This window comes from Oncorhynchus gorbuscha, linkage group LG16 (assembly GCF_021184085.1).
Source record: "Oncorhynchus gorbuscha isolate QuinsamMale2020 ecotype Even-year linkage group LG16, OgorEven_v1.0, whole genome shotgun sequence".
Taxonomy (NCBI): domain Eukaryota; kingdom Metazoa; phylum Chordata; class Actinopteri; order Salmoniformes; family Salmonidae; genus Oncorhynchus; species Oncorhynchus gorbuscha.
The window spans coordinates 9,458,187-9,527,989 of NC_060188.1; the positions used below are offsets into that span (position 1 = coordinate 9,458,187).

Genomic DNA, 69,803 nt, shown 5'->3' on the forward strand with positions numbered 1-69,803 from the left:
TGACTCTGTTGTACTGATGCTCTACTGCCCTCTGTTGACTCTGTTGTACTGATGCTCTACTGCCCTCTGTTGACTCTGTTGTACTGATGCTCTACTGCCCTCTGTGAAACTATGTCTAAAGACTGTTCACACCATGTGGAAGCCATGGGGAAAGGAATCTGGTTGATATCCCTTTAACCTGTTGCGACGAGCAATCCCGTATCCGGGAGCGTAATTATAGCCTCAAGCTCATTACCATAACGCAACGTTAACTATTCATGAAAATCGCAAATGAAATGAAATAAATATATTGGCTCACAAGCTTAGCCTTTTGTTAACAACACTGTCATCTCAGATTTTCAAAAAATGCTTTTCAACCATAGCTACACAAGCATTTGTGTAAGAGTATTGATAGCTAGCATAGCATTAAGCCTAGCATTCAGCAGGCAACATTTTCACAAAAACAAGAAAAGCATTCAAATAAAATCATTTACCTTTGAAGAACTTCGGATGTTTTCAATGAGGAGACTCTCAGTTAGATAGCAAATGTTCAGTTTTTCCAAAAATATTATTTGTGTAGGAGAAATCGCTCCGTTTTGTTCATCACGTTTGGCTAAGAAAAAACCCTGAAAATTCAGTCATTACAACGCAAACTTTTTTCCAAATTAACTCCATAATATCGACAGAAACATGGCAAACGTTGTTTAGAATCATTCCTCAAGGTGTTTTTCACATATCTATTCGATGATAAGTCACTCGTGGCAGTTTGGTTTCTCCTCTGTTCAAAATGGAAAAATGCACGCACCTGGAGATTACGCAATAGTTTCGACGGAGGACACCGAGCGGACACCTGGTAAATGTAGTCTCTTATGGTCAATTTTCCAATGATATGCCTACAAATACGTCACAATGCTGCAAACACCTTGGGGAAACGACAGAAATTGTAGGCTCATTCCTTGCACATTCACAGCCATATAAGGAGACATTGGAACACAGCGCCTCAAAAATCTGGCTCACTTCCTGTATGAAATTTCATCTTGGTTTCGCCTGTAGCATTAGTTCTGTGGCACTCACAGACAATATCTTTGTAGTTTTGGAAACGTCAGAGTGTTTTCTTTCCAAAGCTGGCAATTATATGCATAGTCGAGCATCTTTTCATGACAAAATATATTGTTTAAAACGGGAACGTTTTTCATCCAAAAATGAAATACTGCCCCCAGAGGCTCAAGAGGTTAAATGGAGGGAAGGCATGCAATGGAACAGGGAGGTTTCAGAAAAACAGCACTTCCTGGTTGGATTTTCCTCAGGTTTTTGCCTGCAATATCAGTTCTGTTATACTCACAGACAATATTCTGACAGTTTTGGAAACTTTAGAGTGTTTTCTATCCTAATCTGCAGATTATATGCATTTTCTAGCTTCTGGGCCTGAGAAATAGGCAGTTTAATTTGGGTACGTTTTTCCTCCAAACAACAAAATACTGCCCCCTAGTCTCAAGAGGTTACAGGATGGGTAGCGTCAAGAAGTCTGGACCAGTTTTCAAAATTATTTTGATTTTTGTGTCAATTACACATGTATAAGAACTGTATCAACATACTTTAGTAATATTTTTTTTAATGTTTTACTTGTCCAGAGGGCATATTTTTTGTCCATTTGCAATATGATTTCATAGGAAGTCAAAAGTCGAAGTCGATAGTCACTTTTCTTTTGTTGCAAAATGTCATAATAAATGCCCAAATGCAATATGAAAGATTTGAAAGTGCCAAATCCAGATTTTGACAGATTTGACATGTCAAATGACACGGATAAACTCAGTCCCCATGCCATAATCAGGGCCTAGAGTTTTTCCTGATCTGGTCAAGGTGTTTGGTAAAACTGCAGGGAATCTTGGAGGATGGTTTCTGAGTATTTATAGAAATAATTCCCCATTGTGGTTAATTTACTATACATGTCAGATTAGGGATCAATCTATCAAGGACAGTCACCTTTTTTTAACAGGAATAAACACAACTACAGTATGTAGGCCTGTATGTGATTCCTCTTTATGTTCTATCTCTCTCCTCAGGGAAATATGTACCTTGTGTTGATGTACAAGTAGTTCTGTTGTTTTGGCTCTTAGGGGAATATTATGCTTCAGTAGATGTTACTCTGTTGTTCTGATGCTCCACTGCCCTCTGTTGACTCTGTTGTTCTGATGCTCTACTGCCCTCTGTTGACTCTGTTGTTCTGATGCTCTACTGCCCTCTGTTGACTCTGTTGTTCTGATGCTCTACTGCCCTCTGTTGACTCTTCTGTACTGATGCTCTACTGCCCTCTGTTGACTCTGTTGTTCTGATGCTCTACTGCCCTCTGTTGACTCTGTTGTTCTGATGCTCTACTGCCCTCTGTTGTCTCTGTTGTTCTGATGCTCTACTGCCCCCTGTTGACTCTGTTGTTCTGATGATCTACTGCCCTCTGTTGACTCTTCTGTACTGATGCTCTACTGCCCTCTGTTGACTCTGTTGTTCTGATGCTCTACTGCCCTCTGTTGACTCTGTTGTTCTGATGCTCTACTGCCCTCTGTTGACTCTGTTGTTCTGATGCTCTACTGCCCTCTGTTGACTCTGTTGTTCTGATGCTCTACTGCCCTCTGTTGACTCTTCTGTACTGATGCTCTACTGCCCTCTGTTGACTCTGTTGTTATGATGCTCTACTGCCCTCTGTTGACTCTGTTGTACTGATGCTCTACTGCCCTCTGTTGACTCTTCTGTACTGATGCTCTTCTGCCCTCTGTTGACTGTGTTGTACTGATGCTCTACTGCCCTCTGTTGACTCTGTTGTACTGATGCTCTACTGCCCTCTGTTGACTCTGTTGTACTGATGCTCTACTGCCCTCTGTTGACTCTGTTGTACTGACGCTCTACTGCCCTCTGTTGACTCTGCTGCCAGTTAGAATCTCTGAGGGCTTTTTGTACAGACCCTCCACTCACACCACTGTGTCTCTTGTGCACAGTAATACACAGCAGAGTCCTCTGCTCTCAGAACAGACAGCTTCAGATACACCATGCTGTTAGAATTATCTATGGTGACTTCTATCTGTCCTTCAACTCTTTTTGCATACGTAGTTCCACTAGCATTAATGCCTATCCATTCAAGTGCTCTTCCTGCAGGTTGACGTATCCAGGCCATGTTGTAGCTACTAAAGGTAAAGCCAGATCCCTTACAGGAGAGACAGAGTTTCTGCAGGCTTTTTCAGGACTGGACTGGAGGGAATGTCCTCCAGACTCTGACCATATATCCCTAATAGAGAAAAGAGAATGAAGACAATAGATCACTAATATGTTAACTCAATGGATGTTATAATTCTCTATATGTAAAATACCTTGTTCCAATGAATTGCTAGATTATTGAGTACATACTGCAGAGGCCCAGCAAGGCCAGGAGGAGGTGTAGTTTGCCTGTCATCTTTTCAGGATGGAAGACAATTCACACATGGTAGGAAACATCACAGAAGGACTTGAGAGACAGAACTAACATGACAATCATGGTTGGGTGATAACCCTTTTTTTGCATGTGACAGGCTTTCAAGGCAATTCAGGATGGAAGACAATTCACACATGGTAGGAAACATCACAGAAGGACTTGGGAGACAGAAATAACATGACAACCATGGTTGGGTGATTGCCTGTCACATGCATTTAAAAGGGGTTTCAAGGAAATCAATTCTAAGACAAAGCCAGACATCAACGATCACTGTCAACCAGCAAACATGTTCTGTAATGTTTATACAGTAAAGTAAGTTGCTGCTCCAGCCACAACTGTTTTTTCACGTCTCTCATTCAAACCTTTCTTCATGTATTAAGAAGAGTAATTAAATAATTGATATTAAATCATATTACATTTTGATATTTCTCACAACAATAAGAAATTGTGGTATGTTGTCTCATACGTCCTAGGCATAGTTTTGAATCTGGCCTACTGCCCTTTGGCACAACCTCTATCTTTCATAACTGTCATCCTCTCTCTCTATCTGTTCAATAAAGTCAGAAAATACCTTACAAATGTATTTTTAAACACCACACAAAAGAAGTTCATTTTAAAAATTTAACCATTCACATCCTGAAGGACTGTACCCTGAAATGTGTTCCCGTTGTTTCAATGTCCAATAATCAGCAACTGTCACCAAACCAATACATGGTTTAACGTCACTCAATTACTTTTTCAAATCATAATTTGACATTTTCTCCAACATCTGCAGTACATCACTGTTGTGTGTTGTTTTTAAACGTGTTACTGCACTTTTACAGTGATACATTGGTCCTTTTTAGGGTTAATCAAGATGCTATTTCAGGGAAATGCCTTTACCAGAGTGCAGGTGCATACTGGGGCAGAAGTCATGCTTGGGTAGCTTTGAACTACTGTGCCCAATGCTCATTTTAATAGATACGCCTGATAAAAACACATTCTTAAACTCTCTCCCCTATAAACAAGTTCAGTAAGCAAGATACACTAAAGTATTTAGGGGGAGGTGCCCGGAACAGCTATAAGAAACCACAAAGAGCAATTTGTTATTTTAGTTAAGAACTCATTGTTTTATGCAATTCTTGAAAAGTTTGTTATATATATTACCAACACAAACAATGATAATGTGTGATGAGTGGCAGTGAATGACTGACAATATTAAATAATTGAAGTACTACTGCTGTGAACAAGGTCTATAATATAAATTAAATTCTGATTAAATTGTCTCAGTATTTGATCCTTCTCACCATTTAGTCAAATCAAATTAAAATCATCTTCACGTGGTTGAAACATTGTGTGGTTACCAGCCACCAGCTGGCTTATGCAAAAAGGCAGTTTCTCCTCAGCTGAAACAAGGTAGTGAGAATTAGATCATGAAAGTGTATAGGAACAGTCCCTGCAGTCCCTGAGCTACTTAACTACTTTAACTGTCTATCTGAATCATCAGAGATGCTAAACTGGGACCCTGAAACACGCAGGTGACAGACTGGAGTTCACCAAGCGTGGTGCCACACCTGTGAGGGCCACAGAGGGGAAGAGAGGGGGGTGGGGTGTGAGAGAGAAACAAACACCTGAGAAAAGGAGAGCAGGACCGGTGTGTGTGTTTACTTCAAGATATCTACTACTGAACAAAAATATAAACTCAACATGTAAAGTGTTGGTCCCGTGTTTCATGACCTGAAATAAAAGATCCCAAAAATGTTTGATACACACACAACAAGCTTATTTCTCAAACATGTTTGTTTCCATCCCTGTTAGTGAGCATTTCTCCTTTGCCAAGATATTCCATCCACCTGACAGGTGTGGCATATCAAGAAGCTGATTGAACAGCATCATCGTTACACAGGTGGACCTAGTGCTGGGGGCAAAAGACCACTCTAAAATGTACAGTTTTGTCACACAACACAATGTCACAGATCTCAAGTTGAGGGAGTGTGCAATTGGCATGCAGAGCAGGAATGTCCAACATAACTGTTGCCAGAGAATTGAACGTTAATTTCTCTACCATTACGACACCCCCAACGTCATTTTTGAGAATTTATCAGAACATCCAACCGGCCTGACAACCGCAGACTTTGTGTAACCAAGCCAGCCCATGAGCTCCACATCCGGCTTCTTCGCCAGCGGGATCATCTGAGGGGTAGAGGGGGGGCTGACAGTATAACTGTCTGTAATAAAGCTCTTTTGTGGGGAAAAACTCATTCTGATTGGCTGGGCCTGGCTCCCCAGTGGGTCGGCCTGGCTCCCAAGTGGGTGGGCTTATGCCCTCCCAGGCCCACCCATGGCTGCACCCCTGCCCAGTTGTGTGAAATCCATAGATTAGGGTCTAATGAATTCATTTCGATTAAATGATTTCCTTCTATGAACTGTAACTCAGTAAAATCTTTGAAATTGTTGCATGTTACATTTATATATTTTCTTGAGTATACATCTACTATTCATGCAATTAAATAATACTGCTTGCAAGATAATGGTCTAAACATAAATATACGCAATACATTATTATTCAGTAGGCTAGTCTATGGCAACTAAAACAGTCTGCCCACTTGAACCTGAATTTGATTCCAGGGATTTGATTTGATACCAGGGATATTCAAATATACCCAATGAGGTCTGGATTAGCCTGCTGCTGTTTTTTGTTCTACCTGATAATTAATTTATCCCACCTGGTGTCCCAGATCTTAATCATTCCCTGATTAGATGGGATAGAATGAGAAACAAAGCAGCGGAACTGGCTTTAGGTCCAGGGTTTAATTTGAAGGGCCTTTAGTCTATGGATACCCATGTTTCTCGTTAGCCCCCAGACAGGTTTACAGGCTTGTTTTTCAAGTTCTACCAAAAGTCTATTCTGCTTTCCAGATTAACTAGCCGCGTTGGTAGGAAAACCACTAGCACCCGGAAATGCGCCGCTTTCTTCGGGTTCCCATAGCAAGTCAAAGCCACCGTCAAATTGGAATGTGATTTATCTGAGTTCAGAGACCGGTCTAAGAGTGGCTCGACAGGGCAACATACGACCATTTAGCCTACCTTCGGGCAGAATCAGGTGCGTTTTAACTTTTATATTTCCTCAAATTCCGACTAACTTTTTGTTAGGTTTCAGTTCATTTTTATTCATCAGCAGCATCTATTTACGGGAAAATTCAGGTAGGACTTCACAACTTCATCCATCCTGAAAAGAGTGCATCTTGTACAGTTTCCTAACAAAGAGGGTTTCCGACGTATACTGTTAATGTGTAACAATTTGATACTCTAGTTTAAATCGTTAAAGTTGCGTCATCCATGCCTGTCACTATTGACATCCAGCCCACGCTTTCACATAATTCTTGAAGGTTTTATCTCGTTCATTCAAATGTGAGCAACCAACCGTGAATAACTTGCAGCAAGACCTAATTTCCACCTTTTTATAGCCCAACGGACCGTATATTTGGTCATCTTACCTGCATTTTCTACACTTGACCTGAGCCAGGTGGTTCTAACGATGAAACCGTGCCCTGGGTGTAGGCCTATTCATTACACCTACGAAACGAAAACGAGAATTTCAATTGGACACATTTTTCTAGGTCTGTTCCGTTCTTAAATGGTAAAAGGTTTCTGTTAAAATATCATGAATACACCCCTGAATTCATCATGTGTTCTCAATGCGCAACAAACGTATATTGACTGAAAATATAACACAGTGCTCAAGGCTACTTCATGTGGGCGTTTTTAAAAGACCACCAGCAGCCATTATCTGGAATTTACAACTCTATATTGCTATTGGCAAAGTACATGTCCAATAGCCAGGGTCTTCTCTCATCACTGGTTATTTTGGTTGTGTGGTGTCTCAATCCTATTTTACCAGGTGACATTATCCGCTAACTCACTTTGTGTGTTTGTCTGTTGGGTGGACAGAGATGGCCAGCCAGAGCGAGGTGATTGACAGGTTGAGGGCTACGTTCCGCTCAGGCGTGACCTTTCCAGAGCAGTTCCGTATGACCCAGCTCCAGAACCTTCTCTCCCTGGTTGAAGAAAACGAGCAGCTGATACAAGATGCTCTCCACAAGGACCTCCATAAGGTACTAGCATACACTCAGACACACGCAGACTGCTGTACACTCTGCATATCCTCTGCCTCTCTCTCCACCTCATCCTCTTTCTCTGTCCCTTTTTCTTCACCATAGATCTTCCGTTGTCCTGTTCCCTCTCTCCCTCGATCATTTCACCTTCTCCCCTCTCTCTCCCCCCTCAGCCCAAGTTTGAGTCGGTCCTGTCAGAGATTCAGATAACCCTGAATGACCTGTACTTCGCCATGGAAAACCTCAGGACCTGGATGCTGCCGGAATACAACATTGGCAAGAATCTGGTAAAGATTCCATCAACTTTCACTGTCGACTGTTTGACTCTACCACCTTTTACTATGGCTCAACATGTAAACACACACAATTGGAATATTTTTTTACTGACTTATATAATAATTGTCCAACCATCTACTTTCCTCTCTCCATCCTGTTTTAGGCCACTAGGATGGATGACTGTTTCATACGCAGGGAACCCTTGGGGGTAGTTTTAATCATCGGGGCGTGGAACTACCCTCTACATCTTATTCTCTTACCTTTGGTTGCTGCAATTGCTGCAGGTACACATCTGTCATGCATTTGTATACCTAGAGGCTTTGTTAATAGTAATGGATTGGATTTTGTAGCGTTTTTACAGTAGTTCAAAGCATTTTACATCCACCAATGTTGCCTTATCAGTAATGTATGTGTAAAGCGAATGCTGACTCTGTTAGCATTTCATTATTGATTAGGTTTGATTTTGTGACGATGACATATTTATTCCATGATGTCGTGAACCAGGAAACTGTGCTATTCTGAAGCCGTCAGAGATCTGTCAGGCCACCGAGCAACTCCTGGCAGAACTCATCCCTAAATACCTGTCTCAGGTAGTACACACACACACACACACACACACACACACACACACACACACACACACACCACACACACACCTATGTGCTTTAATTTCCCCCTGCTTCTGTTACCTGTTGTGGATCATCAATGGAATGAAGGCCAACAGTGCCATATTTGCTCTATACCTGCCCACTTATTGTTTGTTTTTAATGTTTTGAGTTTTGCCATCTGACTATTGTAGGACTGCTATGCAGTACTATGTGGTGGAGCAGAGGACACCAAGTCATTACTGAAGAATAAATTTGATCACATCTTCTACACAGGTAAAGCCTAACAGAGAGGACTCCTTAGACCAATAATATGTATTAGCTCAATCCCTCTTTTTAGTATGTTTTTGTGTTTAAAAATGTTGGCCTTATGCCCCTTTATCTCACCTTTGCCATATCACCTCTATCGCACACTCTTGCATACCCTTTCCTTCTCCTCTTCCTTTCCCTTCACCCTTCCCCATCTCCTCCCCAGGTTCCCAGGGGGTGGCCCGTTCCATCCTGGTAGCAGCAGCACCTCACCTGACCCCCGTCACCCTGGAGCTGGGTGGCAAGAGCCCCTGCTTCATCTACGGCCATATCGACATCCAGAAGGCCGCCAAGCGCCTGTGCTGGTCCAAGTTCTTCAACACTGGCCAGAGCTGTGTGGCACCCGACTACGTCCTCTGCACAGCCCAGACCCGGGACGCCCTACTGCCTGCTCTCCGGGAGACCCTGCGGACCTTCTACGGGCCGGACCCCGGAGCGAGCCTGGACATGGGGCGCATAGTCACCCCACGCCACTGGAGACGCCTGGTGGACATGCTGGAGAAGTCCAAGGGGAAGGTGGTGATCGGAGGGGAGAGCCGCGAGGAGGACAGGTATATTGGTGAGTTTTGGGGGTACAGGAAAGGACGATGAGATGCAGGCAGTGGTGTTGAGTTTGGTTTGTATACTGCTGCCACCTTGTGGGTGTCAATGCAAGTTGAAATTGGTTGAGGTGGTAGCCTTGCTGTTAAAGTGGCTTTAATTTCAAGTATGAGTAACTAATCAGGCATATAGAAGCAAATTCTTGCTGATCAAGTGGTGTTTCTAGCTCCCACAGTGTTGGTGGACGTGCAGGAGTCTGATGCTCTAATGCAGGAGGAGATCTTTGGCCCCATCCTGCCCATCCTAACCATAGAGTCTCTGGAGGAGGGCATAGACTACATCAACCGGCAAGAGAAACCCCTGGCCCTCTACGTCTTCTCTGACGAGACCTCTGTAAGACCATGACCTACATTACAGCACATAGATGTTTCTTCTCATATCTATTTTCTTGTTATAGTCATGGTGGTGTCCTCCACAGAGCTATAGTTCAAAGTTATCTAGTTCTATGGCTGCCTGTGGCTCCACTCTTATGGAATAAATGCACATTCCTCCCCTCTTGCTGTCAGGTAGTGACCACAGTGTTGAACAACACCAGTAGTGGTGGTTTCTGCGGCAATGATGGTATAGTACACATGGCCTTGCCAGGCCTGCCCTTTGGAGGAGTAGGTAAGTGTGTGTCTGACAACGTAAATAAAGTAGTCATTATCAGAAGAAAAGCACTAGACATGGATCTGATCATGGTGCCCTGTCATCTTCCTCTACCCTCCAGGTGCCAGTGGGATGGGTAGCTACCACGGCCGCTGGGGCTTTGAGACATTCAGCCACAGGCGAGGTTGTATGAACCGGAGCTGGTTGCTGGAGAGGGTCAACGTCCTGCGCTACCCGCCCTACAGCGACTACAACCTGGGCTGGTTGCGCTGGGCCACCACCTTCAAGAAGAACAGCTGGGGAGGCTGCTCAGTCATGTGAGAGTGGCACCCGGTGCGTGCCTGACTGTACTTCCAAAGCCGATGGGCTTTTCTTAAAGGTCCAATGCAGCCGTTTTTATCTCAATGTCAAATCATTTTGGGGTAACAATTAAGTACCTTACTGTGATTGTTTTCCATTAAAATGGCCAACAAGTAACATCTTCTTAGCAAAGAGCAATTTCTCAAGCAAGAATTTGCTATGACTGCCTGGGAGTTGTCTGAGCGGGGAGGGGAAAGCTAGCTGTTATTGGCAGAGGTTTGGATCTCTTATTGGTCTATTAACTAATTTACCGCCTGGAGTTGTCACCAGACATTCCAAGAGTCCCTTCCCACCTAAACGGGCTGAAATTTCAAGGCGGTCTTTTTAAACTGCTCTATCACTAAAAGGGTATTATCATTGTTCACAGTATTATTCCTCCGACATAGTGTGGAAGTGTATAAAACACAGATTTTTTATTTTTTTTTGACTGGACTGGGCCTTTAAAGTATCTGTTCAGTGTTCCAAATTTCTATTAAATAATTTACCTAAAATTAAAAAATATATATAATTAAGGATGTTAAAAACGAGGGTTTCTCTGTTCCCTGCTTTGCCTGATTGGAAACAGTGGCTGGGTGTATACTGGTAGAAAAAAAAGCTGACATGCCAGATCAGCCAATGAAATGCACAAACACTTGGATATTCAAATTGACTACCATGTGGAGCAGTGCTGTACGCACTGCCTAGCACACTTGCCTTCTTTTTTTGGGTGGCCTTGGCTGTGTATACATTGCCTGCCCTGTCCACTAAGTATCCAGATCACGTTCTGCACATGTTATTTTCGCACACTACATAACTGCTCACACTCCTTCCTTTACGTTTCTCTTTACTCACCCTCTTCTGAACTATGATACTATGATGCCTATCTCTGCCTTATGTTTCTGAACAGCTGAAATAAAATTAAAACTGCTGCAATTTGATTGAACATTCCCCAAAATATTGTTAATGCAACTCCCCACTTGAGTTTTGCATACGAACTCTGCGTTTTCCACACAGGCCCTACTAACTGCTATTTCGCTTTTCAATGGTCATGCAAGTACAGCATGAGTAGCGGTTCCACCTCTAGGCAGCCGAGCGTGTGAATCCGGACTGGTAACCTCAGTCTGACAATGGGCGAGTTCGTTCTGTGGTGACCGTGCGCTATTGCCTCTTATATTGTTTGTCAACTACTGCCTACTATACTGAACAAAAATATAAACGCAACAATTTAAACAATTTTACTGATTTACAGTTCATATAAGGAAATCAGTCAACTGAGAAATTCCTTAAACCTTAATCTATGGATTTCACATGACTGGAGGGCATATGCCCACCCACTTGGGAGCCAGGCCCAGCCCATCAGAATGAGTATTTCCCCACAAAAGGGCTTTATTATTGACAAAGACTGAGATTGTTGTTGTTTAGGCTTACTCCTTTTTGCTAACACAACCTGTGGATTGCTTGGCTTGTGTGCTGCAGTGTGCCCTCTCCATTAACTGTCACAAGTCAGTTTCAGTGGGCCTGTTTGGTTTGAGTACTTGAATAGAAGGCTGTACTTGTATAGGGCCATTGAGTCAGCAGAAAAGGGGAAAGAGGTGCTACCTGTGGTTCTGGTTTAACCAGGTTATTCAAGGGAGGGACACAGGCTGCATCTCAGTCTTGATTTGGCTTCCTTCCCTTATCTCTCCTTTACCATGAACTGGAAAGGTGAAAGTAATGTGGTAGATGCCAATGGCTTTCACCTGTCCTGTTCTTTCAAATCTTTGCAGCTGAAGGGAAGGAGAGCCGCTATTGCAATCCACCCAGGGTGTGGTTTCAGTTCTGTATGTTCACTGCTACATCACAATGGTCTAAACCTGTTTCTTCCACTTGTCTTGCTTTGACCCATCAGAATAGATGAGTGGAAGCCAATATATTGAAATGTTTCCCCAGATTTTGAAATGCACTGGCTACCAGGGTCTGGAGGGGTAAAGGGTTTTTAGCACTGTTGCACAAAACCCCCATTGTTTACCATGGGGTTAGTATAGTTCACAGAATGGTCTTATGTAACAATTTTACTGGGTTTTGTTAGACGCTGTGTGACATTAGGTGGTGGATGTTTTTTTTATTTTAAAAGTTTTGTTCAGAAGACATTAACTAATAAAACTTTACTTTACATGAATATATTTGTTGGCTTATACTTTAAGTGTTAATTGTACTGTTATTTCCCCATTCCCCCTCATCCCAGCATGTTGCTTTTCTATGCAAGTCATTGCATTATTAGTGCTTTACTCAATTACTTTTTGCAGGTAAGGTGACTAACAAACTTTTCAATAGCATTGAGACAAAATCCCACTCTTTAAACATTTTCAATTTCCATCATGACTTGATTAAAACTTACTCTTACAAGACGGGCTTCATCTCCAAAATCCCCCAAGTCGTGTATCATAGAATCTGAACAGACAGAGTGAAGCACTCTAGGCTTACACAAATTGCATGTACAGTTGAAGTCCGAAGTTTACATACACTTAGGTTGGAGTCATTAAAACAAGTGTTCAGCCACTCCACAAATTTCTTGTTAACAAACTATAGTTTTGGCAAGTCTGTTAGGACATCTACTTTGCATGACACGAGTCATTTTTCCAAAAAGTTGTTTAGACTTTTACTTCACTGTACCACAATTCCAGTGGGTCAGAAGTTTACATACACTAAGTTGACTGCCTTTAAACAGTTTGGATAATACCTGAAAATGTCATGGCTTTAGAAGCTTCTGATAGGCTAATTGACTTCATTTGAGTCAATTGGAGGTGGACCTGTGGCTGTATTTCAAGGCCGACCTCCAAACTCAGTGCCTCTTTGACATTATGGGAAAATCAAAAGAAATCATACAAGACCTCAGAAAAAAATTGTAACTTCCACAAGTCTGGTTCATCCTTGGGATTCATTTCCAAATGGCTGAAGGTACCACGTTCATCTGTACAAACAGTATGTAAGTATAAACACCATGGGACCACGCAGCCGTCATACCGCTCAGGACGGAGACTCGTTCTGTCTCCTAGAGATGAACGTACTTTGGTGCGGAAAGTGCAAATCAATCCCAGAACCGCAAAAGACCTTTTGAAGATGCTGAAGGAAACGGGTACAAATGTATATTCACCTGAAAGACCACTCCGCAAAAACCGCCATAAAAAAAGAGAGACTAAGGTTCGCAACTGCACATGGGGACAGATATTATACTTTTTGGAGAAATGTCCTCTGGCCTGATACAAATATAGAACTGCTTGGCCATAATGACCATCACTATGTATGGAGGAAAAAGGGGGAAGCTTGCAAGCCGAAGAACACCATCCCAACCGTGAAGCATGGGGGTGGCAGCATCATGTTGTGGGGGTGCTTTTCTGCAGGAAGGACTGGGGCACTAAACAAAATTGATGGCGTCATGAGGAAGGAAAATTGTGGATATATTGAAGCAACATCAAGACATGTCAGGAAGTTAAAGCATAGTCGCAAATTTGTCTTCCAAATGGACAATGACCCCAAGCATACATCCAAAGTTGTGGCAAAAGTGGCCATCAAAGCCCTGATGTCAATCCCATAGAAGATTTGTGGGCATAACTGAAAAAGCATGTGCGAGCAAGGAGGCCTACAAACCTGACTCAGTTACACCAGCTCTGTCAGGAGGAATGGGCCAAAATTCACCAAACTTATTGTGGGAAGCTTGTGGAAGGCTACCCAAAACATTTGACCCAAGTTAAACAATTTAAAAGGCAATGCTACCAAATACTAATTGAGTATGTTCACTTCTGACCCACTGGGAATGTGATGAAAGAAATAAAAGCTGAAATAAATCACTATTATTGACATTTCACTTTCTTAAAATAAAGTGATCCTAAGACCTAAAACAGGGAATTTTTACTAGGATTAAATGCCAGGAATTGTGAAAAACTGAGTTTAAATGTATTGAGCTAAGGTCTATGTAAACTTCCGACTTCTGTATATTGCAAAAGAAAACGGCTCAGTTGATTTCATCACCGAGGCAATCAAAACACTTTACTTGTTACAGACTCTAAACACGCGTTGATACAATTATAATTCGTTTTTACATCACAGCCTGTATTCACAAAGCGTTAAGAGTAGGAGTGCTGATCTAGAATCCGTTTGGCCTTGTCTGTCACAATGAATAAGATTGCATGGACAGGAGGAACTGATCCTAGATCAACACTCCTACTCTTAGATGCTTTATGAGTACAGGCCCAGGTTGGGTGTGTGACTCAAAGAAAATGTATTTTATTCCAGTTCATGAAAATCAACATCACAATTGTGTCATGGCTTGTACAAATGGGGGCTATATTGTTTCCTTCACTGTAGAGATCTGCAGTCTTTGTTTGTGGTAAATACAGTGTGCATATTATGGGGGACAGTACAAATCTGAGATTGGTCAAAAATGATCATTCTTAAATGTAAATATTCTAATACTGCTGCATTTTGCCTCCTCTCCCAGAGGTTTCTCCAGCATACATTTACATTTAAGTCATTTAGCAGACGCTCTTATCCAGAGCGACTTATAAATTGGATAGAGGTATACAATACAGGTCCTTTGTTCCAAACCGACCCCTATCCACCCAGAGCACTTCTGTAAATGAAAGGATTGGACAGGTATAAGCAATATAGTAATAGCTCCACTTTGCCCTCTGGTAGGCTACGCTGTAACTTCTCGCATATTAGTATCCACTCCAATACATTTGGATTTACGGGACATCAGCATATGCTTGCACCTGTCCAATCCATTCCGATCTACAGAAGTGTCGGTAGAAGATAGAGGATGGCTTGTGATTGGGTGTGGGACTGCTTCCTGGTAGTCTGAGGTCAGGGTTCGGGTTTGTATGAGGAGGGGTGGTTGGTCCCGGGGGGGCTCTGCTCGGTGGTGGAGGCTGGCGAGGGGCAGATGGCGGTAGGGGGCTCCTTCTGGACTAGCTCTGGGTCATCCTGGCCCGCCTGGGGAGGATGCACCAACACTCGGTCGATGATCCCAAAGTCCTGTGCCTCAATGGGGCTCATGTAACGATCTCTCTCCATCACACTCTCTGGGAGAAAGAAAACAGAAGGGAATAATTGTATGGTTACGAGTTTTGGTGAAAATGTGCAACACATTGGTGGTGGCTGAGGGGAGTTCACTTACAAAGTGCTTTGAGTGAGGAAGGACTCAATCATCAAATCACTTAACCTTGAAATAGTGCTTGAATTTAGTTAGGAGTCACTAATTCATATGGGACTCAGAGGCTATGGTACATTTTCCATCAGACAATAAAGACATTTAAGTATTTTTATTGGAATATTACTGTTGCATATTGGGATGTGTTTGGAAATACACTTAAGTACTGGCACGTATTAGAAAACACAAGACAAGTATAATTTCATGCATTTGAACCCAGGTCTGTGTGGTCCTACGGGTATTTGAAATAAGACTAAAAGATTTAATCAAACCATCCCGCCCCCCTGGATGCCTTTTCCCCAGAGCTAAACAAATGTAGCCTCCACATTGACTCTGTACCGGTACCCCCTGTATGTAGCCTCCACATTGACTCTGTACCGGTACCCCCTGTATGTAGCCTCCACATTGACTCTGTACCGGTACCCCCTGTATGTAGCCTCCACATTGACTCTGTACCGGTACCCCCTGTATGCAGCCTCCACATTGACTCTGTACCGGTACCCCCTGTATGCAGCCTCCACATTGACTCTGTACCGGTACCCCCTGTATGCAGCCTCGCTATTGTTATTTCACTGCTGCTGTTTATTTTTTTATTTAATGTACTTAACTTCTTAAAGCATTGTTGGTTAAGAAAAAAAAGTGTTAAGGTTTACCTGTTGTGTTTGGAACATGTGACAAACAAAAATGGATTTTGAGGCAGGATGCAGTCTACACATTGCATTGTGGGGCAAAACAACATTAGCTTCTCAATGATCATGCAACGCCACACGATTTGATACAGCACATGATTGAAATTAGTCAGAATTTCCTGTTCCACCTCTGTGCAGCTGAAAGTTCTGCACATGTAGACAGTAACCAGAGTTTGACTATGGGCTTGTTTGTAAAGTAGAGAATCCCACACATTCACAGAAGGTTCGGTTGTTTAGCTATCGAAAAGAGGCATCCAGAGAATTCGGCCATGCAGCCACTCCATTGATATAAGTATATGAAATTTGTTTTAGCTATTTATAGGAAGTCATAAGAAAATACTTTCAAATAGAAGTAGCTGATTTGGCCACATTATTTGAAAATACACAAGTATATTAATAACGAATAAATAATGACGCATGTATTTGAACCCAGGTCTGTCTTCATTGTTTGAACTTTTGTATACTTACTCAAGGCTTTTCCCTCTGAGCCAGACTACTGAACTGGATGCCTTAGCTACTTACCTATATGTGTCAACAGCTGGCCAGTGTGTTTAGCGTAGAGTTGATTGATCTGTTTCTTTATCTTCATGATCTCCTCAGCCTGAATGGCGATGTCTGTAGCCTGACCCTAATTACTCACAGGAGAGAGAAGACAGATGTTATGTAAAGGCAACTGAGGTGTCAAAATACTTAACTCATATTTACATGCCCAAACACAGGTCTGGCTTTTGATGGCAACACAAGCTCAACCAACCAACATCTGTACCAGGTTCTCTAACACACACCCCCCCCCCCCCAATTACCCCTTTCCATCCTTACCCTGGCTCCTCCGGAGGGCTGGTGCACCATGATGCGGGCGTTGGGCAGGGAGTGCCTCATGCCGGCCGTGCCCGAAGCTAGGAGAAGACTGCCCATGCTGGCCGCCTGGCCCACACACCACGTGGAGATTGGGTTGAGGATGTACTGCATGGTGTCGTAGATGGCTAGGCCTGCCGTCACAACACCGCCTGGGGAGAGGATCATCATAGTGAACCAGGATTATTGGTTTGTTGGCTTTAGTTCATCGATGTTCCTCTTCTCCCAGACTTTTCTATCTCTCCATAAAGCTGGAATCCATAGCGGTGAACCTGCCATGTCCATTTGCAATATTACAACAAAGACTTACTTCCAACAAAGACTTACTTCAAACAAAGACATTTTTCCATCTGACATCATTAGAACCAAGTATTTATGATTTTATTTTTTACCACAATGCTGGATGCTCATTTCCTCAAAACAATAATACATGGTCCTGGGGCTGTTGCACCTATCATGGATCTCAGCTTTAACCTTAACCTAATGAAGTTCATTTGAAGTCAAGGTAAAAAGAGTTTCTGACTGCACCCTTTATCTCCCATTACTGTCATCTGATCCACCTGTCACTTGTGTTCTCTCGGTCTCTTTCCCCTCCAAGAACCATGCTTTTTAAAGTAACCATCCCTATTCCACCAACCATCCCCTGCACCACCATCTGTTCCTCTTTGTGAGAGGTCCCCCTCCATTCTCCTCCCCTATTCTCTTACCAGGACTGTTGATGTACATGTGGATGGGTTTGTTGTTGCTCTCTGACTGCAGAAAGAGTAGTTGAGCAATAACCAGACTGGCCACAGAGTCATCAATCTGAAAAAAAGGCAGGGGGAGAGGAGAGAGATTAACAAATGAATCTTAACTGCAACAGCAGACTCGGAAATCCAGATGTTTGAATCGGTGTGGGCTTACTTCGATTATGACCTTGCGCCGATAAGCAGAGTAAGTTGTATACATTTGATTTATTTTCTTACCTTTTATTTAACTAGGCAAGTCTTAATAACAAATTCTTATTTACTATGACAGCCTAGGAACAGTGGGATAACTGCCTTGTTCAAGGGCAGAACAGATTTTTACCTTGTCAGCTCGGGGATTCCATCTAGCAACCTTTACTGCCATAATCAGTTTCATATCGAATTATTAGTGTGCATGTAAACATACCCAATGTCTCCTGGTGTAGGTTTTGAATCCCAAACTACTACACACACAGACTTACTGGCCCTATTACACCGACAGTGACACACAGCTAGACTTACTGGCCCCATTACACAGATGATTCTCTCCCTCAGAAGACGAGAGTAGATGTCATACGCACGCTCTCCTCGACCCTAGGAAAGAAGAGAAAGACAAGGAAAAGGAATGAGGGGAAGAAAGATCTTTGAACATTGGAAAGCAGCTAGAATAGCAAGGACCAGGAACTTAGCAAAAACCACTAACTAAACCGTTCCAAACCAAGAGTGAATCAAGTTGCATAGAAATGTTGCAGTCCTACATAGAACTCTGTTGGGGTTCCAATTCTTACCGTCTGCTCCACAACGATAGGTACGAGAGGACTCCTCCATTGAGCACTGTGGTGAATGGTCCTGCGTGACTTTAAAGTGGTCACTCCACATTGTAACACCCTCTAAGAGAGGGGGATAGAGAGAAAGAGTTAACATTTGTCTGTAAGATCTCAACTTAAGTGAGTAATCACAACCAGTCAGTGCCACGCTGGCTCATGTCTCCTCAATCAATCCCATCAATCAAATGTATTTATGAAGCCCTCGTTACATCAGCCGACGTCACAACGTGCTGTACAGAAACCCAGCCTAAAATCCCAAACTGCAAGCAATGCAGATGTAGAAGCACGGTGGCTAGAAAACAACTCTCTAGAAAGGCAGGAACCTAGGAAGAAACCTAGAGAGGAACCAGGCTCCGAGGGGTGGCCAGTCTTCTTCTGGCTGTGCCGGGTGGAGATTATAACAGTATATGGCCAAGATGTTCAAACGTTCATAGATGACCAGCAAAATCAAATACAATGTTATTAGTCACGTGCCAAATACAACTATTTGCAATACAAATAGTCTGGGTAGCCATTTGACTAGATGTTCAGGAGTCTTATGGCTTGGGGGTTGAAGATGTTTAGAAGCTCCTTGGACCTTGATTTGGCGCTCCGGTACCGCTTGCCGTGTGGTAGCAGAGAGAACAGTCTATGACTAGGGTGGCTGGAGTCTTTGACAATTCTTAGGGCCTTCCTCTGACACAGCCTGGTTTGGAAGTCCGGGATGGCAGGAAGCTTGGCCACCGTGATGTACTGGGCCGTTCACAGTTCCCTCTGTAGTACCTTGCGGTCGGAGGCCGCTCAGTTGCCATACCAGGAAGTGATGCAACCAGTCAGGATGCTCTCGATGGTGCAGCTGTAGAACCTTTTGAGGATTTGAGGACCCATGCCAAATCTGGGTCAGATAATAATAATCACAGTGGTTGTAGAGAGTGCAACAGGTCAGCACCTCAGGAGTAAATGTCAGTTGGCTTTTCATAGCCGATCATTCAGAGTTAGAGAGAGATCAATTCATTCACTTCACACAGGCAAAATACTCCAGGTATAACAGACTGACACTAGCAAACTATTGGAGTCTGAGACCGGAGGGGTCAGGAGACACTGTGGCCCCATCCGACGATACCCCCGGACAGGGCCCAACAGGCAGGGTATAACCCCACCCACTTTGCCAAAGCACAGCCCCATACCACAAGGTGGATATCTTCAACCACCAGCCTGCTACCCTGAGACCAGTCCGAGTATAGCTAACAAAGATCTCCCCCAGGGCACAAACCCGAGGGGAGCGCCAACCAGCACAGGAAGATCACTTCAGTGACTCAGGTGATGCACCCCTCCTAGGGATGGCATGGAAGAGCACCAGTAAGCCAGTGACTCGGCCCCTATAATAGGGTTAGAGGCAGAGAATCCCAGTGGAGAGCGGGTAACCGGCCAGGCAGAGACAGCAAGGGCGGTTCGTCGCTCCAGTGCCTTTCCGTTCCCCTTCATACCCCTGGGCCTGACTACACTCAATCATAGGACCTACTGAAGAGATGAGTCTTCAATAAAGACTTAAAGGTCGAGACCGTGTCTGCATCTTCCACATGGATGGGCAGACCATTCCATAAAAATGGAGCTCTATAGGAGAAAGCCCTGCCTCCAGCTATTTGCTTAGAAATTCTAGGGACAGTGAGGCCTACGTCTTGTAACCATAGCGTACGTGTAGGTATGTACGGCAGGACCAAATCGGAAAGATGGGTAGGAGCAAGCCCATGTAATGCGTTGTAGGTTAGCGGTAAAACCTTGAAATCAGCCCTAGCCTTAACAGGAAGCCAGTGTAGAGAGCCAAGCACTGGAGTAATATGATCGAATGTTTTGGTTCTAGTCAAGATTCTAGCAGCCGTGTTTAGCACTAACTGAAGTTTATTTAGTCTTATCCGGGTAGCCGGAAAGTAGAGCATTGCAGAAGTCTAATCTAGAAGCGACAAAAGCATGGATACATTTTTCTGCTTCATTTTTGGACAAAGTTTATGGTTTTTGCAATGTTACGTAGATGGAAAAAAAGCTGTCCTTGAAATATTCTTGATATGTTCGTCAAAAGAGAGTTCAGGCTCCAGAGTAACGCAGAGGTCTTTCAATTTTATTTGAGATGACTGTACATCCCATCAAGATTGTCAGATCTAACAGCAGATCTCTTTGTTTCTTGGGACCTAGAACTAGCATCTCTGTTTTGTCCGAGTTTAAAAGTAAAACATTTGCCGCCATCCACTTAGTTGAAGTCAGAAGTTTACATACACCTTAGCCAAATACACAGAAGTTTACATACACCTTAGCCAAATACATTCAAACTTAGTTTTTCACAATTCCTGACATTTAATCCTAGTAAAAATTCCCTGTCTTAGGTCAGTTAGGATCACCACTTTATTTTAAGAATGTGAAATGTCAGGGGTCAAACATTTCAGGTAGCCTTCCACAAGCTTCCCACAATAAATTGGGGAAATTGTTGCCCATTCCTCCTGACAGAGCTGATGTAACTGAGTCAGGTTTATAGGCCTCCTTGCTCGCACACGCTTTTTCAGTTCTGCCCATATTTTCTATAGGATTGAGGTCAGGGCTTTGTGATGGCCACTCCAATACCTTGACTTTGTTGTCCTTAAGCCATTTTGCCACAACTTTGGAAGTATGCTTAGGGTCATTGTCTATTTGGAAGACCCATTTGTGACCAAGCTTTAACTTCCTGTCTGATGTCTTGATGTTGCTTCAATATATCCACATAATTTTCCATCCTCATGATGCCATCTATTTTGTGAAGTGCACCAGTCCCACCTGCAGCAAAGCACCCCCACAACATGATGCTGCCACCTCTGTACTTCACAGTTGGGATTATGTTCTTCGGCTTGCAGGCCTCCCCCTTTTTCCTCCAAACATAATGATGGTCATTATTGCCAAACAGTTCTATGATTGTTTCATCTGACCAGAGGACATTTCTCCAAAAAGTACGATCTTTGTCCCCATGTGCAGTTGCAAAGTCTGGCTTTTTTATGGTGGTTTTGGAGCAGTGGCTTCTTCCTTGCTGAGCAGCCTTTCAGGCTGTTGATATAGGACTCGTTTTACTGTGGATATAGATACTTTGTACCTGTTTCCTCCAGCATCTTCACAAGGTCCTTTGCTGTTCTGGGATCGATTTGCACTTTTTGCACCAACGTACGTTAATCTCCAGGAGACAGAACGCCTCTCCTTCCTGAGCGGTATGACGGCTGCGTGGTCCCATTGTGTTTATACTTGCGTACTATTGTTTGTACAGATGAGTGTGGTACGTTCAGGCGTTTGGGAATTGCCCCCAAGGATGAACCAGACTTGTGGAGGTCTTGGCTGATTTCTTTTGATTTTCCCATGATGTCAAGCAAAGAAGCACTGAGTTTGAAGGTAGGCAGGCCTTGAAGTATATCCACAGGTACACCTCCAATAGGCTAATTGACATCATTTGAGTCAATCAGAAGCTTTGAAAGCCATGACATCATTTTCTGGAATTTTCCAAGCTGTTTAATGGCACAGTCAACTTAGTGTATGTAAACTTCTGACCTACTGGAATTGTGATACAGGGAATTATAAGTGAAATAATCTGTCTGTAAACAATTGTTGAAAAAATGACTTGTGTCGTGCACAAAGTAGATGTAGGAACACCGACATGTACAGTTGATTTGTCAGAAGACAAACCATTCACAGAGACAAACTGATATCTTTCCGACAGATAAGATTTAAACCAGGCCAGAACTTGTCCGTGTAGAACAATTTGGGTTTCCAATCTCTCCAAAAGAATGTGGTGATCGATAGGGTCCAGTATGCAGCTTGAAGGTTTAGAGGCCAAGATTATTTTCATCAACGTGTCAAGAGATATAGTATGAAGAAACTGGAGTGTCTCCCTTTGATCCGAGGTCCTGGCAGTGTTGTGCAGACTCAGGACAACTGCGCTTCGGAAAAATACGCAGATTTAAAAAGTCCGTCATTTGCTTTCTAATGATCATTAGCTTTTCGTCAAAGAAGTTCATGAATTTATCACTGCTGAAGTGAAAGCCATCCTCTCTTGTAGAATGCTGCTTTTTAGTTCTCTTTGCGATTGTATCAAAAATACATTTGGGATTGTTCTTATTCTTCTCAATTAAGTTGGAAAAATAGGATGATCGAGCAGCAGTGAGAGCTCTTCGATACTGCACGGTACTGTCTTTCCAGGCTTGTCAGAAGACTTCCAGTTTGGTGTAGAGCCAATTCCGTTCCAATTTTCTTTAAGCTTGCTTCAGAGCTCGGGTATTTTCTGAAAACCAGGGAGCTAGTTTCTTATGACAAATGTTTTTTAGTTTTTAGGGGTGCGACTGCATCTAGGGTATTACACAAGGTTAAATTTAGTTCCTCAGTTAGGTGGTTAACCGATTTTTGTACTCTGACATCCTTGGGTAGGAGGAGTGAGTCTGGAAGGGCATCTAGGAATCTTTGTGTTTGTCTGTGAATTTATAGCATGACTTTTGATGATCCTTGTTTGGGGTCTGAGCAGATTGTTTGTTGCGATTGCAAACATAATACCTTCTGTAGCTCAGTTGGTAGAGCATGGCGCTTGTAACGCCAGGGTAGTGGGTTCGATCCCCGGGACCACCCATACGTAGAATGTATGCACACATGACTGTAAGTCGCTTTGGATAAAAGCGTCTGCTAAATGGCATATATTATATTATATTATATTATAAGTTTCAGGCAGGTTATTTCAATAATGATATGTTAAAGTTACATTCAGAGATAGCATGGTTATTTTTGCCCAACTCTGGCCCCTTGAAGCGTGTTCAAAACAAAGCTATCAAATGTATTATGATCTTACATCAACTCTGAACATTACACACAAATGCTACAGTTACTCATGATTTCACATTAACAGTTAGAGAAATGTTGAGTGGTTTCCTTAAAAAATAGTAATTAAATTTAGCTAACTGGAGATGGGAATGAGTTAGGTTAGCTACACAATTTTGGTCAAATTACACAAGTGTGGCTAGCCAGCTAGCTTTAATCGTCGCAGGTGCATGACGCATACTATTCATCTGATTCGAGAATGCACCACTGAGACAGCTAATAAACATTTGCACATTGTAATCTATATAGTTTACAACACAAACTATGCATTTCCAAAATATGTTTTCACTCTTTAGTTCCAATACTTACTCGTATAAGCATTGTGATGTCTTGTAATGTGCAATCCCCTCTGTTTGACCCCAATTTAACCGGAAACAATTCTAATTTGAGCGTCGAACTGTTCCTGAAGTGGCTGAGCAATATTCCTCTGTCATGTGACGAGTTTGTGTTTACAGCCACGAATATATGGGCGCTAGATGGCAATAGTGCGCAAGAAAAATCCACTAACATAATACTACAGTATTGCTTATCGTTGCCTTGATAGTTTTCAGATACCGACTATTTTTTAAATACAAAAGCCTATTTGTTATTTAAATAATTATACTATTGAATAATAACGTGACGATTAAAGCTTAAAATTAAATGTTATTAAAATACAGAAATGTGTGTTGAAGAGCCAAAACTCGTGACATTGTAGATGGGGTTCTCTATAAATAAACATTTTTAAAAAGGAGCACATGACAAGACTGTATTTCGCTAATGATATCCTCGTGGTTATGGGGTTGTTTAGAAAAAAAGTATCTTTATACAAAAGAGCGCCAAGACCATTCTAATAAAATACGTTTCCTTTGATTTACTTCACCAAAGCCTACTGTAGGCCTAGAAACCAGTGTATTATTGGCGACACAATATAAAACCCAAAGGAACATTTAATTTTAAGAAAATAGCCCATTCATTTGTTTAACTGACTGGTCTATTATTATTATGTTGTTGTTGTTGATTTTTTACATGTACACATAAGTGCCTCTACTGATAACCATCTTTAATTTAGGGGCCATTCTGAAAGCAGTGGGGAGAACATTGCGCAAAAAAAGCGTTGCGTTTTTTCAGAGAGAGGGGGAGCACTTGAGTCGCAGCGGCCTCATCAGAAAATCTCGTTCTTTCAAGTGATAGTCGGACACTTTCACTTGGCCGTTGAACATACCTCGCAGACATGTCGAATAACAGCGCAAACAGCAGCAACTTGGTTATCGCTCAGAAGGTGGTAAAACAACTTCGCCTAGAGGCGAGTGTTCGCAGGATCAAGGTAAAGACATTACATTCAGAAAGGCTGATCAAAAACTGTTCTGCATTGGGTGTGACTGGCTGACTTGTCAACATGGCCCTTTGGTAACTATTGAAAAGCTATACATTATGTCAAGTTTGACTATTTTATGGGAAGCATCGCGTTATTTGTTACAAAATGCTGTTCCACTGGAACTATGCCATCTGTTTGCAGAATTGTAACTAACTGCAGCGCTGTCCCGTAGACTAACGGAGTAGCCCGTAAATTGACGTGCTCAATCGAGCGCCGCCTATCACCTGTCATGTTACCGAAAGAAAAATGTAAGATTATAATGCGGTTCTAGTATTGCTGTATGCATAGGTGTTATGGCAAGTCTAGGCTACTCTACAGCTCTTCAGTTAGTTTAACGCCGTTTTGAATGGATGTATTTATTATATATTTAGAAGTTAACGATTTGCTGTTAATTGTGCTCTAAGTTAATCATGTGAAATATGAAGATTTCCTGCTGTAGGCTGTGTTGTCCGGAGAAAGCAAACAGCTCGTAGGCTAGTTTCCGCGAATATTGCAGCACAGTGGTGGCCTTTGTTGATTGTGGCTGTGACAGTAGTGCGATTGTTGGCCAAATTACTCCTTTTAGAGGAGAAAGCCAGATTAATCCGCAGACCTTAAACCACCCTGTAGCACTCAAGCATACTGTGCTTTGAAGGGCATATGAGAATGCAGGGAAAATATAGGCTTTTATCTATAGCCTATGACATACGTTTATACCATATTATCAACTAACTAGATAAATAATAAACGCAATGCATAACCCATTTGTGACTTGGTCCTAAAGTGCCATCTTGTGTTAATGGGGACAATGTTATTACAATGTTATGACAACTGTTATAGACTTCACCCATGAAACAACCCTCTAGTAAAGTACCAGATCATTATGCTATTGCTGAGTCAAGTCCTAGGTAGGGACTTTAGGAAAATAGCTGATCATTGCTCAGTTTCTCTCACAGTGTGAGCTTGGAGGATATTACTTTAGGTTCATTAAACTGAGTATCAGTAGGAGTATTGTGGCAGAGTGAAAGTGTTGGCCCCTCTATTTATTGATGCGTGGACCAGGTCTCTCATGAAAAGCTGAGTTAAAACAAGTAGAAGTTAAGTAAAGCAGGATTGAGCTCAATTTACTTGGAACTTCTTTATAGAAAACGCTGTCACAGTCAATGATGACTCATTCTCATGAATGCCTATGACATTGATATGTCATCTTTACTGCAGTCTTATGTAGCCTTTATGACACAGAATTAAAGTATAATGGAACTGACAATGTCTCTGTTTCCACTCTCAGGTGTCCCAGGCAGCAGCGGACCTGAAGACCTTCTGCCTGCAGAACGCCCATAAAGACCCTCTTCTCATGGGGGTGCCCTCCAGCGACAACCCCTTCAGACCCCCCAAGTCCTGCGCCCTCTTCTGAGGTGAGATGACAGTCTGATGTGGTAGAGTAGGCTTCATAGGCTTCAACTAACTCCCTCCCTCTCTATCTCTCTCTTCTCTCTCTTCTGTCTCTTTCTCACACACACACACATGCATGGACACACACTCTCTCTCTCTCCCCTCTCTCTCTCTCTCTCTCTCTCCCTCTCTCTCTCTCTCTCTGTCTCTTTCTGTCCTGCTTTCTTTCTCTACCTTCCCTCTACCTGTTCCTCACTCTCCTTTTCTCTCTGTTTGCTAACCTTTGACCCTTCTGGCTTTGATTGTTACAAAGAGAGCGTAACCAATAGCAGCCATATCTCATCTAACTCCTGTGCCAGTGATCTGATCGGACTCTATGCTTTGTCACTGCAGGCAATGGTGATGATGGAGGCTTGTAAAACACGTCTGAACATTCCCCAAGGATGCCTTTCAATTCCAAGCCCCTGGCGTCTCCTACACCCTTCCCCACCACGTCGTCACTGAAGACCTCAAGGCCAGAACACAATCACAAGCATTAACCCTATGCTGAGTGAGTTTTGACATGTGTTCTGTTCTGTTCTACAGCTCAATAAGGATAACATTTGCAGTCCTTTGTGTGTTGAGATCATTAGAATGAAAGAACTCCTCAAAGTATAAATATGGCAGTCTCAACCTCAACTCTCCCTGTAGTCTCTACCTTTTGTTACTTTTATTTTACTCAAAGTGAAATTTAACCGTATTAGGTTTTACACATTGTTGTTGGTGAGTCTTTTAAAGTGGTTGACCCAGTGCCATTACATGAGTATAGCCTACCATATCATTGTTGTGAAGCTACACCCGAGTTTGATCTCAGAGCTTGTTTTTCAAAATGGTGCTCAGTTGGTTGCACACAAACTCGCCTTAACACTGTCACTGTGATTTTTCTCAGATAAAATTGTAAAGCATTTCGATAAGTGTAATTTATGATTCTCTTCTAAAAGTGTGGTGACTCCATGAGCCTCTCAAGAGAATTTAGTCTTTTGACAGAAATTTTGCACGCATTCTCATGTGTTAAACACTCGACTACGCTGTTAAGATCCTCAGTTGACAGTTAAACCACTGTGATGCAAAATTGAATTCAAAAGAAAATGGTGTTACTATGTCTTGAAAAGAGTGACTCAGATGTTAGAGGTTTCTTATGGGTGTTGGCATATAGAGATCTCAAACTCAGGTCATGGAACAGATCTGTTTCAATGCTGGTTTTGTGGTGTTGCTCAGTCAACATCAGAATAATGATATGAAGGATCATAACAAGAATATTAGGATTACTGTACTGACACTATAGATAAGTATAATTGCTGTGTATCATCATTATAAATAAGCCTGATCTCAGGACACTCAGTGGAAAGAGACTGCTACTCCATTGGTGCATCTAAGTTCAAGTAAGGACACATTCGAAATGGTTTAAAGTCTTTTTCGGGTTCCCCACCCCTTTTACCTTTTACTCTTTGCGTACTGCTTCAAACTAATGTGCCTTAGTATGTGCCAAACCTCTGGTAATTTAAATGCCCCAGTTTTAGCACGAGACCTGTTGAGGCCTAAATCTGCATTTACTTTCCCACTTGATTAATCAGAAACACTTAAAGAGGACCTGAAGAAGTTGAAAAACAACACCAGAGAATGGGTAATGTTTACTGTGTTCTTATTACAACATGAAGTATTGCTAAAAACTTGAGAACAGCCCTTCAACATGTTCCAATACCCAGAAACATGTCTTCAATAATGTCCTCAGACTTGACCACTGATAGGTGAAAGGACTAGGCCTACATAGATTTTCACAGTACTATTAGTCTTGCCTACCAAGTCCTTTCAAATCAGTGGCCATGCAGGAAAGGAGATGGAGGAACGCAAGCTCTTTTCACTATGGTGACAGAGACTGAGCTCTGAATTCCTCTGACGTTATAATAAAGTGAACAGAGAACCTTTGAGGATTACAGTGTCCATAATACATGGGGAAAGCAGAGCACCTCTTTTTTACAAATATTAGTCACTGAAATGCTCTGGTGGATGAATTCATACATGTGGAAAACACTGTCATCCTGTTGTGCCTTAACGTTTATTTTGTGTGTATTTGTCTTAGAATGGTACCGTGATATGCATTGACTGAATAATTTAATAAAATGTATAATTTCACCTTCAACATCTCCTTGAGTCTCATGTTTTATCAAGGAGTTTGTTAAGAGTGGGCCCCCTTAAGCTGACTGGCCAGAACACACAAGAGTATCAGGGGTAGGCAACTCCTGTCCTGCAGGGACCTGAGTGTCTGCTGCTTTTCTCTTTCGCCTGACACTTAATTAATCCACTGATGCCATACCTGGTTTATAAATCAGATGCTGATTTGGAGAGAACAAAAGACAACAGACATGCACTCAGGCCCCCGTGGACCAGACTTGCTCATCCCTGTCACATAGAATGCTGCTCAAGCAATACCAGTGCATATTTGCCAATAGTCTGCCAGATAAACTGTATTTAGCCACTGCCCAAAGTTGTAGGTTTTGGTACTTGCTGCATGACATGTTACACAGCAGAACCAATATTATTCACACAGATTTAACAGACCAGGATACGAAACGCAGCCTGGCTGACAGTCTGACATTTGTATTTAATTCAAATGATTATTCAAGATCCCCTATTTCTCTCTTAGTCCAACTAACTATACTGTCTTTGCTGAAAGTGTACAGCAGTGACAACAGAAGTCAGCGCAAGGTCTACTGTATTTGCACTAAGCAGTTTGCCTCTCGGCCACAGAGTGGCGGTAGAGCTGTGTGTATCCCGTTTCCTGTCGTGAGTGCACGTCCAACGCTGGATGTGAGGCCACAGTGAGCTGTCTCTTCCCACAGATCGAAGATGGCGGTGTCGGTGTTTCCCGGCGTGCGGCTCCTCTCTATCGGAGACGCAAACGGAGAAATACAGCGTCACTCCGAGCAGCAGCCTCTACGACTGGAGGTGAAAGCCACACAGGACGCGGCCCTGATCAACCTCTCCAACGGTGAGTGGACTTGAGACAGCTCTTCCATACCCCGGTTCGGCCTGGGCTCCTTGTTACCCTGGCGAACTAGCCAGAGCTAAATGCTAAAAAGCTAGCCTAGCTAACCGATGCGAGTGCCTGGTCTTGCACGTGTGTGCGGGTTCCACATCAAAACCGACTGGTTCCACCTATAGAATCCAACGTAATGGGGACTGTTGTTTTCGCTTATCGCTATTAGCTAGCTAGCTAACATAACTTGGTTAGCTAAGGTTACTTCTCCAGCACCACGACAGCGCACACTGTTGTTAGCTTAGCTAACTATAGATGGTTAGCTTTAGCAAGCTTACTGCGCTCATTTCGTGGCTTGTGGACCACGTTTTTTTATTTCCTATCTATTTATCTTGAGGACTATTCATTAAAGTATTTATTTAATGCGAAGTAGTCTGTTTTAGCTCACACGAGACGTTTCCTGGACAGCAAGCTAAGTGTGACCAAGCACATTAGATACCTATCTACCCCTGTTTACTAATATCAACTTGCTAACAATTTAGCGCCAGATTGCCTTTCAATGATGCACTATCCTATCCCGCAGCTGAGCACTTTATCCAGCTCGCTACACATTGACGCAGATGGCCAAAGCTAATTTACATGTTAACGTGCTCTTTCATTTTTGCCCCAATAAGCTACGCAATGGTTTGCCCTTTTTGCCACAGAGTTCTAACAGTTAAAACAAACTGCGTCATATGAGCATTGGCCTCTTTATTAGCTAGTTAGATAGTTATGATAAAGCAAGATACCCATCTCAAAGGGTCAAATGTTATCTTCAAAGTGTGTTTTGTTTTGGAACGTGGTCTTTGCGCACAGATCATACTAGTAGCGGTGCAAACAAGCAAGCTAACCCCGGTGGCTCGCGCGTACTACTTTATGGTAATCTAATCTACTGTAGATGCCTAGCTGAGTGAATAAATATCGATAAACGAAATATATATTTTTAAACAGGCTAAATATGGGTCCTTGTGTTTCGATAAGCTAAACTAGGCTCGTATTAGTTATTCATCTTTGTTCTCTCCTGAACAATAGCCAGCTAGTCCCCCACCTCCCTACTCCCCTGTCGATCACTTGTGTGCTCGCGCTGAGCGCTTGCAGCTTTTGTTACACTGTGAGGCACAGATGGGATGTCCCTTTCAAGAAGCCGTGATGTCCCTAGTTTTGATACAGTCAAGCTTGGGCTGTGGGGAAAGTAGAATGTGTGTGTGGCGGGATGTTTTTCAAGGTGTCCTATCAAAGTTTTCTGATATGTTTGATTGCCTGGTCCGGTCCATAGGCCCAACAGCCGTTTCCTCTTCCAACATTCCCATGATGATGGAAGATAAACGTTTCCACACCAGGCAGGAATGAACTCCCGATTGAATTGCTACATAGAGCAGCACGACTGAGTCTAAAGTAATTCCACTTGGAAAAATAATCTGTGTCTTGCCACACAATCATTTTATTTCTGCTTTATTATAGACACAAAAGCACCTCAATCAAACCCAGCACATTAGTAATGTCTGTCTATCATGCTGGAATGGGTGTAATTACATTGTCCATGAGGGGCAATGCCTTGACCCAGCAAAGATAGCACAATTTTGCTCTTCACTTTGACAAGTGTCTATTATGACCTGACATTATCCTGTTAGAACATTGACATGACTGTCATCTGGTTTTCCATATCTGTAACATGTCTATAGTGACAGTCCTTGTCCCCCATCTGTCATGGTCGTTTACCACAATGTTCAGCTGTGGGCCTTGTAGACAGGCCAGGTCTAGTGGAGGGAGATGGTTGTAGCCTACATATTTTAAAGCATGCACTCTATCTCTCAGCCCTTGCATCGAACACACACTTGTTAAGCAACACACACACTCCGGCTCTCATATTTATCGCAGGTTAATCCGGTGTCAGTTGCTAGTTTGGTCTGTTAATAAAACATGCTGCATCTGGCTAATCTAAGTAACAGCGCTAGTCTTAATCCCATCACAACTGCTGGATTAAACCACAGATTCTCACTGCCATGTGGGCACAGCACTAGACCTACCTTGCTAATATATTGCTTTTACAAATCCAGTCTTTAAAACTATGTCATCTTAATCATCCAGGGGTGTGTGTGAAATAGCTTCAATAGAAGAAATTACTGACTTTCCCTCGGCTAAAGGAGGTTAAAAATAGCTCTTTGCTTGCTGCTATTCATGAGATCCTATAATGCTAATTGAGTCAATAAAGCGCTGTGTGTGATCAGGCCAGTTCTGTTAGCATGTTGTTATTCATGTTGTGTGACCTACGGTAAGCCACGTACTCCTGTGCCACACTTATTCCATGTTGTAGGAGTGTTGCTTGGCCCTAGCTATTGTATGACTCCTTTCACAGCAGAGGAGACATGTGTGTTCAAGTGTTCGGTCTCCAGGGACACAGAGTGCAGTCGCGTGGGGAAACAGTCGTTCATCATCACACTGGGCTGCAACAGCGTCCTGCTACAGTTCACCTCACCTGCAGGTAGCTAACCCCCGGCAACCAACGCCACTCTTTCTCAGAGAATGCTGTCATTGTCTGTCTGTTTTTTCTGTCTGTCTTTGACTGCCTGCCAGTAGGCTATATCTGTCTCTGTCATTGACCCTCTGTCTCCTGTGTGTCTGTGTCTTTGACTCCCTGTCCTAGTGCACATGTTCCTGTCCTCATAAAGAGATTCTTATTCTTTCTCATACTTGTCTTGCCTCTGTCATCCTTGTGAACTGTTATAATTGGTTATTATTATTGTTTGTTTGATTTCTCCCCATTATGACTGGCTTAAGACCGTTTTATAACTTATGTCTGATTTGTCCTGCTTATAACCTGTTATGACGATCTCCTCAGAGTTCTCATCTTTCTATAACCTCCTGAAGAACTGCCGTGGCCACAGTGGAGAGCAGTCGGTCTTCAGCGACAGGACAGAGGAATCATCCGCAGTACAGTACTTCCAGGTGCACACGCAGAATCTGCCATGCATTGCAATAAATCATTTATTCCAACCTTTATTAGCTCAGTGACAATATTAAAACACCTCATGAAAAATAAGCTCTTCTGTCACTTTATTTTCCTCTCACTCCCTTGTTCTCTCTCTCTCCTTCGCTCCTCCAGTTCTATGGCTACCTCTCCCAGCAGCAGAACATGATGCAGGACTACGTCAGGACAGGGACCTATCAGAGGGCCATCCTCCAGAACCACACTGACTTCAAGGACAAGGTACTGATGCACTGTCCTGGGACTTAAATATAGCTTGTTCTGAATTGAGTCCTTTGCTGTATTTGAAACTAAACTGTTGTTTAATTGGTTTGGGCAGTAGACACTGCTGGATTTCATTGATGTCTTTATCAGGGAAGAATTAGAGTTCATTCCCCTCTCTCTCTCTAGGTGGTGTTGGATGTGGGCTGTGGTTCAGGGATTCTGTCATTCTTTGCTGCTCAGGCTGGGGCCAGGAAGGTCTACGCTGTGGAGGCCAGCACCATGGCCCAGCATGCAGAGGTAACAGACACACTAAACTATGCTGAAATTAAGTGACCTATATATTTTCAATTAACTGCACTTTTTCTGGCCCGCAAATTGATTTTGACAAACTAATCAAAGCCCTCGAGCTGAAAAGTTTGCCACCCCTGCTCTAACCCTATCCTCTTCTTGACATGCTATGTAGCCATTAATCTGGCAGATGTATCACTCTCACTCTAATACACACACACACTAACCCTCCACTAGGTCCGGGTGACCTCTAACCCTCTGGTGTCCCCTCCACTAGGTCCGGGTGAACTCTAACCCTCTGGTGCCCCCCCCCCCCCCCCCACTTGGTCCTGGTGAACACTAACCCTCTGGTGTCCCCCCCACTAGGTCCTGGTGAACACTAACCCTCTGGTGTCCCCTCCACTAGGTCCTGGTGAACACTAACCATCTGGTGTGTGTCCCCCACTAGGTCCTGGTGAACACTAACCCTCTGGTGTCCCCCACTAGGTCCTGGTGAACACTAACCCTCTGGTGTCCTCCCCCCACTAGGTCCTGGTGAACACTAACCCTCTGGTGTCCCCTCCACTAGGTCTTGAGGAACACTAACCCTCTGGTGTGTCCCCTCTACTAGGTCCTGGTGAACACTAACCCTCTGGTGTCCCCCCCACTAGGTCCTGAGGAACACTAACCCTCTGGTGTGTCCCCTCTACTAGGTCCTGGTGAACACTAACCCTCTGGTGTCCCCTCCACTAGGTCCTGGTGAACACTAACCCTCTGGTGTGTCCCGCACTAGGTCCTGGTGAACACTAACACTCTGGTGCCCCCCTCCCACTAGGTCCTGGTGAACACTAACCCTCTGGTGCCCCCCCCCACACTAGGTCCTGGTGAACACTAACCCTCTGGTGTGACCCCCACTAGGTCCTGGTGAACACTAACCCTCTGGTGTCCCCTCCACTAGGTCTTGGGGAACACTAACCCTCTGGTGTGTCCCTCCACTAGGTCCTGGTGAACACTAACCCTCTGGTGTGACCCCCCCACTAGGTCCTGGTGAACACTAACCCTCTGGTGTGTCCCCCCCCACTAGGTCCTGGTGAACACTAACCCTCTGGTGTCCCCTCCACTAGGTTTTGAGGAACACTAACCCTCTGTTGTCCCCTCCACTAGGTCCTGGTGAATACTAACCCTCTGGTGTCCCCTCCACTAGGTCTTGAGGAACACTAACCCTCTGGTGTGTCCCCTCCACTAGGTCCTGGTGAACACTAACCCTCTGGTGTGTCCCCTCCACTAGGTCCTGGTGAACACTAACCCTCTGGTGTGTCCCCCCCACTAGGTCCTGGTGAACACTAACCCTTTGGTGTCCCCTCCACTAGGTCTTGAGGAACACTAACCCTCTGGTGTGTCCCCTCCACTAGGTCCTGGTGAACACTAACCCTCTGGTGTGTCCCCTCCACTAGGTCCTGGTGAACACTAACCCTCTGGTGTGTCCCCCCCACTAGGTCCTGGTGAACACTAACCCTTTGGTGTCCCCTCCACTAGGTCTTAAGGAACACTAACCCTCTGGTGTCCCCCCCACTTGGTCCTGGTGAACACTAACCCTCTGGTGTCCCCCCCACTAGGTCCTGGTGAACACTAACCCTCTGGTGTCCCCTCCACTAGGTCCTGGTGAACACTAACCATCTGGTGTGTGTCCCCCACTAGGTCCTGGTGAACACTAACCCTCTGGTGTCCCCCACTAGGTCCTGGTGAACACTAACCCTCTGGTGTCCTCCCCCCACTAGGTCCTGGTGAACACTAACCCTCTGGTGTCCCCTCCACTAGGTCTTGAGGAACACTAACCCTCTGGTGTGTCCCCTCTACTAGGTCCTGGTGAACACTAACCCTCTGGTGTCCCCCCCACTAGGTCCTGAGGAACACTAACCCTCTGGTGTGTCCCTCTCCCCTCCACTAGGTCCTGGTGAACACTAACCCTCTGGTGTGTCCCGCACTCGTCCCCTCCACTAGGTCCTGGTGAACACTAACCCTCTGGTGTGTCCCCCACTAGGTCCTGGTGAACACTAACCCTCTGGTGCCCCCCCCACACTAGGTCCTGGTGAACACTAACCTTCTGGTGTGACCCCCACTAGGTCCTGGTGAACACTAACCCTCTGGTGCCCCCCCCCACACTAGGTCCTGGTGAACACTAACCCTCTGGTGTGACCCCCCACTAGGTCCTGGTGAACACTAACCCTCTGGTGTGTCCCCTCCACTAGGTCCTGGTGAACACTAACCCTCTGGTGTGACCCCCCCACTAGGTCCTGGTGAACACTAACCCTCTGGTGTGTCCCCCCCCACTAGGTCCTGGTGAACACTAACCCTCTGGTGTCCCCTCCACTAGGTTTTGAGGAACACTAACCCTCTGGTGTCCCCTCCACTAGGTCCTGGTGAATACTAACCCTCTGGTGTCCCCTCCACTAGGTCTTGAGGAACACTAACCCTCTGGTGTGTCCCCTCCACTAGGTCCTGGTGAACACTAACCCTCTGGTGTGTCCCCTCCACTAGGTCCTGGTGAACACTAACCCTCTGGTGTGTCCCCCCCACTAGGTCCTGGTGAACACTAACCCTTTGGTGTCCCCTCCACTAGGTCTTGAGGAACACTAACCCTCTAGTGTGTCCCCTCCACTAGGTCCTGGTGAACACTAACCCTCTGGTGTGTCCCCTCCACTAGGTCCTGGTGAACACTAACCCTCTGGTGTGTCCCCCCCACTAGGTCCTGGTGAACACTAACCCTTTGGTGTCCCCTCCACTAGGTCTTAAGGAACACTAACCCTCTGGTGTCCCCCCCCACTAGGTCCTGGTGAACACTAACCCTCTGGTGTCCCCTCCACTAGGTTTTGAGGAACACTAACCCTCTGATGTGTCCCCTCCACTAGGTCCTGGTGAACACTAACCCTCTGGTGTCCCCTCCACTAGGTCTTGAGGAACACTAACCCTCTGGTGTTCCCTCCCCTAGGTCCTGGTGAACACTAACCATCTGGGGGACCGTGTGGTGGTGATCCCTGGTAAAGTAGAGGAGGTTACGCTACCTGAGCAGGTGGACATCATCATCTCAGAGCCCATGGGCTACATGCTCTTCAACGAGAGGATGCTGGAGAGCTACCTCCACGCCAAGAAGTTCCTCAAGCCTAGTGGTGAGACAGAGGGAAGGTTGGAGGGAGAGCATAGAAAGGGGTAGAGTAGGGGGGAAGGAGAAAGGGAGAAAATGTCAAAAGGTCTAAAGATTATTTTGAAGCCCAAGCAGTAAATAATATTCTACATTTTAAAACTGAGAGACATATTCATCGTGACTAGCCACTGGTGATTGTACCATCATTAACTGACTTCATGTGTGTCGCAGGTAAAATGTTCCCCACCATCGGTGACGTGCACCTGGCCCCCTTCACAGACGAACAGCTCTACATGGAGCAGTTCACCAAGGCCAACTTCTGGTGAGTAGGAGGGGAGGGAGGAGAGAAACAGGGAGTAGGAGGGGAGGGAGGAGAGAAACAGGGAGTAGGGGGGGAGGGAGGAGAGAAACAGGGAGTAGGAGGGGAGGGAGGAGAGAAACGGGGAGTAGGAGGGGAGGGAGGAGAGAAACGGGGAGGGAGGAGAGATACTGGGAGTAGGAGGGGAGGGAGGAGAGAAACAGGGAGTAGGAGGGGGGGAGGAGAGAAACAGGGAGTAGGAGGGTAGGGAGGAGAGAAACGGGGAGTAGGAGGGGAGGGAGGAGAGAAACGGGGAGAGAGGAGGGGAGGGAGGAGAGAAACGGGGAGGGAGGAGAGAAACAGGGAGTAGGAGGGGAGGGAGGAGAGAAACGGGGAGTAGGAGGGGAGGGAGGAGAGAAACAGGGAGTAGGAGGGGAGGGAGGAGAGAAACAGGGAGTAGGAGGGGAGGGGAGAAACAGGGAGTAGGAGGGGAGGGAGGAGAGAAACAGGGAGGAGGGGAGGGAGGAGAGAAACAGGGAGTAGGAGGGGAGGGAGGAGAGAACCGGGGAGTAGGAGGGGAGGGAGGAGAGAAACGGGGAGTAGGAGGGGAGGGAGGAGAGAAACGGGGAGTAGGAGGGGAGGGAGGAGAGAAACGGGGAGTAGGAGGGGAGGGAGGAGAGAAACGGGGAGTAGGAGGGGAGGGAGGAGAGAAACGGGGAGTAGGAGGAAGGATGGGGTTGGAGGGGGAAGTGGCAAGAGAAGAAGCTCTGGGAGTAGAAGCAGTGAATGTACGGAGATATCAGTCACTTTTCATTGGGCTGCTGTAGTTGATGGGATTGAGTTGATGATGATTCTCTCTCACTCCCTCATTCAGGTACCAGCCTTCCTTCCATGGTGTGGACCTCTCAGCCCTGCGAGGAGCAGCGGTGGATGAGTACTTTCGCCAGCCCATTGTGGTACGTAGAATTCTCAGTTGTATGTCAGACTCTTGAACACCTATCTTCTGACATTGCATGCCCCGCACAACATGTAGGTTAAAGCGATACCCCCCCCCCCCCCCTCCCCCAGATGATCGGGGTGCAGGGAGGCGGTTAACTAAGAAATGTATATGGGAGGGGTGTTTTTTATTTATTTTTAAATTATATATTTTATTTTAGCATTTTCCAATTAAGAACATTCAAAACAAAAGTGAAAAGATATTAGACAACGATAGGAAAAAGTGACAGTAACAGACGAATGTAACAAAAATAAATTATGGTTATATAAACAAACATACAATAATAAAAATATATATTTTTAAATAACGAGACATTGTGTGTCGCCGATCACCTGCCGTAGGCTACATAATATACATTACGTGTGAAACATTATGTGAGGATTATATATAGATTCAATCAATGAGATTCTCCATATAGTCAAAAGTTTGCCAAATTCTGTAAAATGTCTTTAACTTATTCCTCATGCAGTAAGTGATTTTCTCCAAAGGGATACAACTATTAACTTCCGAAAGCCACATTGCAACCGGCAGGGAGGAATCCAATTTCCATTTCAAGGCAATACATTTCTTGGCAATCGCTAGCAATATTTCTGTTAGCTTTATAGTATCGCTTTGCCTAAGATTGGTGTTAGTAAAGTTACTCAGTAGACAGACCTCTGGGTCTAAAGGGAATGCAACCCCGTGAATTGAGGATATGGTATCGCATACCCCCTGTCAGAAACCGTGTAGTTTTGAACACTGCCAAGTGGAATGGAGGAATGTTCCTTCATCTGAGCCACATCTAAAACAGAGGGAGGAGATATCTGGGTTGAACCTGTGCAGTCTAGATGGGGTGATATAGAGCTGATGGAGGAAATTAAACTGGATCAGTCTGTATCTGGAGTTCAATGTGGATGTAACCCCATCCCTGCATAGGTCACTCCATAGATCCTCATCAAGATCAATACCCAGATCTCTCTCCCATCTAAGTCGGGGTTTATCTAGCCCAGGCAGTGTTAGTCCTGACATAAGAGCATTGTAAACACGGGAAATGGTCTTGAACAGTGGTTGGTCTGCGTGGCAGAGTTGTTCAATAGGTGACATCTTAGGTAGGTTCCATTGTCCCTTGAGAGTCACCCTAATAAAGTTTTGTAGTTGTAGGTAGCTATAGAAGTCCCTGTTAGGTAAGTGGTATTTCTGTTTCAGCTGATCAAAAGACATAAGAACTCCTTCCTCGTAACAATGTTCCAGAAGAGAGATCCCCCTTATCAGACCACGGTCTAAAGTTACTATTCTGGAAAAACATAGGGATCAATCTATTGTTCCATAAAGGGGTTTTAGGGGAAAGGAATCCCCCTCGTCAGAACAGCTCATGCAGTTTGCACCATGCCAGGACAGAATGTATGATTAAAGGGTTGTCTGTGATGTTTTTTATAGATTTTCTGTCCCATTTGTAAAACAAATCTGCCCCAGTGTCATCATTTACCTCAAGCTTTTCAATGTTCAACCATGAGGGAGAGGGACCATTGTCAAACCTCTGAGCCAGAAACCTAGACTGTGCAGCCCAGTAGTACATTCTAAAATTGGGGAGGTTTAAGCCCCCTTGACTGTAATCAAGGGTCAGTTTATCCAGGCCAACCCTAGGGGTTTTGCCGTGCCAGATAAACCGTCTGGTCAGCTTGTCGAGAGAGGAAAAAAATGCTGCGGGGATAGGGAGAGATTGAAACCGATATAGAAACCTGGGCAGGACATTCATTTTCATTACATTGATTCTACCCAGTAGAGTGAGAGGTAAGTCCATCCATTTACAAAGGTCAACCTCCACCTTTTGCAACAAACTGGCCAGATTGAGTTTATAGAGGTTGTTCAGATTACCATCCACCATTATGCCCAAATATGTGAAGCCCATAGGAGACCATCTAAAAGGAAACTTGTGCTTGATGGTATGATGGTCAAAGACAGACAACGGTAAGATTTCGCTTTTATCAAGATTGACCTTATATCCAGAGAAAGAACTATAACACTGTAGTAGGATCTGCAAGTGAGAGAGGGAGTGCTCTGGGTTTATTAGGAATAAGATAAGGTCGTCCGCAAAGAGTGATAATTTATGGGTATGGGGGCCCACCTCAAAGCCATGTATGTCAGTGCACGTTCTAATAGCCTCAGCCAACGGTTCGATGGCGAGGGCAAAGAGGTGGGGGCTAATTGGGCAACCTTGTCTGTTCCCCCTATAGAGGGGGAAATAGGAGGAAGTAATCCCATTGGTAGCAATCCTAGCTTTAGGAGATTTGTAGAGTGATTTTATCAAATTTACAAACACGGTACCTAAACCAAACTTTTCCAAGACGCGAAAGAGGTATGGCCATTCAACCCTATCAAAGGCCTTTTCAGCGTCGAGGGAGACTGCGACACCAGGTATTTTGTTTTTGTTAGCAAGGTGAATTATATCAAAGAACCTTCTGAGATTATTGGAGGACAATCTATTAATTATGAAGCCAGTCTGATCTGGGTTGACCAACAGGGGAAGACATGACTCCAGTCTCTTAGATAGCATCTTGGTGATCAGTTTACAATCTGTGTTAAGGAGAGAGATTGGTCTATAGGAGGCTCACTTTAGCAGGTTTTTCCCTTTCTTGTGGATTACAGTAATCACTGCTTGAGAGAAGGACTCTGGAAAGCAGTACCTCCATAAGGTAGGGGACCAACAGCTCCCTAAATTCTTTATAGAACCCTGGAGGGAAGCCATCCTCCCCAGGAGATTTATTAGAAGGTAAGGATTTAATGGCCTCCAACAATTCAGGGACTGAGAAGTGTTCACTCAGGCGCTCGCTGTCTTCCCCTGACAGGCATGGGAGGTTGAGAGAGGAGAGAAAGGAGTCTATCTCTGATAGATCTTCGCTTGATTGGGAAGTGTAGAGGTCTGCATAGTATTTCTTTAAAGTATTATTAATTTTAGTAGGGTTGAAAGATATCTCTTTAGTGAGAGTTTCTATGGCATTAATTGTCCTCTTACTTTCCTCTGCTTTCAGTTGCCATGCCAATACTTTGTGAGCTTTCTCTCCAAGCTCATAATAACACTGTTTTGATTTAGTGATGGCCCTCTCAGCTTGATATGTGTTCAGAATATTATATTTAAGTGTTTTATTTACCAAAAGCCTGTATAGATCTTTAGTCGGGCCTCTTTGGTAGGTTTCCTCTAGCTCGGAGATTTCAGATTCAAGGGCACTCAGTTCCGCACCGTGTTTTTTCTTCAGCCCTTTAGTATAGGAAATAATCTGTCCCCTCAGGCCTTCAATGTGTCCCAAAGAATGAAGCTGTCAGGAGCAGAGGGTTTGTTTGTCAAAGTAAAAATATTGATCTGCTCTTTGATGAATGCACAAAATTCAGGTTGCTTTAGAAGTGTAGAATTTAGTCTCCATCTATATGCTCCATTTACCTTGGTAGGAATGGAGATTGATAATACCAGAGGAGAATGGTCACTAAGCAATCTGGGGAGATACTCGACATCTAACACTCTATGACACAGTTGTGTCGAAAGTAAAAAGTTATCTATGCGTGTGTGTGTCTTGTGTGGGTGTGAATAAAAAGAGTAGTCCCTATCCTGTGGGTGCAACTGTCTCCAGATGTCTAGTAAATTGAGATCTTTCATGAATGACATGGTGAGCTTGCCGGCTTTGGTAAGAAGTGAGGGTTTATCAGAAGACCTATATCTAAGCAAAAAATGTAATCTCCTCCAACCAGTAGCCATCCTGGCGGTGCTTGAGCAACCTGAAGGAAGACATTCTGAATAAACATATGGTCATCGAAAGTTAGGAGCATAAATATTCAATAGGGTCCAATACTCTGAAAACATATGCCCCTGCACCAAAACAAACCTGCCCGAGGGATCAGAGATGGTGTTGTTGACGCAGAAGGGGATGTGTCTACTTATCCAAATTGCAGTTCCTCTTGCTTTGGAGTTAAAAGAGGATGCAAAAACTTGTCCTACCCTTTCCCTCTTCAATTTCTTGTGTTCACTGGCTGTAAGATGTGTTTCTTGTAAAAACACAATGTCAGGCTTTAATTTCTTCAGGTATGTATAGACTCTTTTCCTTTTAATCAGGCTGTTAAGACCTTTTACGTTGAATGTGACATATTTTAGTGGATTAAGCATAGGTTGGGTTTCAAATATGTAACTGAATAGAAATCTATCATATGCAGATAATTAGGAAATGTTTCAACTTTGGTTTGAGCACAAAAGTGACCTGTGTCTCTTTAGGAAGGAAACAATAAACATAGAAAAAGGGAAGAAAAAACTCATAAAAATCCCACCCATCCCGATTGTCAGACTAGAACAACAGTCCCAACAATCAAACATGAATACACTTGTAGAGATACGTTGCTGCTCGCTTTCCATCTTGCTCTTACTAGCTAAACCTTGGCGTAAACTAAAACCTGCAAGCTCTCTAAATTGAAAACAAATGTTGTGAATAGATATTTATGGTTGAATATTTACTGCCCACTGTAAGGGCTGCTTGAGTCTCTTTACGAAAGATTAACATAAATGAGGGGGAAAGCAGTGGGCCTAAACCCACTTATTGCTTCGCCCAGTAGATATGGACTAAACCAAAATATACTCTCCTGTAAATGTAATAGAACTCACCCCGGAAGATACGGTTAGTTGAAAATGTACAAATCAATTAAAGTGACCGGGAGATATCAGCAGTTCAATCCGGATAAGAGAAAACAAACTAACTGCATTTTATCCACCAGAGAGACCGTCCTGGCTCAGACTCAGACGTTGCTCAGTTCTTTGAGGAAAGTGTGCACTTCTCCCAGTGTGTTGAAGAGATGGCTTCGGCCTTTGTACTGAACTTTCATCCGCGCAGGGTGGATGAGGTAGCCGGTGATGTTCTTCTCCTTCAGTGCTTTGGCGGCAGGTCTGAACTGCTTGCGGCGTCTGGCGAGGTCCGCGCTCATATCCGGGAAAAGGCTGACCCTCTTCCCATCGATGACGATGTCCCCTTTGGCTCTTGCGAGTTGCAGTATCTTCTCTCTGTCTTGGAAACTGAGGAACCTGATCAGGACGGCTCGTGGGGGCTCATCTGGCCGGGGTTTTGGCGCTGATGTTCTGTGGGCACGTTCGATTTCCAGCGGCTTGGTGAAGTTGGTTATGCCTAGGACCTCCGGGATCCATTGAGTGAAGAAACGGACCGAGTCACGGCCCTCACTGTCCTCTTTCAATCCCACCACACGGATATTACTACGTCTACTCTGGTTCTCCATCTGATCTACTTTGTTTTTGAGGTAGGCATTGTCCTTTTGCAGTTGTGTCAAGACCTGGTCATGTCTAGCGATGGTATCTTAAACTCTACCTCAGTCGTTCTCAAAAGGAGATCATTCATGGAGGATTTCAGGTCGTCAATGGAAGAATGGAGTTCAGCCGATTTCTTATCGATTTTCAGAGAAAGACCTCTGTTACCATCCTGAATTTCCCGGAGGAGAGTAGCCAGCATGTCGGCAGGCTCGCAAGAGGCTGCTGAGAGCAACAGTCTGGAACTGTCGTCTGAGTTATGAGGGCTAATGCTAATCTTGCTAGCTGTATCGTTATCATTATCTTGGGAATCAACAAAGTTTTGGTCGTCCTTCTTGCCTCTCGGTCGGAGGTCCATGGCTCTTTGGGAAGGTAAGTACTTGACAATTTATCAGCCGATGTTAGAATATTGTTTCAACGTTGTTATTTTGGTAAAAATAGAATAACTTTGAAGAGCTCGGTTTGTCAACGTCTGCTCAGCTCCGCGGCATCACGTGTCTCATGGGAGGGGTGTTTAAGGCCTGAAATAGTCAGGGGGTATGTGGGGACAAGAGTTGTTTGTGGAAAATTGGGTTGCATAGTACGGACTGGCCTGTGTGTTTGTTTATGTCTAAGGGTGGTACATGAGGTGTGTGTGTTTATGGGCAAGCGCTGATGCAGGATAGGAGATGGACTGTATGGGAGTGTGTGTTTGTGGTAGAAGATACCACCGTCACACTGTGTGTGTTATGACGGCTGGGATAAATAAGTTAGATGCGGTCTGCATTTAGGATCCCAATGTTTTCGCCCAGTCCAGCTCCCCCAGTCTTGCACCACAGAACCAACAGTGAGGTTTCAACAGCACTATCACTGCTCATAATGGGTATTCATTGAATTAATCTCAACCCTTTTTATCACACACAGCGACACACACCGACACATACACATCATTTTCCAACGGTAGTCAGCTGGGTAGGCCTCCTCCGTGCCTACTCCTCTGTTACTCTGCTGGGCGAGCCGGGCCCGGCCGGAGGGCCTGGTTCTGGGTACAGCCTCTGTTCTAGATCATTAAATTAAGGCATAGACCGTCTCCGTACCCACTCTAGCCAATGCTGCCGTAAAAAATGTCTACCTCACTGGGACTTACCTGGATACTCTTGCTTCCCTCTTCCCCGTCTCTCTCCTTCCTCCTTTTTCTTTCCCTCCACCTCTCAGGACACATTTGATATCCGTATCTTGATGGCCAAGTCTGTCAAATACACAGTCAACTTCCTGGAGGCCAAAGAGGAGGATTTGTACAGGTCTGTGTGCCGTCTGTCTGTGTCTGTTATTCCCTCATATATTTATTATTGAATTGTTATTCATAGATTGAGTTGAGAATTGAGATGCGTAGATACATGTTACTGAATGTAGGGATGTCCTACTTCTCCAATATGGGGCTACTTCCGATTTGGAATTTTCTCCATCAGCAAAAATACTACATAATTCCTTCTAGTGTCTAAAAATAACCTTAAAGCAGCAATCAGCAGTAGTAACGATAACAAAGCGAATTCCCCGTCCTTTATGTAAAAAGCGGAGGGATGGGGTTGGAGAAATGTAACCACTCTCAAATTCATAGACTGAGCTATGGATGCAAGGACTGACCATCCATGATATCAACATTATAGTTTTAACCATGTTTTCACGATATATATTGTTTACATTTACGTTGTTTACAAACATTGGAGTAAAACAAACTTATATTTTGGGTTCTGATGGGGTACGGGAGTTGAACTAAGCTCATGAGGCATTTATAAGTTATATTCTTCAAGACTTAATGGGTATATATCATTAATTTATAAGTCCAAAAAATGGATGTAGCAACAGCTGATTTCCCCTTTAACTAGACTAACGCTTATCCCACTCTTCTCTCTTTCCCTCTCTCTTCCCTTCTCTCGCTCTCTCTTTCAGGATAGAGATTCCCTTTAAGTTCCATATGATGCACTCAGGGCTGGTGCACGGCCTGGCCTTCTGGTTCGACGTAGCGTTCATGGGATCAATGTAAGTTGGCCTGAGCTGCCTTAACCAGGGCTGAAGTGTGTGTGGTCAGGAGTAAAATCACTTGATCCAGGACTCCTGACCTACATGGATCCTGACTACAGCTACACCGTCACTTTCCTTTTTCTTTCATCACTTGTTTTTTCTCACAGACATTGTAATAATCACAAAGACAGAAAGCGGCTACAACTTAAAAGCAATACAATATAGTACAATATATTCACTACAGAAACATTTGACAATAAGTTGTAAAGGGATGTTCCTACTGAATATCTGACCATGCTTGTACAGTAGTAGGATGATGCTGATTGAACCTTAAAAGTATTCTGACCTCTAATCCCCCCCCCCCTCTCTGCAGGGTGACAGTGTGGCTCTCTACAGCACCCACAGAGCCCCTGACCCACTGGTACCAGGTCCGCTGTCTGCTCCAGTCACCCCTCTTCACCAAGGCAGGAGACACACTTTCCGGCACAGCGCTGCTCATCGCCAACAAGAGGTGAGAGACTGTAGAGGGATCTACTGGGAGTCTGTTGGGGAGGGGATGCTTTGGTGTTAGTGTGTTGCCATTCACCTCTAGGCCCAGGCTTGTGTTATATGACAATTCTAAATGAAGTAGGTGATATACAGTGAGCTCCAAAAGTATTTGGACAGCGACAATTATAAAGAAAATTGCCTCATACAATGACTATGGGGATGAAGTACAGACTGTCAGCTTTAATTTAATTTTCATCCATATCGGGTGAACCATTTAGAAATAGGTTCCAATTATTTTGTGCCCAATTGAAATTAATGGAAACTAATGAATTATCATTTTTGAGTCACTTTTATTGTAAATAACAATAGAATGTTTCTAAATACTGTGGATGCTACCATGATTACATATATTCCTGAATGAATCGTAAATAATGGGTGAGGAAGTTAGTGTAACCTCATGCTAACCTCTCACCACTACAATAACAGGGGAGGTTAGCATTTGGTGGGGTGGGGGGTCGTGGATGATATTTGTGCGTCTGCAACCTCATGTATCAAAACAACAAAATGTCTCACTGCCTCGATACTTTTGGAGCTCACTGCCTCGATACTTTTGGAGCTCACTGCCTCGATACTTTTGGAGCTCACTGCCTCGATACTTTTGGAGCTCACTGCCTCGATACTTTTGGAGCTCACTGCCTCGATACTTTTGGAGCTCACTGCCTCGATACTTTTGGAGCTCACTGCCTCGATACTTTTGGAGCTCACTGCCTCGATACTTTTGGAGCTCACTGCCTCGATACTTTTGGAGCTCACTGCCTCGATACTTTTGGAGCTCACTGCCTCGATACTTTTGGAGCTCACTGCCTCGATACTTTTGGAGCTCACTGCCTCGAGCTCTCACTGCCTCGATACTTTTGGAGCTCACTGCCTCGATACTTTTGGAGCTCACTGCCTCGATACTTTTGGAGCTCACTGCCTCGATACTTTTGGAGCTCACTGCCTCGATACTTTTGGAGCTCACTGCCTCGATACTTTTGGAGCTACCCAGTGCATTTGGAAAGTATTCAGATCCCTTGACTTTTTCTACATTTTGTGAGCTTATAGTCTTACTCTAAAATGTATTAAATAAATAAAATCCTCAAATTTACACACACCAGCCCATAACGACAAGGCGAAAACAAGTTTGTAGAAATGTTTGCAAATGTATTTAAAATACATGAACATACCTTATTTACGTAAGTATTCAGACCCTTTGCTATGAGACTGTAAATTGAGCTCAGGTGCATCCTGTTTCCATTGATCATCCTTGAGCTGTTACAACTTGATTGGAGTCCACCTGTGATAAATTAGATTGATTGGACATGATTTGGAAAGGCACACACCTGTCTATATAAGGTCCTACAGCTGACAGTGCATGTCAAAGCAAAAACCAAGCAATGAGGAAGGAATTGTTGGGAAACTCCGAGACAGGATAGTGTTGAGGCACAGATCTGGAGAAGGGTGCCAAAACATTTCTGCACCATTGAAGGTCCCCAAAGAACACAGTGGCCTCCATCATTCTTAAATTGGAAGAAGTTTGGAACCACCAAGACTCTTACTGAAGCTGCCCTCCCGGCCAAGCTGAGCAATCTGGGGAGAAGGGCCTTGGTCAGGGAGGTGACCAAGAACCCGATGATCACTCTGACAGAGCTCCAGAGTTCATCTGTAGAGATGGGAGAACCTTCCAGAAGGACAACCATCTCTGCAGCACTCCACCAATCAGGCCTTAATGGTTGTGGCCAGATGGAAGCCACTCATTAAAATGCACATGACCGCCTGCTTTGAGTTTGCCAAAAGGCACCTAAAGGACTCTCAGACCATGAGAAACACAATTCTCTGGTCTGATGAAACCAAGATTGAACTCTTTGGCCCGAATGCCAAGTGTCACATCTGGTGGAAACCTGGCACCATCCCTACGTCCCTAGCATGGTGATGGCAGCATCATGCTGTGGGGATGTTTTTCAGAGGCATGGACTGGGAGACTAGTTAGGATCGAGGCAAAATGAACAAAGCAAAGTTCAGAGAGGTCCTTGATGAAAACCAGCTGTAGAGCACTGACCTCCTTATAGGCTGTCTCAACGTTGTCGGTGATCAGGCCTACCTCTGTTGTCATCGGCAAACTTAATGATGGTGTTGGAGTCGTGCCTGGCCGTGTAGTCATGAGTGAACGGAGTACAGGAGGGGACTGAGCACGCACCCCTGGGGGGCCCCCATGTTGAGGATCAGCGTGGTGGATGTGTTGTTTCCTGCCCTTACCACCTGGGGGTGGCCCGTAAGGAAGTCCGGGATCCAGTTGCAGAGAGAGGTGTTTAGTCCCAGGGTCCTTAGCTTAGTGATGAGCTTTGAGGGCACTATGTGTTGAATGCTGAGCTGTAGTCAATGAATAACATTCTCACATAGGTGTTCCTTTTGTCCAGGTGGGAATGGGCAGTATGGAGTGCAATAGAGATTGTATCATCTGTGGATTTTTTGGTGCGGTATGTAAATGGCATCGATGTGAGACATGACCAGCCTTTCAAAGCATTTCATGGCTACAGATGTGAGTGCTACGGGTCGCTGGTCATTTAGGCAGGTTACCTTAGTGTTCTTGGGCACAGGGACTATGGTGGTCTGCTGTGCAGCAACGCTCCCCATCCAACCTGACAGAGCTTGAGAGGATCTGCAGAGAAGAATGGGAGAAACACCCCAAATACAGGTGTGCCAAGCTTGTAGCATCCTACCAAAGAAGACTAGGCTATAATTGCTGCCAAAGGTGCTTCAACAAAGTACTTAGTAAAGGATTTAAATACTTATGAAAATGTCATATTTCAGTTTTTTAAAATAATATAAATCAGGAAACTACAAACTTGTTTTTACTTTTGAGGTATTGTGTTTAGATTGAGGGATTTAAAAAATAAAATAACAATAAATGTTAAAAATGATGTAATAAAATGTGGAAAACGTCAAGGGGTCTGAATACCTTCTGAAAGCACTGTGTATATGTGTATTACAGATGTGTGCTTGCTGAATCTGTGCTTCTCTGTCTGTCTGTGTTAATCTATCCACCTCCATTCTCACCTCCTCCCTTCCCTCCTCACAGACAAAGCTACGACATCAGTATTGTTGCCCAAGTGGACCAGACAGGCTCCAAGTCCAGCAACCTCCTGGACTTGAAGAACCCCTTTTTCAGGTGAGTTAGTCTGTTCCGCTGCCCTCGGCCTGTGCCATTCAGGATAACGAGGGGGGAAGGGGAGCTCCCTCTCATGGCGTGTATGTTGTTGTGTATGTGTGTGTTTTTGTAGGTACACAGGCAGCACCCCCACCCCCCCTCCTGGGTCGCACTACACCTCCCCCTCTGAGACCATGTGGAACACTGGGGGGGCCTACAGCATGAGCCAGGGCATGGCTGTGTCAGGTAAATACACACACATAGAGGACACTGGTAGAGGACACACAGAGGACATACCCACACACACTGCATGGGGCAGAACCCACACACACACACTGCATGAGGCAGAACACTGCTGTGTCAGATAAACGCACAGACGATACACACAATCTGACCCATGATAGCATCATCAGGCAAAAGTATCCATACAACATCATGACTAAATGTCTTACTAAACTGTAGGGATATCACAGAATAGATCAGGCCAACAGAGCAGCTGGTAGATGGGGGATGCATGCTCTCTCTGAGGGGAAAATGGTGTGTGAGAGAGAAAGGATGCTTATGTTTCTCCTGTGCTTTATTCCCATTTCGCTCCCTTTCTCTCCCCATCTCTCTCGTTCTCTCTCCTCCCCATCTCACTCTCTTCCCCGTCTCACCCTTTCATCTCTCTCTCTCTCAGGGATGCCTACAGCCTATGACCTCAGTACAGTCATGGGCAGCGGCTCGACGGTGTCCCACAACAACCTCATCCCCCTCGGTAGGATACTACGGACTAATGGGCTGACAGACAAGCACAGACCGTGTGACTGACTGTGTTTGCACGTTTGTGTGTGCGTTAATACACAGTCTCACTATTTCCTCTGTTCCCGCCCTCAGTGAACACAGGGATAGTGAATCACACCCACTCCAGGATGGGCTCCATCATGAGCACCGGAATCGTCCAGGGTACGTCTCTTTATACACTATACAAGGGTTTCCTAAAATGATTTAAATAACAAACTCCTCAAATTTTGATTCTTTGAATCAGCTGTGTAGTGCTAGGGCGAAAACCAAAATTCACCTGGGGGGGGGGGGGGGCACTAAACTACATCAAGTCAAGTTTCCTAAACGCCTGTGACATAGTTGGCCCACAAACAATCAAGGGAAGGTGATAACACTTTCCCCCTCTCCCCCATCCCCATCTCTCCAGGAGCTTCTACTGGCCAATCAGGTCCTAGCAGCAGCAGCAGCAGCTCTAACCAACAGCAGCAGCATTATCCCGTCACCAACCAGTTCACCATGGGGGGACCCGCCATCTCCATGGCCTCTCCCATGGCCATCCCTAGCAACACCATGCATTATGGGAGTTAAGACCTCGTCACCCATCACCTCTGAATCCCTGCATGACCTCTACTAGCCCCTCCCCCCCGACCGACCAGAACCAGAATACCAAAACCAGTGCTGTCGTGTTGTCCCTTCAGCACCTTCCTTTCTCCTTTACTGTCCATCTCTCTATCACTGGAGTTATTCTCAAATCCGTCCCTCCCCGCCGCTCTCTCCGCTTTGAGAGCTGTTCCCCATCTCCCCCCTCTCATCATCGTGCAGCAGCTATGATATCACCAGTCCAGCCAGAGGGTGGCAGCACCTCTACGTTCAACTGACAGACTGATCAGCACAAAGAATTGGCAGTTTTTCTGAATGGAGAGCTGAGCTGAACTGAACTTTGTTTGACTGGACCTTTTTATGCTTTACAGACACATGTACACCTACACATACACATTGAACACAGAGACTTTTGCTGCAAAGAATAACTCATTGCACGACTGTACAGCAGGTATCATCTCCTTTATCCGGGTTCCCTCCCTCCCTCTCCCTCCCTCTCCCTCCCTTTTGGACATTTCACCTCCCCTAGTGCCAGTGTGATGCCCCACCCTTCCCCCTCCTCCACCAAACACACACCCAACCCCATCCACTACAGCCAGTTGCTATCCCACCTCCCCTTATCGCTGGATTGGATGTCCCCCACTACAGATCTGCACTGAAAGGACAGAGGGCTTTCCTGTACAGTAGAACACTATGAACACCCCTCACTGATGCCATTTTGTTTTCATATCGAGGTACTTCTCCACCTGCCTGTAGAGCCTCTCTCCTTAAACGGCCCCATTCCAGAGCGATAGCTAGCTCCCCCAAGGTGTTTGTCTGGTCATCCATAGTGGTAGTCTTTAGCCCAGTAGACCTAGGCTATCTCAAGACACCCTATTCCATATACAGTGCTCTACTTTTGACGAGAGCCACATGGACAAATGAAGTGCACTGTATAGGGACTAGGGTGTCATTTGAGACGTAGCCTAGATGTCAGTGTGTAGGACGTGATCTTGAAGAACATCAACTCTGGAACTCTGTTACAACCTCACCTCCGATTGAGGTGTGTTGTCCAAAGCCAATGAGCTTCGAGGACACTGCAGACCCGGCCCCCCACTCCCCTTCATAGCCAATCAGGATTGCAGTGAGCCGATGGTATTGGTGGAAGCAGGATGAACCCAGACTGACAGTATGGACCAAGGACACTGATGTCGGCCGTTGGAGCAGCTGTATCCTAGTTTACATTCTTCCCCGGTTTCCTTTCCTTCATTTTGAGACTGCGGTTCAGACTGAGGTGGGAATAGAGGGAGTAGGGAGGTACCTCTTTCCCTCCTCACTACCTATGATATCCAGACTCTAACATATCTAAACCTCTCCTCCCGCCTTTCCCGGGCAAGTCGATTGCCCAACCTTCAGACAAAGACTTAATGGACATGTATGCATTGCTTCCAGTCACAATTTGTGGACTGAGTTTAAATTTTGATTTAGCAAGTTTTATGAAGAGAAAATGTCTTGCTAGTTTGTAGGGTTAACTTTTCAGTTGTCTTTATTTGTTTCACAGAAAAGCAACAAACAAAAAACAAGTATAAAAGGATTAAATTAAATGTTGGTGGAGAAGTCCCCAAAAAAATCTTTGGATCGGGTCTTATAATTAACTTGAGATATTAGTTTGAATTTTAATCACCAATGTTGTGAGAGTTGATAGCTTTGCATTCAAACACTACTTTTCTCTGGGACCTCTTGATGGAAAGTGCATCAGGAAGACTTGTGCCGCCTCCTGTTTGTATTGCCCGAGGTAAGAAATTGCCCCTGACAAGTAGCCACAGATCTAGGATCATATTTTCCTAACCAAAACCAGCAGTTAGGGATGACTAATGAAATCTGATTTTATAACATCACCTTAAGGGTAAGTCAAATCTTGTGCCTTACACTATGAGCCTACATGGTCAGCAGACATTGACGTGTCCAAGGAATATAGCTGTAAATGTCCTCCAAGCACACACATTTGAAGTGCTCGGCTGTCTCAAATCTCAGGACAAACAAGAATCCATGTTTTCAACGTATAGGAAGCAGATCACTGACAACTTAAGGGCTGGAACCAATGCAACTTCCTCATGAAATACTAGATAAGATGGAAGGCTGTGAAATATCCACCATCTCCAGCCCCTAGTTGTGCAGGCCTTTGTCCCAGCCCAGTACCTACCAACTAATCTTAATTGAATCAGATGGCAGGCTTTTGTTCCAGCCCAGCACAAGACAGCACTCCAGGACCGGCGTTAGAGACCCCTGCCCTCGGGCTGTAGTCAACACCAAGAAGAAAAGCAATTGACTGGAATGACAGTTTATTCACACAATCCCAGAAGTCTGAACAAAGAGGAAAGAATAATTAAATACACTGACAAACCCTTTTACAAGTATCTACAAAAAGAAAAAGTTGTGGATTACATTAGTCAGCACAGTACTACACGTTCCAGGTCATAGGAGTTGAGTTATAGAACAACCCATTTCAATCTCAGAGGTATACAACCTCACCTGCAGATGGCTGGCGTGGGTGTAGTAGGCCTTGGTTCCAGCCAAGCTGTAACATACCTGTTGATCCAACTCATCTGATTGTAGAATCAGGTGTTTTTGCTTGGCTGGAACAAAAGCATGCACCTTTATGGATAAGGTTGGCCACCCCTGTATTAGTACATTAGTTAACATTCATACAGCATTTCCCTCATCTCAAGATCAGACTGCAGCTGAGGATTAAGTTTAAAGAACTCCTTTCCTTGGTCTCAATCTGCACTGACATGACAGAACTGAGCTGGTTAGAGCAGATATCATATGCTTCATGTTTTTTAGTGCACCCAACTTCTCCATGATAAATATTGATTTATTACAATATACAAGTGCGGAATAATTTTTTTCTTTACCCCTTTTTCTCCCTCAACGAAGGTTGAAAGTCATGCGTCCTCCGATACACAGCACGCATCCAACCCGGAAGCCAGCCACACCAATGTGTTGGAGGAAACACCGTGCCCCTGGCAACCTTGGTTCGCGTGCACTGTGCCCGGCCCGCCACAGGAGTCGCTGGTGCGCGATGAGACAAGGACATGCCTACCGGCCAAGCCCTCCCTAACCCGGACGACGCTAGGCCAATTGTGCGTTGCCCCACGGACCTCCCGGTCGCAGCCGGTTACGACAGAGTCTGGGCGCGAACCAAGAGTCTGATGGTACAGCGCCCTTAACCACTGCGCCACCCGGGAGGCTAGCGGAATCATTTCTGCAGCATAAGCAAGACATTTCCCCCCAATGCAATCCTCATAACCCATAATTTGTTTACTCATAGACCTAGATCCTTGTCCCTTCTCTTTTTAATAACATATGTAGTCAATTACACAGTACTTTTAATGGGCTGCTGATCCAGTTAAGTCCATAATGTAATAGAGTAGAACCTCCACAACGTTATGGGTACCTTTGACCACTTGTCAGTCCTCTGTGGATCCTTATAATTGGTTAGAGCATCGGAGTATGCAGGAGCTACGTCCCCTTCTCTGATCTGAAAGGACTGGATAATGTGTGACCCACAGCTAAAAACAACGTCCACACAGGTGTCAAACTGATTTCATCCAACATTCCCTCTCGACTCACACGACAACAATGTAGTTAGCAATTTCGCCATTAACTATCATCCGTTTGGTGGTTAGCCAGCTAGCTACTTTTCCAATGCTCAGAGTAGGTAACAAAAACAACCTTTTATCTAGTCCTTTCAGATTCCCCAGTGGTCTCAAACATTGACACATCTCCCTCCCTCTGGTTCCTCTTGGTCAGTGGGTCTTGTTGGTCAATATTGCTGCTGTGTGGTTGGGTGCGAGTGTAGGAACTGGTGTGAGAGTCGCTGTCTGGAAGAAATACATCTGAAAGATAGCATAGAGGGACAGAGGAGACAGGTATAAAGGGTTAGAAACTTAACGAAGAACTATGAGGTTTATAGCTAACCATAGACTGAAGTAGGGTGTTGGAGATGAGACATGAAACATTTCCCCTGAGGCTCATACAGCTGAGACATTCACGTTTAGATTATGATTAGGGCCTGGTTCAAACATTTTTTGGGATAAGTGAAATGAGGACTACTTTCTATATTCATGTCAGACCATGATCACTGACATTCTTCAAAATATTTGAACAGGGCCTAGGAGGATGGGGCTAGGTAACTATTACCCATAGCACTTTTATAGTGGGCTCTTACCTTGCAGCCAATTGATAGCAGTGCATGGAGAACGACGATTGTTGCCACCGTGGCAAAAGCAGTCACCTTGGTGTCATCGCGAACGACAGGCCAGAAGGTGAGCACCAGGACCGACCCAGAGATCACCATGGCGACCAGGATGAGGAGCCATCGGAGCCATTCGAATGGTAAGATCCACAACACCTGAGGGGGAGGTGATTGGTTTGTTACTTGTGAATAAAATGTTCAGATTGGGTCCCAATCAGATAGAAATATACTAAAGGAAAGGGTCATATTCACCATCTGAACTTAATTTTCCATTGCAAAACATTTAGCTAGGGGATGAATATGTTTTGCTAGCTGACTCACTGAGGTGGGGATGTAGATGAAGAGGGAGTAGCCGTAGACACACACTGTCTCCAGGAAGGAGTAACCACTCTGCTGCCTCTCCTCCCTCTGCCTCCAGGTCAGGAAAACCCATACACCCAGGGGCACCAGCCAGGCATACAGGAAGATCACTACTGCAGCTATCGTCACTGAGGGAGTGAGAAAAATAAATCAACACTGCTATCGCATGTAATATAACTGGATAAGAGCGTCTGCTAAATGACTTAAATGTAAATGTAAAAAGGCCTCTGTGCTGAAACATAAAAAGAAAAGTCAACAATCCCCTTTATGTTTACATAGAAAATCTCACATGAAACCATTGATAAGGAGCCACGCTGTAACCCCCAGGTACCATACCTCTGTGGAACTGGGGTCTGTAGTGGTAATGGGGGCTCCCCAGAGAGTTCAGGAAGGTGGACAGGTTTCCACTGATGGCCAGAGAGAACACCAGCGTCACGCAGATCCAGAAGGGACCTGGACATACGGGGAACCAGGAGGTAAGGTTAGTCTGGGTAGAGGTGGTTCACATTACAACCTAAGATATGCAGAGTTTGGCAAACTGTCTTCCAGTTTTACAGCAATAAAAGTTAACATTCTATGGTCCATTCTAATTCAGATCTAACTATCTAGGAACAATTTTATCAAAGCTATAGTGGTGATTTGTGTCCCATTACCATACAAATCTGGACTCGACTGGAGGGTGTGTTTGATGAAGTTCCGCCCTGGTAAAGGCATCACCGATCCCTTGACCCTGTCCAGCACCTGCATCCCATGACAGGAAGTCAGTCAACCAATTGACATTGTACAGCAACTAACACCACTACATTCAGTTTCTATATGGGAGATGTGAAACAGCAACATATAGGCCAGCCTCAGGAGTGCAGATTAAACTGTTATTTCAAGCATATTGTACCTGCATTGTATCCACATTGAAGAACGACTGGTAGTACTCAAAGGTCCAGAAACCGCTAGTTTGTTTCTCCCCTCTTAGGAGCTGTAAACAGGAATGTCAATCAGTTATCCACATATTGCTTGGTTTTTGGCTGTTCGTGCAAACGTCATTAAAGGCAAAATTTCAGATTATTAATGTAGCGATGTGATTGGACTCATCATCCTGACCTCTGAACTCTCCTCCTGTCCCTCATCATCGGACATGTCCAGTTTGATGTCCCCAGTGGCACCGGCCGGGGCCGTACTGCTGGAGCCAGACATACTGAGGGTGGAGGCCCCAGGGTCTGCTAACAATAGGTCAGTGGCCTCCTCAAACTCTAGAGGAGAGGAAGACAGGAGGTTAGAGTGAGGGAATGAGAGGCGGCGCGGGACAGTGGCAGTGAGAGATGTAGAGACAAGGAGAGAGGGGAAGAGGAGGTGAAAGGGGATAAACAGAGAGGAGGATGGGAGCCACTCCATGAGCCTCACCTTGGAACTTCAGATCATCTGGACTCGCCATGGTAACTCTGGAAAGATGACCACCACATGCAAAACCTGGAAGGAGATGAGAAAATGTACTCTTAACTGTTGAGTCTGACGTATGGCAACGGTCTGTGTTCTTCTCCCAGATAGGGTAGCCTGCTAGCTTTTGCTACATATGGACAAGATGTTCTCTTTGTTGGCTGTCTTCTAAAGCATACGTAACAACATGTGTAGGCATGCGACATCGAATATGCAGGTGCAATTTTTTAATCTGACAAATGACAGATTGTGTTGATCTGTTTGGCAGGCTAGCAGTCTGTGTGTCATGTTCATGCCTATAGTTTACTGTAACTCTAGCTAGATAGCTTCAGATTTATAGTTATACGTTGGCCGTCGTGATCCGAGACTTACCTGTTTGTCGCAGGAGGTTCTGTTGTGTTGTATCCGCAATGCGAGCCAGTCAGCTATGTTAGCAGTGCTGACACGACCACCTCGCTAAGCCTGACAGCTGTCGAGCTAGCACTGTTTTCTCGCTTTATATCTCAATATCAACTCACCTAACAGCAGCAGCACATAGTTAAATATTTTTTTTAAATGTGTACTGCGTTGGATGTCTGAATAAACTAGCTAGCTAATGGTGTTAATTTCAACTATGGTGCACTAAATTCACATTATCGTTCGCCTGTTCCACGTCACCTTATGTACACAACGGATCCTGTGTTGGCTCAAGACGGATCATCATGTTCACGTGACCAGGTACAGACGGAAGATAATGCGGTGAGCCAAATGTGAGTGTTTTCTTTGTAATATGGGCGTTATCCGAATGTAAAAAATAAAAACATTTGTACTTACATTATATTTATTACTTTATACATTTACATTTAAGTCATTTTAGCAGACGCTCTTATCCAGAGCGACTTACAAATTGGTGCATTCACCTCATGACATCCATAATGATATTACAGGGATTTAATGGCATTCTTTTTAAGCAGAACTGGATATTGGATATTTGTTTATTTACGGGAAAAATAATAATACAACTTTTCACTGACATGCCATTTTGTCTCAATAAATTCAATTTTTTTCACATTGGAAATTAATGTATTTCCCGACCCGCTGTGTTTTTCCGATCCGAGCCAGTCCGAATGTGAACTTCCGGAACGATCGGCTTCTGTCTGACGAACATGGCTGCCTCGTGGGTGCTCAGGAGATGGTGCTCCACCTCTGTAGCAGGAGCAGCACCCGCCAATGGCACCCGATGGGAGAGGTTGAAAAATAGCAAATTGGGTAAGAAATCGACCTATCTCTTGGTTGCTGTGTTAGCCCACCACGCCTTAACGAACCTGAACGAACTCATGATCTTTCTTGCTTAACGGTCTTGCCAAAGTCATTCATGAGGTAATCAGATTATGTGACATTACCTTCAAACAAACTGTATCACGTTGTGGCTTTTACACAAGTTAGATTTGAAAATGTACTTCATACACGTCTATGTAAAGGCATTGTTAGCTGTTGATCCTTTACAGTTGCCCCTGCTTGCAATCACAGGGTGGAGGAAGGCACGTGACTGAAGTTATTGCTGTGACCTCTGAGACAATCCCTGTCAGTTTGGAGATGCAATGCAATACAATACAGTGTTGGCACACAAAACATTATAATTGTGTGCATGCCTCACTACCATGTCTAGGGATATGGTGTCAGTCTGTTTTGCCTTTGTTTTAGTAAACCATCTATCTTATCTCGTGTGAATGCTGTCTGTCTTTTTCTCACAATTCTCTCCCCTCTCAATCAGGTGTGTGGTTTAGCGGCATGTCCAGAGACTACAAGGAGGCGTGTCGTGAGATTGTGGTGGGCGCGTGGGAGAGGCCAATCAAAGCTTCCATCTACCTGAGCCTTCTGGGTGGAGCTGGCACCTGCATCTACACAAACCCCGACGACGCCTCCTTCGAGACCACCGTCCTGGATACAGCCAATCAGCTCGGGCTCCTGACGCCGTGGATACGCAGTGGAACATCAGATGGGCACGTGCAGAAGCTGGCGAAGCTTCATAACGAGGGAAGGTTACGTCACCTCAGCCTGGGAGTGGTCTCACTCACCTACTTCGCCGATTACAACCCGGACGCCAGTCTTTACGAGGCCCAGTGCTCCAACCTCTCTATCCCCTGGAGGGAGCTCCACACGCGGGTACTGGACGTTGGTTTCGCAGGTCGCTGGTGGATCCTGGACCATAAGATGAAGGACTATGATGTGAACGACGAAGAGTTCAAGCAGCTGCCGCCTGCTATGGCCGCCACAGTGCCCCCTGGTGTCCAGGGGGTGGAGAATAATGAGAGGCTGCACAAAGAGTCATGGATGCCTCTGAAGACGGAGGAGAATGAGGAGAAGGAAAAGGTATCGGCAGCCGTAGGGGAGGAGGGGGGCATTGTAGAACAGATAAAGATGGATAGTTTAGATCTTGTAGAAACAATAAAAATAAAGACAGGCATTGTAGCTCAACCACAGGAGATAGCTGACCCAGAACCACAGGAGCTACCTGACCCAGAACCACAGGAGCTGATGCTGACAGAGACTGAGACACAGGAGTAGCAGACACAAGCTCAAGCAAAGGCCTAATGGACTCACACATAATGAGATGGCTGAACAATAATCTCTGAAAGGACATACTTATTGGACGTTGACAAGATGGTATGTGTGTATCAGAGTACCTTCTGCACTGTTTAACATGTTATATAGCGCCCAAGCCTATTAACACTCTGGACTATAGCCACACATGACATGATGTTAAATAGATTACTGTTAACAGTTTATTAATGATACTTATTTGGTATATAGTGCTCTATACTGAAATATGATAATTCATGGCATGGTCAGCAACATGTTAAAGAGATTCTCTAAACAGCCACTACAAAACTTGATATTCTCTGGCCCTTTTGAATTCGTTTTAGCCAGTAGTTCTGAAAGTAGCGCTCACGAGCTAAAAGTGGTCCCCGGAAATGGTGTACTACGTCACATGTGCACCATGTCATTGCTCTCGTTCTGCTGTGTGCATCTTGTTAGCTGTCACTAAAATAGTGAGGGGCTGAAGCTCATTAGCTCGAACTAGTGAGGGGCTGGCCCATGTGGGGGAAACAGTAGGAAAATGGCGAAGCACAGCTTCCAGGAAAACAGTTGCTTTCAAACTAGGGATTTCATGGTTAATTGAGGTGAAACAGTAATTCTGCTCATAGATTATGCCTGTATGAACTACACATTGACACATCCAGCCCAAAGCAGTAGGTTTAAAAAATACTTAGAAGTCGCCAAAGTTCCGGAGCACGTCTTTAACGATACAATAAACCTCCTCTAAATGGTCTGGATTAATTAATTATTGTCAAATTAAAGTACTATTGTAAGAATTTGAGTTTTGTGATGATCATTTACTCTGAATACCTCCCCATGATTTGATCTTAGACAAAGCAGAGGCACTATCCAGGGAATAATATACCAAGATTTTACATTTAAGTGGAACATGTAGCAATTTTTGATTCCTCCAGTCCAGACTGTTTTTTAATACTTTCCTCCTCAGGACTAATATCACAGTAGCATTAATTCTCAGTGTGTGACTTCTTCCATAAGAAGTGAGTGTTTGTCTCCCTGAGGTAAGTCTATCAGTATTTTTGCCGCCGCCTCTTCCTGGGATTATAGAAGCTGTGTATTGCTGTGCTGCCCTTCAGGCAGATAGAATGGGCATCCTTTCTTCCTAACGTTTGAGAGTAATTATTCCGTTAATCGTATTGCCTTTGACCAACCTCCCTTATCATTGTGAAGCTTAACTCATTTTGTGGGAAAATCCTCTCCAGATGAATCTCTCTCATACCCTTCTATCTCTCTCTTTCACTCCATCTCTCTCATACCCTTCTAGCTCTCTCTTTCACTCCATCTCTCTCATACCCTTCTATCTCTCTCATACCCTTCTATCTCTCTCATACCCTTCTATCTCTCTCTTTCACTCCATCTCTCTTCTCTCTCTGTTCATGTCTGTTATTGATCCTGCTGTTGTCTTGACACTGATCCTGCTTTGGCTCCAGTTACTGATCGCCGTCTGATCTTTAGGACAGGATCATTCATCCTGATCAGGGGCCATTCACACACGGACAGGGAGCTATTGAGGTCTGCAACACGAGTCAAGGTGGACTAATAGTCTCACACAAACAACTAGACTCTCAAACATTCTCAAACAGAACTAGACTCTCAAACATGCTCAAACAGAACTAGACTCTCAAACATGCTCAAACAGAACTAGACTCTCAAACAGAACTAGACTCTCAAACAGAACTAGACTCTCAAACATGCTCAAACAGAACTAGACTGTCAAACATGCTCAAACAGAACTAGACTGTCAAACATGCTCAAACAGAACTAGACTGTCAAACATGCTCAAACAGAACTAGACTGTCAAACATGCTCAAACAGAACTAGACTGTCAAACATGCTCAAACAGAACTAGACTCTCAAACATGCTCAAACAGAACTAGACTGTCAAACATGCTCAAACAGAACTAGACTGTCAAACATGCTCAAACAGAACTAGACTGTCAAACATGCTCAAACAGAACTAGACTGTCAAACATGCTCAAACAGAACTAGACTGTCAAACATGCTCAAACAGAACTAGACTGTCAAACATGCTCAAACAGAACTAGACTGTCAAACATGCTCAAACAGAACTAGACTGTCAAACATGCTCAAACAGAACTAGACTGTCAAACATGCTCAAACAGAACTAGACTGTCAAACATGCTCAAACAGAACTAGACTGTCAAACATGCTCAAACAGAACTAGACTGTCAAACATGCTCAAACAGAACTAGACTGTCAAACATGCTCAAACAGAACTAGACTGTCAAACATGCTCAAACAAACAGAACTAGACTGTCAAACATGCTCAAACAGAACTAGACTGTCAAACATGCTCAAACAGAACTAGACTGTCAAACATGCTCAAACAGAACTAGACTGTCAAACATGAACTAGACTCTCAAACAGAACTAGACTCTCAAACAGAACTAGACTCTCAAACAGAACTAGACTCTCAAACAGAACTAGACTCTCAAACATGCTCAAACAGAACTAGACTCTCAAACAGAACTAGACTCTCAAACATGCTCAAACAGAACTAGACTCTCAAACATGCTCAAACAGAACTAGACTCTCAAACATGCTCAAACAGAACTAGACTCAAACGTACTCAAACATGTCTAGACATATATGCAGCCTACATCTCACTCAGCGCATGCCAGATGTGCATGATATCTCTGAGCAGCTCAGCAACATTATTGTATCTGGATGATGGCTACTTGCAAATACTCAGACAAACATACACACTAAAAAGGCAGCAGTTATCAGAGTACGAGTTTCAAAAGGTGACCGAGGGCCTGCCCTGAAGTTTGCCCCGTTTTGGATCTCTACCCCCGAGGTCCAGATTTTTTGTAACCCAACCCCAGGATGGAACCAAAGACTAACCTGAAACGGACCTTATTTTGTATTTATTTAACTAGCCAAGTCAGTTAAGAACAAATTCTTATTTTCAATGACGGCCTAGGAACAGTGGGTTAACTGCCTGTTCAGGGGCAGAACGACAGATTTTGTACCTTGTCAGCTCGGGGATTTGAACTTGCAACCTTTCGGTTACTAGTCCAATGCTCTAACCACGAGGCTACCCTGCCGCCCCAGGGTAGCCTCGTGACGGCCTACCCCGGCCAAAACCAGATGACGCTGCTCCATTTGTGCGCCGCCCTATGGGACTCCCAGTTATGTCCGGATATGATCCAGCCTGGATTCAAACCAGGGACTGCAGTGACGCCTCTAGCACTGAGATGTAGTGCCTTAGACCGCTGTGCCACTCCGGAGCCCAAAGGGGTCAAGAGGTGAAACAATTGTCATTTACAAACCACTGGTGAGGACAGTCGAATGTCACCTACGAGAGGTAGGTGTTCTGGATCAGAACTGCCTTAGTTGAAGGATTAATATTTTATGGTTCAAAACCCCTTGTCAAACCTAATGCTCATGAATAATACAAATTATTCAAACCAAACAGCCTTGTTTTGGGATGGATGCAGGTACTCATACACTCTGTTTATGTGTGTCAAGTCCACAGAACTAGAATGAGATTCTATTTCTATGGTCAAGTAAATCCCGTTAGTGATATACCAGTCTACAATCTTCTTTAAGACATAAATGGGTAAGAACATGAAATGTATTAAAACTGTTTAAATCAGCGTGGAATTCCTGTCATCCATCACCACTCTATTATATCACATCCTTCCACCCAGCCGTCTCTCAATCCCCTTTCCCCTCCTCTCATCCTTCCACCCAGCCGTCTCTCATCCTTCCCACCCAGCCGTCTCTCAATCCCCTTTCCCCTCCTCTCATCCTTCCACCCAGCCGTCTCTCAATCCCCTTTCCCCTCCTCTCATCCTTCCACCCAGCCGTCTCTCAATCCCCTTTCCCCTCCTCTCATCCTTCCACCCAGCCGTCTCTCAATCCCCTTTCCCCTCCTCTCATCCTTCCACCCACCCAGCCGTCTCTCAATCCCCTTTCCCTCCTCTCATCCTTCCACCCAGCCGTCTCTCAATCCCCCCCTTTCCCCTCCTCTCATCCTTCCACCCAGCCGTCTCTCAATCCCCTTTCCCCTCCTCTCATCCTTCCACCCAGCCGTCTCTCAATCCCCCCTTTCCCACCCCTCTCATCCTTCCATCCCAGCCGTCTCTCAATCCCCTTTCCCCTCCTCTCATCCTTCCACCCAGCTGTCTCTCAATCCCCTTTCCACTCCTCTCATCCTTCCACCCAGCTGTCTCTCAATCCCCTTTCCCCTCCTCTCATCCTTCCCCTCCTGCCCCCCGTCTTTCGACCGTGACTCCCAACCCCATCCCTCTCTCCTCCATTGACTGCTGGTCATTCTCTCTACCAGAGGGGTCAGTGTTGTCATTGTCAGTTTGTGTGGTCTATCAGCAGATGACCACTGCTTGTCAATCAGGCTGGTCTCATAGACTGGACATTACATAGTAAAGGAACATCTGGGACACTCAAAATAGTATGATATGTTACGTTTGGTTTATTTCTTTTAGTCACATGTCTGTGGAACCTGTTCAGTTTTATGTCTCAGTTGGTGAATCTGTTATGTTCATACAAATTATTTACACATGTTAAGTTTGCTGAAAATAAACGCAGTTGACAGTGAGAGGACATTTCTTCAAATCAAATCAAAGTTTATTTGTCAAGTACGCTGAATACAACAGGTGTACCTTACAGTGAAATGCTTACTTACAGGCTCTAACCAATAGTGCAAAAAAGCTATTAGGTGAACAATAGGTAGGTAAAGAAATAAAACAACAGTAAAAAGACAGGCCATATACAGTAGTGAGGCTATATACAATAGCGAGGCTATATACAGTAGTGAGGCTATATACAGTAGTGAGGCTATATACAGTAGCGAGGCTATATACAGTAGCGAGGCTATATACAGTAGCGATGCTATATACAGTAGCGAGGCTATATACAGTAGTGAGGCTATATACAGTAGTGAGGCTATATACAATAGCGAGGCTATATACAGTAGCGAGGCTATATACAGTAGCGAGGCTATATACAATAGCGAGGCTATATACAGTAGCGAGGCTATATACAGTAGCGAGGCTATATACAGTAGCGAGGCTATATACAGTAGCGAGGCTACATACAGACACCGGTTAGTCAGGCTGATTGTAGTAGTATGTACATGTAGATATGGTTAAAGTGACTATGCATATATGATGAACAGAGAGTAGCAGTAGCGTAAAAGAGGGGTTTGGCGGGTGGTAGGTGGGACACAATGTAGATAGCCCGGTTAGCCACTGTCTCGGAGCACTGGTTGGTCGGCCCAATTTAAGTAGTATGTACATGAGTGTATAGTTAGTGACTATTCATATATGATAAACAGAGTAGCAGCAGCGTAAAAAGAGGGGTGGGGGGGACACACAATGCAAATAGTCCGGGTAACCATTTGATTACCTGTTCAGGAGTCTTATGGTTCAATGAATAGCATTCTCACGTAAGTGTTCCTTTTGTCCAGGTGGGAAAAGGCAGTGTGGAGTGCAATACAGATTGCATCATCTGTGGATCTGTTTGGGCGGTATGCAAATTGGAGTGGGTCTAGGGTTTCTGGGATAATGGTGTTGATGTGAGCCATTACCAACCTTTCAAAGCACTTCATGGCTACGGACGTGAGCGCTACGGGTCTGTAGTCATTTAGGTAGATTGCCTTAGTGTTCTTGGGCACAGGGACTATGGTGGTCTGCTTGAAACATGTTGGTGTTATAGATTTAATCAGGGACATGTTGAAAATGTCAGTGAAGACACCTGCCAGTTGGTCAGCACATGCCCGGAGCACACGTCCTGGTAATCCGTCTGGCCCCGCAGCCTTGTGTATGTTGACCTGTTTAAAGGTCTTACTCACGTGATCGTGATCACACAGTCGCCTGGAACAGCTGATGCTCTCATGCATGCCTCGATGTTGCTTGCCTCAAAGCTAGCATAGAAGTTGCTGAGTTTAAAATTGTGTTAACCCCTCTACCATCTGGAGGATAAAACTGAAATTGTATGGCTTTCAGCTGAACGGGGGGGGGGGGGGGGTGAAGTGAGGCTGGGGGGTGAAGGGGTGGCGTTCCCTGAGGGGAACCCCTGGCTTCAAAAGGTTTTAAGAAAGGGCGATACTTTAAACAAAATTTCATTTTCAATTAGTAGGAGATGAGAAGTTGTAATCTGTATAAAGGCAAAAAGGACATTTTTGAACAATAATAATCTACTGGAAAACCATTTTGGGTTTGTCATATTAATTTTAATTCATAACATATCATTCAAATTGTCAGTTGTAACATATCATACAAAATGGATGATGGACATTCACAAATGAATACATACCATACCTATCACATTGGCATAAATGATTCGGGAGACAGACACAGGAACGTGTAATAAGGTTTTTTTATTAAGCCACAAATTATGGCATACCGTGTAAAGGCACGGGGACGACGACCAAACAAACACGTAACAAAAACACAGGGTTGAAACCAAACAAAAGAGAGAGGAGTACCTCTAATAAATAACACACACGCACAATAATTAACACACTGGACAAGACCTGTAATCATCTGCACAATCCACAATGGCATGAAGGCCAAAACACACAGCACAGGTACTCACACGCACCAATGGACATAGTAACAATAATCGACAGCCCAACAGGTGTGCGTAATGAAATTTCCGGAGGGATCCGTGACAATACCAAACATAACATATCATACTTATTTCAGTGTCCCGGATTTTCATTTACTATGTTACGCCAACCCCTCAGTCCAAGTTGCAGGTCAATTGGATTAGAACAGGACCAGACGTAAAGGATATTCCGCCTCATATTCTATACATGTATCGGGAGAGGACGACCATGATGTCATAGACTAAAGCGATGTTCTTCTGCTGCTCTTTTGGTTTGCCAGATTGTTATCTTATACAGATTTAGTGAACTCTCAAGTGTTTGTTGCAATGTAAGTGGTCCACAAAGAAGGAACAGCAATATCATGTCCCAAGGTTGAGAGACACTGGAACAAGGAAAAGCTCTTATCCAGTTCCACTCATCAGTACAGGAATAGTCTTCGGAGAATGTTGGCATTGTTGTCCCATATCTTTTCCACATAATTCTTTAGGTGATTGTCTGGCCACCATGTTGGCCTCAATGAGCACAGCAGCACCAGCCCCATACACACTAACTAATCAATATGTAACTAAGGAAGGAGAGCAGATGATGGAGAGAGGGGTAGAGAGCAGGAGGAAGAGTAGAGGAACAATGATATTGGAGGAATGGTTTATCAATAAAGCAGGGGAATTGTTTGGTTTTTAGGTTTATCCCACAAACAGCACGCTTATTTTTTATTTGGTTAGTTTTATTTCATGCAAATTACATTCATAAAATGTGAACCAATGCATCCATCCAAACTCTATGGAAGATGCAAAACACAAGTAACAGTATTTTTTGTTTCACTTGCCATTTTTTGGCACATGGCTAAATTTAGATTTGTTTTAGTTTCTTTATCAAAGTAGTTCGACTACAAAAGGAAACATCATAGCTCCAAATGTCTCCCAATAAATAATGACATGCCTGTGAGTCTATAGTCTTTGAGTTACAAAAGACTTGGAATAGAGCAGCATTTACATGATAGTATTATTCAAAGGGGGTTAATAAATACTGTGTGTGTGTGTGTGTGTGTGTGTGTGTGTGTGTGTGTGTGTGTGTGTGTGTGTGTGTGTGTGTGTGTGTGTGTGTGTGTGTGTGTGTGTGTGTGTGTGTGTGTGTGTGTGTGTGTGTGTGTGTGTGTGTGCAAGAAAAAGAAAGAATAAAGATAGTGGAATGACAGGGATTAAGGGTGGCATGTGTATAAATATAAATGGAGTGTGAACATTTTTGAAGGTGGGAAAGAGAGGATGCAAGCACACACCAGAGGGAGAGAGAGGATGCAAGCACACACCAGAGGGAGAGAGAGGATGCAAGCACACATGAGAGGGAGAGAGAGGATGCAAGCACACACCAGAGGGAGAGAGAGGATGCAAGCACACAAGCACACACCAGAGGGAGAGAGGGGATGAGAGGAGGGAGAGAGGGATGCAAGCACACACCAGAGGGAGAGAGGGGATGCAAGCACACATGAGAGGGAGAGAGAGGATGCAAGCACACATGAGAGGGAGAGAGGATGCAAGCACACATGAGAGGGAGAGAGAGGATGCAAGCAGAGGGAGAGAGGGGATGCAAGCACACATGAGAGGGAGAGAGAGGATGCAAGCACACACCAGAGGGAGAGAGGGGATGCAAGCACACATGAGAGGGAGAGAGAGGATGCAAGCACACATGAGAGGGAGAGAGGGGATGCAAGCACACATGAGAGGGAGAGAGGGATGCAAGCACACACCAGAGGGAGAGAGAGGATGCAAGCACACATGAGAGGGAGAGAGAGGATGCACACACCAGAGGGAGAGAGGGATGCAAGCACACATGAGAGGGGGAGAGAGGATGCAAGATGAGGGAGAGAGGGGATGCAAGCACACACAAGCACACATGAGAGGGAGAGAGAGGATGCAAGCACACATGAGAGGGAGAGAGATGCAAGCACACATGAGAGGATGCAAGCACACATGAGAGGGAGAGAGAGGATGCAAGCACACATGAGAGGGAGAGAGGGGATGCAAGCACACATGAGAGGGAGAGAGAGGATGCAAGCACACACCAGAGGGAGAGAGAGGATGCAAGCACACATGAGAGGGAGAGAGAGGATGCAAGCACACACCAGAGGGAGAGAGGGGATGCAAGCACACATGAGAGGGAGAGAGAGGATGCAAGCACACATGAGAGGGAGAGAGAGGATGCAAGCACACATGAGAGGGAGAGATGCAAGCACACACCAGAGGGAGAGAGGGGATGCAAGCACATGAGAGGGAGAGAGGATGCAAGCACACATGAGAGGGAGAGAGGGATGCAAGCACACATGAGAGGGAGAGAGAGGATGCAAGCACACACCAGAGGGAGAGAGGATGAGGGAGAGAGAGGATGCAAGCACACATGAGAGGGAGAGAGAGGATGCAAGCACACATGAGAGGGAGAGAGGGATGCAAGCAGAGGGAGAGAGGATGCAAGCACACATGAGAGGGAGAGAGAGGATGCAAGCACACATGAGAGGGAGAGAGGGGATGCAAGCACACATGAGAGGGAGAGAGAGGATGCAAGCACACATGAGAGGGAGAGAGGGGATGCAAGCACACATGAGAGGGAGAGAGGGGATGCAAGCACACATGAGAGGGAGAGAGAGGATGCAAGCACACATGAGGGGAGAGGAGGATGCAAGCACACATGAGAGGGAGAGAGGGTATGCAAGCACACACCAGAGGGAGAGAGAGGATGCAAGCACACATGAGAGGGAGAGAGAGGATGCAAGCACACACCAGAGGGAGAGAGGGGATGCAAGCACACATGAGAGGGAGAGAGAGGATGCAAGCACACATGAGAGGGAGAGAGGGATGCAAGCACACATGAGAGGGAGAGAGGGATGCAAGCACACATGAGAGGGAGAGAGAGAGGATGCAAGCACACATGAGAGGGAGAGAGGGATGCAAGCACACACCAGAGGGAGGAGATGCAAGCACACATGAGGGGATGCAAGCACACATGAGAGGGAGAGAGGGGATGCAAGCACACACCAGAGGGAGAGAGGGATGCAAGCACACATGAGAGGGAGAGAGAGGATGCACACACAGAGGGAGAGAGGGATGCAAGCACACATGAGAGGGATGCAAGCACACACCAGAGGGAGAGAGGGGATGCAAGCACACACCAGAGGGGAGAGAGGGGATGCAAGCACACATGAGAGGGAGAGGATGCAAGCACACACCAGAGGGAGAGAGGCAAGCAGAGAGGGAGAGAGGGATGCAAGCACACACCAGAGGGAGAGAGAGGATGCAAGCACACATGAGAGGGAGAGAGAGGATGCAAGCATGCACACACAGAGGGAGAGAGGGGATGCAAGCACACACCAGAGGGAGAGAGGGGGCATGCAAGCACACACCAGAGGGAGAGAGAGGATGCAAGCACACATGAGAGGGAGAGAGGATGCAAGCACACAGAGGGAGAGAGAGGATGCAAGCACACACCAGAGGGAGAGAGGGATGCAAGCACACATGCAAGCACACATGAGAGGGAGAGAGGGATGCAAGCACACACCAGAGGGAGAGAGGGGCACACACCAGAGGGAGAGGGGATGCAAGCACACACCAGAGGGAGAGAGAGGATGCAAGCACACACCAGAGGGAGAGAGAGGATGCAAGCACACATGAGAGGGAGAGAGAGGATGCAAGCACACATGAGAGGGAGAGAGGGATGCAAGCACACATGAGAGGGAGAGAGAGGATGCAAGCACACACCAGAGGGAGAGAGGGGATGCAAGCACACATGAGAGGGAGAGAGGGGAAGCAAGCACACATGAGAGGGAGAGAGGGGAAGCAAGCACACATGAGAGGGAGAGAGGGGATGCAAGCACACATGAGAGGGAGAGAGAGGATGCAAGCACACACCAGAGGGAGAGAGGGGATGCAAGCACACACCAGAGGGAGAGAGGGGATGCAAGCACACACCAGAGGGAGAGAGGGGATGCAAGCACACACCAGAGGGAGAGAGAGGATGCAAGCACACACCAGAGGGAGAGAGAGGATGCAAGCACACACCAGAGGGAGAGAGAGGATGCAAGCACACACCAGAGGGAGAGAGAGGATGCAAGCACACACCAGAGGGAGAGAGAGGATGCAAGCACACACCAGAGGGAGAGAGGGGATGCAAGCACACACCAGAGGGAGAGAGAGGATGCAAGCACACACCAGAGGGAGAGAGAGACAGGGTGGAGGAGGGGCAGAGAGGGGGGATAGGGAGAAGCAGAGCGTGCACAATATTCATTCAAACTGACACAGGCTGCATGTCCTGGTTTGCACTTCCCACTCTCTCTCTCTCTCTCTCTCTCTCTCTCTCTCTCTCTCTCTCTCTCTCTCTCTCTCTCTCTCTCTCTCTCTCTCTCTCTCTCTCTCTCTCTCTCTCTCTCTCTCTCTCACACAGACAGACAGACAGACAGACACACACACACACATAGGCATGTAAACACCAGACAGTCTGCAGTTAAGTTTGCAGCAGGAAGAAGACATTGGAGAGGTGAAGGAGAGAGAGAAAGAGTGATAGACCGGGGAGGGGAAGGAAGGAAATACAAAACAGGGAGAGGCACGGGGGGGGTGAAGGAGACGGATGAGTGAGAATAGAGAGAGAGAAAGAGAGGGCAGAGTTTGAAACGGGGAGAATAGAGGATGTAAAGGAGAGGGGGTAAAGGAAGGGATAGACAGAGATAGAGGAATGCGGGGCGAGGGAGAGAAACAGGGCTTGGCGTACGGAGGGGGCAGAGAGGAGGAGAGAGAGACAGAGTGTCTGGCTGCATGTGTCGGGGCTGGACACAGGAGGACAGAGGGTAAGTGCATTCTACCTGCAATCTATCTTAAATCATTACAGTCATTTACTATTTTTATATCCTGCTTGTAATGTTTTATATAAAGTACATTTCCATGTTGTAAGGAAGGACATAGCACTTTCATAGATCTGGATATAACATCTGAGTGCATTGTCATCCTATGGAAGAGTTTCTTACAACCAGACATAAATATGATGTGACAAATGTGTCAAGGGCTGTTTGTGTGCTTGGACATGAATGCATGATGCAGCTACTGGGGGCTATTTAATGGAGGCTTGCATGGCTAGTGTTTTAATATGCATCCATGTAGTCATGCACGGAGAACATTTTCACAATAGTATGAGTTCCAGCGAGTGAATTTATTTGTGGTGAGTGATTTCC

At 45.0% G+C, this 69,803-nt stretch overlaps 6 protein-coding genes across 7 annotated transcripts; 4 read left to right on the forward strand and 2 right to left on the reverse strand.

The window, feature by feature from the left end:
- The first annotated feature begins 6,141 nt into the window (after positions 1 to 6,141).
- On the forward strand, positions 6,142 to 12,408 carry LOC123998682 (aldehyde dehydrogenase family 3 member B1-like). Its single transcript, XM_046303778.1, has 10 exons — positions 6,142 to 6,521; positions 7,370 to 7,533; positions 7,707 to 7,820; positions 7,973 to 8,093; positions 8,314 to 8,399; positions 8,609 to 8,690; positions 8,890 to 9,282; positions 9,490 to 9,656; positions 9,830 to 9,929; positions 10,033 to 12,408. The coding sequence occupies exons 2-10, from the start codon at positions 7,372 to 7,374 to the stop codon at positions 10,230 to 10,232; spliced, it is 1,425 nt and encodes a 474-aa protein (XP_046159734.1). The 5' UTR covers positions 6,142 to 6,521; positions 7,370 to 7,371; the 3' UTR covers positions 10,233 to 12,408.
- Positions 12,409 to 14,256: 1,848 nt separating this feature from the next.
- Positions 14,257 to 23,809, reverse strand: LOC123998688 (ATP-dependent Clp protease proteolytic subunit, mitochondrial-like). Its single transcript, XM_046303784.1, has 7 exons — positions 23,695 to 23,809; positions 18,496 to 18,597; positions 18,230 to 18,301; positions 17,690 to 17,786; positions 16,947 to 17,134; positions 16,650 to 16,755; positions 14,257 to 15,310 (listed from the first exon to the last, which is right to left on the reverse strand). The coding sequence occupies exons 1-7, from the start codon at positions 23,704 to 23,706 to the stop codon at positions 15,093 to 15,095; spliced, it is 795 nt and encodes a 264-aa protein (XP_046159740.1). The 5' UTR covers positions 23,707 to 23,809; the 3' UTR covers positions 14,257 to 15,092.
- Positions 23,810 to 24,514: 705 nt separating this feature from the next.
- LOC123998695 (guanine nucleotide-binding protein G(I)/G(S)/G(O) subunit gamma-5-like) lies at positions 24,515 to 28,292 on the forward strand. Its single transcript, XM_046303788.1, has 3 exons — positions 24,515 to 24,691; positions 26,010 to 26,136; positions 26,507 to 28,292. The coding sequence occupies exons 1-2, from the start codon at positions 24,599 to 24,601 to the stop codon at positions 26,133 to 26,135; spliced, it is 219 nt and encodes a 72-aa protein (XP_046159744.1). The 5' UTR covers positions 24,515 to 24,598; the 3' UTR covers position 26,136; positions 26,507 to 28,292.
- A 625-nt stretch (positions 28,293 to 28,917) lies between these two features.
- On the forward strand, positions 28,918 to 50,982 carry LOC123998676 (histone-arginine methyltransferase CARM1-like). Of its 2 annotated transcripts, none has more exons than XM_046303774.1 (16): positions 28,918 to 29,141; positions 31,525 to 31,650; positions 32,008 to 32,114; positions 32,272 to 32,376; positions 32,545 to 32,655; positions 35,615 to 35,792; positions 35,999 to 36,089; positions 36,940 to 37,021; positions 43,529 to 43,614; positions 44,264 to 44,353; positions 44,709 to 44,846; positions 47,943 to 48,032; positions 48,145 to 48,257; positions 48,691 to 48,768; positions 48,888 to 48,956; positions 49,201 to 50,982. In XM_046303774.1, exons 1-16 carry the CDS (start codon positions 29,000 to 29,002, stop codon positions 49,359 to 49,361), a joined length of 1,767 nt encoding a protein of 588 aa, XP_046159730.1. In that variant the 5' UTR covers positions 28,918 to 28,999; the 3' UTR covers positions 49,362 to 50,982. The 2 variants fall into 2 exon arrangements, with proteins under 2 accessions (XP_046159730.1, XP_046159731.1); XM_046303775.1 differs by having other exon boundaries at positions 31,528 to 31,650.
- A 1,432-nt stretch (positions 50,983 to 52,414) lies between these two features.
- On the reverse strand, positions 52,415 to 56,088 carry LOC123998686 (protein YIPF1-like). Its single transcript, XM_046303782.1, has 9 exons — positions 55,774 to 56,088; positions 55,369 to 55,434; positions 55,069 to 55,217; positions 54,863 to 54,943; positions 54,624 to 54,711; positions 54,307 to 54,423; positions 53,932 to 54,098; positions 53,584 to 53,766; positions 52,415 to 53,251 (listed from the first exon to the last, which is right to left on the reverse strand). Exons 2-9 carry the CDS (start codon positions 55,397 to 55,399, stop codon positions 53,162 to 53,164), a joined length of 906 nt encoding a protein of 301 aa, XP_046159738.1. The 5' UTR covers positions 55,400 to 55,434; positions 55,774 to 56,088; the 3' UTR covers positions 52,415 to 53,161.
- LOC123998687 (mitochondrial import inner membrane translocase subunit Tim29-like) lies at positions 55,853 to 58,757 on the forward strand. The gene is made up of 3 exons (XM_046303783.1): positions 55,853 to 56,150; positions 56,503 to 56,649; positions 57,155 to 58,757. The coding sequence occupies exons 2-3, from the start codon at positions 56,547 to 56,549 to the stop codon at positions 57,946 to 57,948; spliced, it is 897 nt and encodes a 298-aa protein (XP_046159739.1). The 5' UTR covers positions 55,853 to 56,150; positions 56,503 to 56,546; the 3' UTR covers positions 57,949 to 58,757.
- The last annotated feature ends 11,046 nt before the right edge of the window (positions 58,758 to 69,803 follow it).

Coding starts and splice junctions, on each gene's coding strand:
- LOC123998695 (XM_046303788.1), top strand. CDS start 24,599: ATGTCGAATAACAGCGCAAACAGCAGCAACTTGGTTATCGCTCAGAAG. Junction 24,692..26,009: donor CGAGTGTTCGCAGGATCAAG/GTAAAGACATTA, acceptor TTCCACTCTCAG/GTGTCCCAGGCAGCAGCGGA.
- LOC123998676 (XM_046303774.1), top strand. CDS start 29,000: ATGGCGGTGTCGGTGTTTCCCGGCGTGCGGCTCCTCTCTATCGGAGAC. Junction 48,033..48,144: donor TTGAAGAACCCCTTTTTCAG/GTGAGTTAGTCT, acceptor GTGTTTTTGTAG/GTACACAGGCAGCACCCCCA. Junction 48,258..48,690: donor CCAGGGCATGGCTGTGTCAG/GTAAATACACAC, acceptor TCTCTCTCTCAG/GGATGCCTACAGCCTATGAC.
- LOC123998688 (XM_046303784.1), bottom strand. Junction 16,756..16,946: donor AGCCCTCCGGAGGAGCCAGG/GTAAGGATGGAA, acceptor GTGAGTAATTAG/GGTCAGGCTACAGACATCGC. Junction 15,311..16,649: donor CCAGCTGTTGACACATATAG/GTAAGTAGCTAA, acceptor TCTTTCTCCCAG/AGAGTGTGATGGAGAGAGAT.
- LOC123998686 (XM_046303782.1), bottom strand. CDS start 55,399: ATGGCGAGTCCAGATGATCTGAAGTTCCAAG. Junction 55,218..55,368: donor AGATGATCTGAAGTTCCAAG/GTGAGGCTCATG, acceptor CCTCTCCTCTAG/AGTTTGAGGAGGCCACTGAC. Junction 54,424..54,623: donor GTCGAGTCCAGATTTGTATG/GTAATGGGACAC, acceptor CCGTATGTCCAG/GTCCCTTCTGGATCTGCGTG.
- LOC123998682 (XM_046303778.1), top strand. CDS start 7,372: ATGGCCAGCCAGAGCGAGGTGATTGACAGGTTGAGGGCTACGTTCCGC. Junction 7,534..7,706: donor TCCACAAGGACCTCCATAAG/GTACTAGCATAC, acceptor CTCCCCCCTCAG/CCCAAGTTTGAGTCGGTCCT. Junction 9,283..9,489: donor CGAGGAGGACAGGTATATTG/GTGAGTTTTGGG, acceptor TGGTGTTTCTAG/CTCCCACAGTGTTGGTGGAC.
- LOC123998687 (XM_046303783.1), top strand. CDS start 56,547: ATGGCTGCCTCGTGGGTGCTCAGGAGATGGTGCTCCACCTCTGTAGCA. Junction 56,650..57,154: donor GTTGAAAAATAGCAAATTGG/GTAAGAAATCGA, acceptor CCTCTCAATCAG/GTGTGTGGTTTAGCGGCATG.